Source organism: Lygodium microphyllum, chromosome 21 (genome assembly GCF_053477565.2).
Source record: "Lygodium microphyllum isolate KBCC chromosome 21, Lygodium_microphyllum_v1.1.10, whole genome shotgun sequence".
NCBI lineage: Eukaryota > Viridiplantae > Streptophyta > Polypodiopsida > Schizaeales > Lygodiaceae > Lygodium > Lygodium microphyllum.
In genome coordinates this window covers 89,793,420-89,865,508 of record NC_141155.1, presented here as the reverse complement: position 1 = coordinate 89,865,508, position 72,089 = coordinate 89,793,420, and the positions used below count along the sequence as shown (strand labels likewise).

The window sequence follows — 72,089 nt, the reverse complement described above, 5'->3', positions numbered from 1 at the left end:
TGAGATTTATATGGAGCAGCCTAAGGGCTTTGCAGAACCTGGCAGGGAGCACCTAGTGTGCAAATTGAAGAAAAGTCTTTATGGCTTGAAGCAAGCACCTAGGGAGTGGTATCATAAGTTTGATGCCTTTATGCAATCACAAGGCTATAGCAGGAGTGCTATGGATCCGTGTCTTTACACGAGAAAAGCCCGTGATGGTTCTTTATTGATTTTGGTACTCTATGTGGATGATATGCTGATAGCAGGGAAAGCTCATGATGAGCTAGATGCCCTTAAGTCTCAGCTTAAGAAGAGCTTTGAGATAAAAGATCTAGGACAGGCCTCTCACATACTTGGTATGCACATTAGACACGACAGGCGTCAGGGACTCCTCTACTTGTCACAAAGGGAGTACATTCATAAAGTCCTTGAGCGCTTTTGCATGCAGGACGTAAAGTCTATTAGTTGTCCATTGCCTTCTTAAGTGAAGGTATCACAGGCTGATTGTCCGCAGACAGATGAGTAGAGGGCCGAGATGGCCAAGATTCCCTATGCATCCACAGTGGGCAATCTTATGTATGCCATGATAGCCACTCGTCCAGATATTGCCTTTGTAGTTGGTGTTGTGGCATGCTATATGGCTACACCTGGCAAGAAGCATTGGGATGTTGTGAAGGGTATCATGAGGTACCTGAAGGGCACTGCAGATATGTGCATATGCCACGGCAGCCAAGATATAGGAGTCGTGGGGTACACTGACTCTGATTATACAGGATATGCAGATAGTAGGAAGTCCACTTTCAGCTATGTCTTCACCTATGCTAGAGGTGATGTTTCTTGGATGTCCAGGTTGCAGAATTGCATGGCCCTTTCTACTACAAAGACCAAGTATGTTGCAGTCACTGAGGCTTGCAAGGAGGCCATTTGCTTGGGTCGTTTGGTTGCTGACCTTGGTATTGATGCTATCTCTACACTGCATTCAGATTCTATGAGTGCTATTCAGTTAGCCAAGAATCCAGTCTTCCATGCGAAGACGAAACACATTGAGGTGAGGTATCACTTCATACGTGGGGTCATTGAGGACAGGTCTGTTGACCTTGTCAAGATCTCGACTAACCAGAATCCTGCAGATCTGCTCACGAAAAGCCTCTCTACAGAGCGCTTTGCCTTCCTTAGGAGGTTGATGGGCGTGGGATGAGATGTGATAGCCACTCATCCAGATATTGCCTTTGCAGTTGGTGTTGTGGCACGCTATACGGCTACACCTGCCAAGAAGCATTGGGATGTCGTGAAGGGTATCATGAGGTACCTGAAGGGCACTGCAGATATGTGCATATGCTATGGCAGCCAGGAGACACAGGAGTCGTGGGGTACATTGACTCTGATTATGCAGGACATGCAGATAGTAGGAAGTCCACTTCCGGCTATGTCTTCACCTATGATGGAGGTGTTGTTTCTTGGATGTCCAGGGTACAGAAATGCACGGCCCTTTCTACTACAGAGGCCGAGTATGTTTCAACCAACTAGGGCTTGCAAGGAGGCCATTTCGTTGGGTCATTTGGTTGCTGACCTTGGTATTGATGCTATCCCTACACTATATTTGGATTCTATGAGTGCTATTCAGTTAGCCAAGTATCTGATCTTCCATGCGAAGACGAAACACATTGAGGTGAGGTATCACTTTATACGTGGGGTCGTTGAGGACAAGTCTGTTGACCTTGTCAAAATCTCGATTGACCAGAATCCTACAGATCTGCTCACGAAAAGCCTTTCTACAGAGCACTTTGCCTTCCTCAGGAGGTTGATAGGCGTGGGATGAGATGACGTCTTCCCTTATCCTGTTGTACATGTGTACATGTTGTACTGTCTTTTTTTTTCCTTTTTCTTTTTCACTCCTCACTAAGGCAGATTCGCCTTTAATTGGGAGGTTGTTGGGGGTAAAGGCACCTCCGCCTAGCCGCCCATGTATTACTACACTGACAGTCACCGCCACTGCACACTGCAGGTGGCGGGCGCCCATCATGTTCACTTTATTCTTTATTCTTTTAGTGACAGTTTGAATAAAGGAAGGCCCGATCAAACATTGTGACTGTTGGAGTTCCCATTTCTTGTCTCTCTCTTTCTTGCTCTTGCTCTCCTGCCATAGCTCTAGAGTGCAAGCTTCGATCCTTCTCACCTTTCACATTCTTCTTCTTTGAGTGACTTGCACCACGGGGTGAGTGACTGATCTATCATTTCAATATGGGTGACTGTTGAGATTCAGAGTTGTATACCTCGCCATCGACAATCTAACCAACATTTCAACAACAAAGCTACCTCCCTAATGGGCGCTACTGCATGGTCCCTGTCATTTTGGATGAGTGCAATATAGCGATCAGTGGTACCTCCTACCAAAACAACTATAATCCTTCATGCGACAGCGATGGTTTTCCTCGATCATTTGCAAATTGAGCCAAGGTTTTCTAATCCTATCCCTTTTGATTTTACGAGTCAGTCATGTTTTAAGTGTAGGGATGTACGCAAATGGGTTATGATCCCGTGTTAGGCCCTTGTCGTGTCATCAATCTAATTTATTAAGGTCCTAAGTGTGGGGACGCGCTCATTATGTATACCTTATGGAAACATACATATCAGACATTTAAGTATACCAAGTCTTAGTTCTTCCCTAAGGGGTTCCCTTCCCCACTGACCTATCCTATTTTCAACCCGTCTTTGGGTTGTTTCTTGATTGTTTGCCTTTTTCCTTAGTTTTGTCGCTTTTCATGTGAATGCACCCTATGTTCACCACAATTACAATCTTATCTTACCACCCTGTTCGTCCCTGAACTGGCTAGTTTTCCTTTTAAACCCCTTGTTTTGAGCCATGTATTATGAGTTATTAATTTTTGAATAATTTTTTGCCCATTTAACATGTTTTCATGCCAACATTCCTTTTTTGCTTTGGAACAGTGATCTGATGTCACAATCCTAATCTATACCTTCCCTTGGACATTTTTCATTTTTAGTATCCATCATTCCAATGTACGATTCGTCCTTTATTAATTTTTCTCTAATTTCAAGAAAATTTTTAATGCTTTTTTAATCATTTTTCAAAGTGAACCTACCTTAGCCACCTCAGAATTTAATTTTGATTTCATAGCCCTGTCTGGCTTGGTTCCTTGCACAACTTTTCTTTTTCCCCCACCCTGATTCAGCCTACACATTTTATTTAATTACTTTTTTCATACCTTTTTATGCTTTTTTTTTCTATTTTTCCCATATGAACGCCCCCTAACGCCATCGGAACTATGATTTGACTTGAGGACCCTATCCTACAAGCTTCCCCTGACATTTTTCCTTTTTGTTGCCCTCCGTTCCGATGCACAAATTTATTCATATTAATTTTTTACTTTGTTTTCATTGGAATTTTTGTCATTTTTTCCATGTGCACGTGCCCTACCATCCCGACACCGCGTTCGACCTTACCCATTCTGTCCAATCCCTTCCTGCAAACATTTTTTGTGTTTATCTTGTTGGGTTTCGGCTACGGGATCTTGCCATATTAATTTTTCTTTCAAATTTCGAGTGCGTTTCTACGGTTTTCTCCATGCGAACACGTCCTATTCCTGTTGGAATGGCATTCTGATGTGCTAGGCCTGTCGTCACATTGTGCTACCCACTCTTGCTTCTTTCCACACTTCATTCCTGTAGACGGATTTTTCGGCATTCATTTTCGTCTGATTTTGTGTCCCGACGTCGCGCGGCTTTGCACGTGAATGCCCTCATTTTGGTCTTCTGATGGCCATAGCCAGCTTTGTCAATTCTGTCATGCTCCTGCTCGTCCTCTCATTCTCGGAAATGCAAAACGTTTTACCCCCGCCCCGCGCATACACACGAGACGAGGGAGAGGGGGGGCACCTTTGTCCCACCCCATTCCCCCCCCCCCCCCCCCCGCCCCCCCCCCGCCCCCTCCCTCTTCCCCCTAATGGGCCCCCCGCCCAATTTCCCACCCTACGTAACTTCCCCACCCCTCCTACATGCCCTCTCACCCCCATCCCCTCCTTTCTCCCCCTCTACCAACCACCTCCTCCCCACCCCCCTCCCTCTCCCTAACTGCTCCCCGCCCTGGTGGTAGATGCCTACCGCCCCGATCCCCACTTGTCGTCTGCGCTCCAAGGCCGCCGGCCGAGTGGTGCTCCACGGTCGTTTGCGCCTCCCCACATCGCCCTCGCCTCCCCCTTCCCTCGTCACCATTGCCTCTTTCTCCCCCCTCCCTCGCTGCTGCCCAATTGCCCCCCCGCCCAATAAACCCAACTGGAAAAAACCCTAGCCTTCAATTTTCCACACCCCCAACTTCCTTTAACCACCCAACCCCAAAATGACCCACACATGAAAAAAAACAAACAAACAAACAAACAAAGCAACATAATCCTCCAAATACTAATACTAATCCCATACACCTTCCCCCTTTTCCCTAACCTTCCTCCTTTTGATTTTGGTCCCCTCGTCTCTTTACGTGTGGCCCTCCCCTCTTTCATCATCATTCGCATGTGTGTGTCTTCTAATGCCTTCTTCGCGTGTGGACTTTCCATCTCACGCCATGTGTTCGTGATTGTGGTTGTTCACACACAAGGATGCGCATGTGGTTTTTCCATGGGGTGATGCACTAGCTACTATTCACACACAGTTGACACGCAACCCGGGCACATTTTTCTGAATTTTTGAATTTTTAAAAGTTGAAAAACACTTAAAACACACATGAAACCTTATAAAAACCCTAAAATTTTATAAAAATGTCAAAAAATATGGAAAAAATATGAATCATTTTTTGAAACAATTTAAAATTTTTAAAAATATAATTTTTCTTAGTTGATAATGTTCACAAAAAATTAGAAAATCATTAAAAACCTTTAATTTCATGGCAATTTACCTAAAAATGGTTTAAAAATAAAATTTTTTGAAGAAAATGTCAAAAAATCATACTCATATTTCTTCATATTTATGGATCGTTTGCATGTGCTGAAACGATCAAAATTAATTGGAAACAATTAATTTAATTAAAAACCCTTATTTTTCAAGTAAATTCTTTGAAATTTTATTTTTCCACTCCGAAAATGGTTAGAAAAATTTTGCAAATTGTTTGGACCTCTCTGCTTAGCTTTCAACTTAAATTTGGCTGAATGAACAAAATTTAAAAATATATATTAATCACACAGTCATCTCATCATCAATTAAGAAAAAATAAACCACACCTAAACCCAACTCCGAATACATACACACAAATCTTTAAAAAAACAAAAACAAATACATTAAAAAAATTTATTTAGAAAAAACCAAAACAAAAACGATAATACAACACACAAATCTAACACATAATTACCTAAATGTCAAACCCTCTTTTGTCCCTGTTCATTTTTATATTAGGATGTGTTCTTTTTTTGTAGATGCCAGGAGGCCGACTGCTCCTTGGTCGCCTTGTTGGTTGTGTACAATGATTTTTCCTATCTTTTGGATAATTTACAAGTGGGATTTTGCATGGCAGACCTTACGGGTGTCCACACGCTGTCAGGTTTTCCTCTTTCTCTCCTTCACATGCATAATCATACACAAGTAATTGTAATAAAAAATTTAACCGACCATTGCACCCACAAAAGTAACACAATACACTTTCCTAAATTTGTAACTAAAACAAACCGGTTGTTAAGTTTTAAAAGGAACCCCTGCTGTTGCACACACACTTTGGCACAATAACCCACCTAATTTTCTAAAATTCATCCACCTTGCATACATACACAAGCTACAAACACAATTAATCTTGGTAATTAAAGTCACACATGCATGCGCTTTGCGCCAAAGAAGTGTAATTTCTAACAATGAACTGCATTTTTAGAGACCCCTAGTCCAGTCAATCAAATCAGTCTGAGTGGGGTTGGGATGCAAATTCGATTCACCATGCATTAAGGGCTTAATTACTAATGAATTGCAACTTAATTTCTCATTGGTTAAAAGGAGTTCAATAGCGATCACCCGCTCACTTCACCGCACCTTAAGTATATATGCCCAACGTTTTTGGGGATTGGGATTTCTTAATCAGAGATGTTGGTCATGAAACTTTTGGTCGCATGAGTGTGTAGGTCATGTCAAATTTTTTACATAGGATGTGAATTGCTTGGGGAAGTCTGGTCCAGTCCTATTTTTTCTTCTATCTCTTTTTCGTGATATTTCTCTTAGTGGTGGCTTGTTTGGGTTTTGCATGAATTTCCCTATTTTTCTTTGTGTGTGTGTGTATGTGGATATCATGTGTAGTCTGAATGGCATCTTCCTCTACTCCCATGATTGTGATCCAACATGTGCCATTGCTGGTGCATGACTATTCCCTTCTCTTGGAGGCAGATTGTATTCGTCGTGCTAGTCTCCATTCATTTGTAGCGCTTAATTTTTGGCCAGTGGACAACAAGCTTTGCTACTCTTTCATAGCATCATACAAAAAACAGTCTGGTTTTGGTCTATGACTGACGCATCTACCTATCCACTGCCAATATCAATGAAGCATTATGTCTGCCTCTTTCAGCTTCCTTTGTACCCAATGGAAAATTAGTTATTGACTGCCGAGGAGATCCTTTCACTTCTTCAGAAGGAGACATCTACCCCTTTGGTGTCCAACAAAGTTATTACTAGCTCTGGGGTTTTTGTTACTCATATCTCCTCCCCGATATGGAAGCAGCTATGCCAGTTTCTCCAAGATAGATTCATGTCCAAAAGTCCTACTTCCAAATGTCTATCCAAGGAGCTTTTCACTATGTCTATTTGGATCCTTGAGGGAGCCAAGTTTAATTGAGCCGCATTCATGCTAGTCAAGATGGATCAACATTTTTAGAGAGTCAAAAAAAGGGTCAAGGCAGTGATGTTTCTTATGGTGTCTTTCTTCAAAAAATTATTACTCTTGCTCCTCCTCCTAGTGGTGTGCTCCTCTTCTGAAGCAGTCTCCACCTTCTGTTCCATCTTTTCCTCCATTAACAGCTGAATTCAGATACGGAGGATAAGCCCCCTCCCAGGTTTTTTTTAACTAAATGCAGACGTACCATGGGGTCGCCTAGTCCCTCTTCAGTCTTAATTGTGCAGATCCTCCTATACACAAAACACTACGCCTCCTGTTTCTAGCAGTTCCCTCCCTTCATTCATGTCGTGTCCTAACTTATTTATTGCTCAAAGGGATGGACAGCTAGATCAGTAAATTCCCTCTTCTTTACAGATGATGCTCGCTGGACCTCTACTTTCCCAATTGATTTTTGGTGTCCAGTCTACATTGGGGACTTCCCTTACTTCCTGTCTTCTATCTATTTACAACGGGGGTTTATAATTCATTTGCAAGACAATGTTGATTCCCTGACTAATCAGTTGAGCAAAGCTTTGGAGGACTCGGCATCCAAAAAGGCTACCCTCAATGACATTCATAAATAGATGACTAAAGCTACTGCTTTAATGGATTCATAGAAATGCCAAATCAAAGAGTTAGAAACTAAAGTAGCTACCTTGGAAGCTAACAATGTGTATTTAACTAAAGAAAAGAATGTAGCTCTTGAGGACATGATAGAGTGAGCTCGTAAGTTGGGTACTTGTGAGGGTCAATTGCAACATTTCCAAGACACTATTGAATCACAGAAGACACTTATTGAAGAGCTTAACCAGAAAATTGCTACTCCCTCTATTCCTCCTCTAGCTCCTGTAGTTTCTTCTGTCTTGTCTTTTAAGGAGGAGCTTGACCAATTGCAGCAAAAGACTAAGCTATGTGATGGGTTTTTTTGTTAAGGTAGAACACCTTCAGCAACACAGGAACTATGTGCAGGATGACTTTACTCGCTATGGTGAATTGGTGTCACATCCCCCCCTCCTTCTAGATTAAGTATAATCAACAGAGGTTTGCCTTGTACATTTCCTTGAGCAAATGTGGATTTGGAACCTCCACAAGATGGATGGTCAAATCTATGGTCTGTTTGCTGAGAGTTGTCTTTGATAGATTCGCGAATTAGCTAGTTTCACATGAAACCCAGTTATTGTCTTTTATGTACCTCACAGTACATCTACAAATTCTTGATGAGGAGGATCTAAATGTTTATGTGGGGGATGTGATTTTACAAGTAGTCATGTATGTTCATTCAATGGAGCTCTTTTAGTAGAAAGCTTGAAGATTTATCATTAGCAAATGTCATCGTGTAGAGACATGCTTGGCATCCGCCTTTGGAGGATGATGCTTTAGAACCTCGTCGTTTATGGAGTGTCTTTCATAAGTTTGATATCTAGCCATTGCAAACTCAATTGTTGAGCTATATTGTTGATCATACATTGTTTACTGATTCCTTTTTCCATGCCCTTAATTTTTGTTATTCTATTTACCAGTTGGATCCTACTGATCTTCTTTCCTATTCTCTTATGTCCTATCGCTTTCCGTTGTATGTTTCCCTTCTTTTTTCTAGCTCTGACACTATTCCTTTTTTATCTTTACTCCTTTTTTGGATCCCCTCATATTCCTATTTTTACTATTTGTCCTTTTATTACTGATCCTACAATGTCTCCTACCCCTTCTAAACCTTCTCCTATAATTCATTTTATTCCTTCAGTTTTCTCTGTGAAATCCCTTCAAACATTTTTTTATGAATTCTCTATCTTTTCCATCTTCCTTATCCCTTCACTTACCTTCATTTTATGATTTGTCTTATCAACCTTGTCAATGTTCCCCTCTTATTCAATTACCATCTCCATCTGATTATATTAACCTTCCTCCCCAATCAATGTTGGATACACCTGGATATGACAGTGACATTCTCTGTCAAGGCAATGGATGTTGCATGATTCTTTGACGGGATCGGTGTTTAAATGGCCTCTTATTCTAGGGTCTTGGGAGATGTCTGCTACATGTTCGGCTTCTTATGTTCATTTTGCTCGAGTGCATGTTCATTCTGTGGATACCTCTGTATGCCTTGCTGCTCACTTTTGTTGGTATCTTGCTTTCATGCATTAGCAGTCTCATCTGAATACTCGAAAGAGTATCCCACAGTTGATCATAAATCCAAATGTGGACGTGACTATTGCTCAAATGGATATTTTGTATTACTTTGCAGAGGCTTTCCCTACTATGTTTATTATCTTTCTGGAAAGGATGTGTTGTTTACAGTTCCTATAGAATGTACCTTAGTATTTTGTAGATGAGAGTAAAGCTCTGGAGCGTCTCAAGCTTAGCATGCAGTTTAAAAGAAATATCTTTGTCCTGTTTCGAAGTGAAGCCTTTTCTTAGTTGTATCATCTTTTCTTAATGGAAAAACTTTTTCTTTGCTCTGCATTTTTTGGGGGCATGTGCCATTTAGACTACTTAGTATTGTGTCTATATGAGTTTTGTGTATGTTCTATGATGTATGTGTGGTGTATTATCCTTCTTCCGTGGAGTTGTAGATGAGATGGACTTGATTGAGAAGCTGATGGATGGTGGTTCGTGATTTATTTGATTGATGGATGGAGACAACCTCTTATATCCTTTACGAATTTGTCATGATTCTCTATTATTCATAAGATGTGTTAATGGATAAAGGGTTTTCCTTTGGTTGTATCCTTTATTAGATGTAGGTTATAAGATCGGGTCATGGTTGGAAGGTGTTCTTGAAGATGCTAAAGAAGATCAAGTCGAGCTATTTGATGAACTTGTATTCTCTTTTTCTTAGGTCGTCGAGGATGCTCCCTTATTAAGTGTGGGGATATGTTGAATGCTAAAATTACTTGTGTTTTTTGGTTTATTTTTGTAATTTTTGAGGACTGAATGGTTGATTTTACATAATGATTGAATGGTTTGGAAGTGGTTTGAGAGTGTTTTGGATAAGATGAAATGGTTTTGATAAGCTTATGATGTTTTTCAGTAGAGATATGAGGCTCTGTGATGTTCTATTGAGGTTCTGTTTGGTTCTAATAGATTTTCTTTATTCAAAAGAGCTCAAGGAAGTGAAAGAAACAGTTGCTATGGAAGACTCAAGAGAAGACCGGAGTAAAGTGACAGTAGTGAGCTCTGAAGAGTCACTGTAGTGGCTTTGGTGACCTTTCATATCAAACACACCTCTTGGGAGGGGTATCCATGACCAATGAAGGGTTATTGTGAGTGATTATTAAGTATTGTAGTGAGGAGATGATGTACTATTGAGAGAGGGAAAGAGAGAGAGTCTCAGATATAGCTAGTTCTATGCAAAACAATGTATCTATCTATGGGAGATTGTGAGAGAAAGCTATGGAATCTTTGAAGATGAATAATATTATGTGATATCTTTCCATTCAAAGTGGTGTATTATCTTGTGTTTTTTTGGTCTATCAAAGAATTCTATGAAGAGTGTGATTAGATTTTGTTAAAGTTAAAGTCGTGGGAGAATTGTTTCTATGAAGCTGCATGAAGATTTCTTATTCCTAGTGTTCTTTTCTTTGCTGAGATCATATAAAATATGAAAAATATGGTTGTTGATAGTACAAGATAGATTTTCCTACAGTAGAAACCTCATTTTCTTGGTGTCTCTCTTAGGGTTCCAGACTATTATCTACCAACCAATGATCGCAATTGGTGTAAATCCATCCTCAATAAAGGAAGATTTGCATCCAAGGCTAATACAATAAGTCTCCAAATCATAGCCTTCTCAAGCCCATTTTTTGCAAACCTTTGTACAAGTATTTGGAGTTGATGATGAGCTTATGGATATGATTATTTGCATAAAAGAATAGGTCCCACTTGGCAAAGGAGGATATTGTGTACCTAGGAAGAGGGTTGATTTATTGCTTCTATGGATGTATCTAATGCATTTAAAAGGGAGCTCATCCTTTTGGATACAAAGCATATTAAGAGAGCATGTGCTTGTAATGTTTAGGAAGTGGAGAGAAGAGAAATAAAGTGTCCACTATTCAACTAGTAGTGAGTTATTAGAAAACTCAAACTATAGACAAACATCTAGATAGATGGTGAATATAAAAGGCTTGGGCATGCCTAAAGAAAATTATGGAGGTGGGCACATTGGTTAGGAGGAGATTGTCATAGAGTTTGGAATTATAAGAGAAAGGTTTAAGGATACCAAAGTGATTAAAAAGAGCTAATGTATTGCAAAACTTATACTCAAAAGAGAATAGAAATAGATTGCACCACAAGGGTGAGCAACGAATCCCATAGGATAATTATGAGGTGTCTTTTCTGAATAGTTGCAAGTATATTGTAAATGTTTTCAATAATCCAAGAGTTAAATGGAAGCACTCATTTAGAGTGAAGAAATCTCACTTCTTACTACATTTCTTTGTCCAATAAGCAAATTTATAGTCTCTACTAGATAATAGGATTTTTATGGAGAAAAACCCTTCGCTTTTCTAATTATCAAGTAGATTTGTACTATTTTTTATAGTCATCAAGATTTTTAACAACGAATAGTACCAAACCTTTGTAACATGAAAATACAAGAGAAGCTTTGATTGCCTCATAGGCCTTGTTGGTCACCCACTTGAATAATAAAGGAATTAAGCCTCACAATGTTTTAGTTATAAAAATATAGGCCACATTATTTATCATGTTCCAAAGTGCATGATCAAACCATAGTACGATATTATTTTTGCACTAATTACAGTGAGAGTGAGAAGTAGCCTCCAATGCTTGGATAGAATTTTCATTTTTATGTGCATGGATATTCTCTTTCCCAAATAACAATTACCACATTTTTGTGGAAACGGGGATAGCTAATATAAAAATAGCATATGCCCATGGCTGATGATTGTTAGCTTGCAAGCATATTTCAAGTAATCTATGTGGAATGAATTCATCCACATATGATACATGGCCATGCTCCTTCACCCACTTGGAGGTTTCCCAAGTGGCATTGAGGAGCTTAGCTTCCTCCTCAATAAATTAAGTGTGCACTAAGGCCTTTCTTTCAATCCTTTCTACAAGGGAAAGAGTCTCGAGGGCTAGTGTCTTCCTTGACCTTAGATTACCTCTAAGAAGGGGATATACGTATGTTGAAATAAGTTCCTCATAATGGCCTTAGATGAATTCAGCCAACTGGTAGGACTCACTTTATCTTCTTTAATAAGGCTCTTCATGCTATCCATGTGGAGTTTAGCTCGGCTATAGCAATTTTCACATTATTGGGAGTTATGTGATAGATTTTTAACCAAGAAGTTATATCCAATTAGAGTAAAAGTAGGTGCTTTGAATCTGGATTACTAGCACTGCATGCATGGTTCAATTCACTAAGGATCCAATGGAGCTCTTTAGAGGCAATACATAAAAGTAACCATGGTAGATTGAAGGTGGAAGAAGTAGTTTTGAATATCCTAAAGCTAGTAGTCCTAGGTGCCAAAAGATTTTCTATTATCATAGTAATCTAAAGTTAACACATACCAAAGAAACAAGAGAACTTATAAAAGATAGTTGTCATTGGTACTATTCTCTAGTGTGTGTTTCAACGGAAAATTAAACTAAGTAACAAGCATTAAAATTTACTCCACTAATAATTGAAAAGTTATAACCTCCCATTACATTGTTTGAGTTTCAATATGAGCATCAAGGCAATAATTAACACATGGTTGGAACAAAGCGAATTGCATTTGAATGTGAGGGAAGTGAACCACTTGTTACTTACAAAATCAAAGAAGAATATCAATAGTAAAGACTAAAATATCTAATATACATTATAAGTGTCATTAGCTATGCTTGGCTACTATGCCAGTCGAGCTCATAAGCTAATGTTACCTTACTTGCATCCATAGCTAAATGAGAGGAGTATTAGTGAAAGTAGTTTATGCTAGAGAAAAGGGGAACATTACACATCTATAAAGGGAATTATGGTAAACCTATTTATATAGGCTTTGAGACTCAAGAAGGTCCTTAACAAGTGAGTCGTTAAGAGATCAATGCCAATATACCATAACTATGGCCTTTAGAGAAGTTTAGGGTTGTCATTTATCAAGTAGAATATGAATACTATAGAGAGGCAAGAAGGTTACAAGATTTTCGTGAAGTTAAAGAACACCACAAAAAAGACTAAGTTATAAGCATTAAGAAATTAAACCTGATAAATATTCCATCAAAATAGCTCCAAATTCAACTCTGTGTGTGTGTGTGTGTGTGTGTGTGTGTGTGTGTGTGTGTGTGTGTGTGTGTGTGTGTGTGTGTGTGTGTGTGTGTGTGTGTGTGTGTGTGTGTGTGTGTGTGTGTGTGTGTGTGTGTGTGTGTGTGTGTGTGTGTGTGTGTGTGTGTGTGTGTGTGATATCCCTTCAAAGATCCTAACCATATTTGAAATTTAAAATAAATAATGCATTACTTAAAATTTAAATACATGTGAAAATCTATAAATTGGTATCTATGTTTGATTTTGTACAAAAGAAACTCCATTATCATGAATAAAGTCTTTCAATATATAAAAGATCAAGGATTTTTTGTTCGTAGAATACAATGGGAGGCACCTTTATTGGGTCTTAACAAGCAATGGATCGTGTTCCTAACTCCATCCATACAAAAAAATAAGGTTAGAATATTACAAAGTCTAATGTGTGTTGCAAATGCCAATGTAGAAACCGAATTCTTATCCATATCCACCTACCAAGAACCTAGTGATTCCTATCAAAAAAAGACCATTCTAATATTTTCTCTAGAGTCCTATATCGTCTCTTTACTTTTAAAATTTTCTTTTGAGACCAAAATCTTAATGTTTAGAATTTTCAACACTTTTACTTTCTCTACCAACCATTAAAATATAGGATAACGTTGGTTTGGAAAAGAGAAGTAGTTATAAATCATATCAAGATTGCCATAAATGCATCTACATTATCAACTCTTTAAAATATTGAGAAGAGGGATAAGATTATTCCCATAATGCTTTTCAAATTATTGAATTTTCTCTAGAATAACACCAAGAAATAAGGAAAACTCGTTTGAAACTAAGGCAAATGAATAGTTTCTACCAAACCAAACTGAATTTACTAATTAATAATATTAGATGCTAGGATACCTAAGTACTAAACAAAAAATTGTCCACCTATTATTCTCAAAAGAGAAAATCAAGTATAGTTTGTCATAGGGAACTACTTTAGTCTAACATTCTTATGTTCTCTACTCAAGCTAGGATACCTAAGTACTAAACAAAAAATTGTCCACCTCTTATTCTCAAAAGAGGAAATCAAGTAAGTATAGTTGGTCATATGGAACTACTTTAGTCTAACATTCTTATGTTCTCTAGTCAAGCTAAGATACCTAAGTACTAAACAAAAAATTGTCCACCTCTTATTCTCAAAAGAGGAAATCAAGTAAGTATAGTTTGTCATAGGGAACTACTTTAGTCTAACATTCTTATGTTCTCTACTCAAGCTAGGATACCTAAGTACTAAACAAAAAATTGTCCACCTCTTATTCTCAAAAGAGGAAATCAAGTAAGTATAGTTGGTCATATGGAACTACTTTAGTCTAACATTCTTATGTTCTCTAGTCAAGCTAAGATACCTAAGTACTAAACAAAAAATTGTCCACCTCTTATTCTCAAAAGAGGAAATCAAGTAAGTATAGTCTGACATAGGGAACTACTTTAGTCTAACATTCTTATGTTCTCTACTCAAGCTAGGAATGTATCCTACTAAGCAACTATATCAATTATTCATATGCTTGATTTCATGACTAGTTATAGGTAGATACTCATGGTAATATGCATTTGCAAGTAGGTTTTGAATAAGATTTCCATTACTTCTTTTAGAACTTTTTCCCCTTCAAGGGAGTTCATTTAAAAATATTGGTTGAAAAAAGAGAACTATCTTGCTTTAAAAGTTTAAGAATAAGTAGGTAAATAGAATTGATTATCTACCATGCAAATGTTTCTCTTTTTAGGAAAGTCTTGGGTTTTTATATCAAAGGTCCTATCGTCTATTTTCAAGCAGTGTTACTAATAAGGGACGGATATGACAAAAACATTTTAGATGACCATATGAATGATTGTTACTAGTCATTATGGATATAAAATTAATGTTTCCACATAAAACCTTTTGTTTTGAAATTGAGCCTAGAAGGGAGAGGAGCTAGACTCCTCTTGGGGGCTCAACTTTGAAATCGAGCGACCTAAGGAGAGAGAATTTAGAGGTCTTTGAGACACTCAATCTTAAAATTGAGTTTGAGTAAGGGGTTAGAGACTTAATCAAAAAATTGAGACTTGAGTGAGATATTAGAGATTTAACCAAAAAAACAAGCCTAAAATTGAGCCTGGATAGCAAAAAATTAGGTGCTCAATTTCAAAATTGAGCTTGAAGAGGGACAAACGAGATGATAACCAACGAATAAGAAAATATAACATATGAAATTCAAGTAAGAATTAAATTTAATAGGGAAATGATACATGTAGTGTTCACTATTCTAGAAATTAAACTATGTACTTGAATTTATCATTTACACATGAGATGCATTCAAGTCATATTCAAACACTTTCAAGTTATCTAAATATAGAAAACCATGAAAAGTCTTAGGTTATCTAAACACAAAAAATTGCTTAAAAATATGTAAAAAAGAAACTAAACCCTAGCAAGTAAATAATGAGTGAAAACAAAAGTGCAATAAGACAAAGACTTGTATTAATGACAATGAGATTCAAAGTATGCCTTCAAGCTATAGCTTTGATGTGCAAGAAAGATACATTTAATAGTGTTTGCAAGAAAGAGTCTCAACCACCCTAAAATAGCATGATGTTTACCATAGTCAATCAACATAGCTCATAAGGTTAACTTCCAACATCCTAGCACCATGCACTAATGAAGAAGCCATAAAGGGTGAGATATGGTAGCCTCAAAGAAGAACAAGCAAAGAAAGCAATGATAAACCAAAATCAACATTTAATACAACTCTCACATGATCAGCTACTTGCATCTATCAAATCAAGTGGTCTTAGGCCTTGATCTTTGTGTTGTACATCATAAACATTTTGGTGAATCTCCAACAATGGGGATTGGGGTTCTTCTTTTATATAGGACCTTTTTGCCTTAGTTTCTCAATACAATGATTTCTTCATGCTGCTACTAATAGAGACATACATTACCACTTGACATTAGTGGTTAAATGTTAAATGTTACCTTTTGAGCTTGGAAATTTTTTGTATGTAAAGTACTTAAATGGTGACAGTAAAGTACTTAGCAATTTAAGTACTTACCATTTAAGTAATTAAACTATGTACTTTAATGTCACCATTTAAACCCCATAGTTTAATGTCACCATCCAAGATTAAGATTCTACCATATCCACTACTCCCATTAGTACTAAGCATATCTAGTATACTTTTGGTTACACAATCCAAGCATCTAATATGCTCAAACAAGAAGCGCCTATGGTATTAGAATCTACTTGCTACACACCATTCACTTGCAGGAATAAGACTAGAATTTTGTTATTTTCATGTTAGAGCAATCAAAAGCACCAATAGTATTCTAAGAAAATGAAAACCTATAGTTTTTACAGTTACCCCTCTCTTCTTAGGTTCAATTTCAAATCTCTCTCTCTCTCTCTCTCTCTCTCTCTCTCTCTCTCTCTCTCTCTCTCTCTCTCTCTCTCTCTCTCTCTCTCTCTCTCTCTCTCTCTCTCTCTCTCTCTCTCTCTCTCTCTCTCTCTCTCTCTCTCTCTCTCTCTCTCTCTCTCTCTCTCTCTCTCTCTCTCTCTCTCTCTCTCTCTCTCTCAAAATTGAGCCTCAGAGAAGCCTTAGGCTCATTTTCAAACTTTGGCCTTCTACTCCTCCTTTCTCTCAAAATTAAGCCACTAAAAATCCCTACACATAATTCAAAATTAGTCCCTCCACTTCTCCCTCATTAATCACAATTTTCAAACTAACCCTATGACTTTCCTCTCACAATTTTCAAACTAACCCTATGACTTTCCTCTTCATAGGACCGATTTAACAATTTGAGCATGCAACTTCTCTTTTTTGAGGATCAATCTTAAGATTGAGCCTCTGGTTGCTCTTCTTACTCTCAATTTTGTGATTGAGCCTACAATTCCTCTCCTTAGCTACATTTAGCTTTTAAGAGGCCTCTAATTCATCTTTGCTTAGGCTTAATTTCAAAATTAAGCTTATAAAATTATCATAGCCCCTCTCACAATAGGCTCAATCTCATAATCTATCTAGCCAACTTATGTCTCTTTCTCCTTGGGCCTTAGTTTCAAAATTAAGCCTCTATGAGGCCTTACATTTAACTATTGACTCTCAATGATTGGCCTAAGCAAAGATGAATTAGAGGCCTCTTAAAACCTCTATGATTGGCCTACAAATTTTCTTTTAATTTTAAAATTGACTCTCCAATTTCAAATTTGAAAATTTTGAAGTTAAAATTAACAAAACAATACCAAAACCTTGTATTTAATATGAACGAGCAAAAAGATTAGGTGCTATTTGGTCTATAGTTCTACCATCAAGAAGAGTTTTAAGTAGATGGTGACTTTGAGTGACTACCAACATCACTAAATCAATATTCTCATTGCAAGTGCCATATGAAGTTTGAAGCCCTTTTCTAGAATTCAAGGGGATTCCTCTAGAAGCATTGGATTTGCATTTTGTTGACTTTTAGAGGTGTGATACAAGCCAATACCGTAAGGAAATTGATTGTTATGGGCACAATGAGATTTCATCACACAAATTTTTTTGTACCATCAGTAGCTCAATTTCTCTTGGAGGCACAAGGCACTGAAGTTGTAGACTTAAATGGTTGCACTTCAAGCGCAACCATTCCTTTTTGGCTTGTAAGACAATCATTGTTCAATGGTTTGAAAATTCTCATTTTGTACTTTACTAGTTGTTCTCAATAGTCAGTTAAAATGTCACAAGGTGTTATTCACCATCCACCTCATCAAAAACAAACTTGGTTCTAACTAATTGTTTTGTCAAGCTAGTTTGGTAGGTGAGCTTTGTGGGTTAAGATGCTTCTTTCTACTTTAGAAACAAGATCAACTACATACTTTTATGCTCAAAATTTATCTCCATGTCTTGGGATTTATTCATTGTATCTTTATTAGGATGTCAATAGATAAATCTATCTAACTAGGAACATAAAGAAGAAAATATGCATCTCATAAAAGCTTAAATAGAAACACTAGTGTAGCCAAAAGAGAGTAGAGCAAATCCCCGAAGAATATAGTTGAACATATGTCCAAAAAGTAGATGTAATGATCATGTAGTAGCAATCATTGCAAATCGCACCTTAATATTGATTGGGAACTCTTTTTTGGAATAGGAGTAGGGACTAGAGACAAAAAAGTAAGTACGAGGTTAGCTATATCAAAGCAATCATGATTACTGAATACATTATCAAATCTAAAGCAAGTTATGGTAATAATGAAAGTAAAGAGTTGTAAGTTGCATAAGGTTATATTTTATGTTGTAAGCTAGTAAGCAAAAGCAGATGATTGCTATATAGACTCTATTTATTTATAGCAAGGAGAAGCCTTCAAGCTTTGGTGATAATCATATACAGTGAATGAAAAAGCTTTTCCTTTAGTCACAAGAAGTTTTTGACATTTTCCCATGTGGGAAAAGGAGCTCTTTTACCTTGTTTTTATTATTACATTCAACATCATGAGCTTCTACTCAAGTGGCACCTCATCCCTAGGTAGGTACAGTAAGCCCCCACCCAGGTTTAACAACCCCTATCCCCAATAACACCTAGATAGGTATGTGGTCCCCCCTCGCTAAAGCTCATGATGTTGTCATGATTCACAATGCAATCAATAACATCATGGGCTACGAGGGAGGGACAATAGACCTAGCTAGATGTCAATGGAGAAAGGGGATTGCATATGCTAGATGCAAAAGGGGACAAGGGGCTATGGACTTGCACCTTGTCCCCATCCACACCTAGCAAGGTGTATTGGTTAGTGCCTCGCTAAAGATCATTATGTTTTCATAATTCACAATGTGGAAATTGGTCTAAAATGTGTACGAGTCAAGCCAATCCTCACCCTTGTTGATTCATAGTAAAGATTGAAGATCAAGAGCTACCAACAAAATGTTAGCCATGATGACTAATAAGGCTATATATACTATCACACTTCTTTAAGTTGAAAACATTGGCTCAAATCAATATATATAACCCTTTTAAAAGGTTTCTACAGGGCTTCATCTAAACTAAGGGTTCTCGTCTATGTTTTTGCTAAGATAAATGAGCCATATACTTTAATAGGTGCATGCTTATTTAAGTGTCAACCTTAAAGGATAATCTAAATTAAAGAATAACCTTAAGTAGTTATCAACCTTCGAGGCTATACCCTATGCTTCATGAGGCCGAAATGGAAAGATAGGGTGTTGCTCGTTTGGTAAACACCATGTAAGATGTCTTTTTTTTTTTTTTTGGTTGGGGCGAATAGGGGGGGGGTGATAGGTTTGCACACATTTGCATGTGTGTGTGTGTGTGTGTGTGTGTGTGTGTGTGTGTGTGTGTGTGTGTGTGTGAAGCATGGGATTTAATATAAAAGCAAACTAAAACTCAATTCAATTACGAAAGCACCAAACTATAACACTACAAAGACCATTTTCTCAAATTACATATCATGGTGCTACCTAGTAATGAGAGTACATGGATGTGCGAATGTCCCATGTTATCAGTGTAGTTGTTGACTAGAATCAAGCTATCATCCACAAATGAGATTGAGATGAGCTCCCTGCTCACCCATGGCTTGGAGGAAACAATATGCATTTTGTCACGGAGAGATCAAGTCAAAGAGCAGTACATATGTAGACAATACTTTGCGTGATTAGAGGATATGCCACTAATTGTCTAGAGAGGGCTCCAACCAACATAGCTGAATCAAAGATTACATGGATCATAAATAGCTCTTTTCTTTTCTCTTGTGGAGCCAAAAAAGCATCAAGAGAGCCTTCTATGGCCCTCTTCCCTTATCATCCACCTCATAGCAAGGACAACAAGAGATTGAGAGTACCTAGTCACAAAACCACAACTTTTACATTAATATGAGATTGCTCGAATCAAGGCCAACACCAGATTGAGAGTACCTGAACACAAAACCACAACTTTTAGATTCATCACAATTTGATCAAGCCGTGGCATGACATGATAAAGAGAGTACAAAGCCCATGGTAGACTTTATTAAGGCTCTTCTCACTACCTCCCCATGTATATATGTTATGCATCCCACTTACCACTAAATGGAGAGTTGTGTATTATATGCCTTGATCCTATTTTTATAGCATGTTCACTAGGGACCCAGCATGGGATAATTAACTCTATCAAATTCTTTTAGCTTTTCTATAGCCATTTATCTCATAGGTAGGACAATCCAAAGAGCTGAGGAGATTAAAATAGCACACTAACCACAAATGCAAGGATACTAAATGCATGTGTTACACCAAAGAGAGATGAGGAAGATCCACCTATGACATAACGTAAGCAACACATGGCAAAGCCGAGGGATCAATCCAAATGCTACTCCCATTCTATTTCACCAAGGATATAAGACACTACACCAACCAACCCCTAACTAGGTGAAAGTAGATATCTGTATATTATTCAACCATGCAACTAAATATGCATTGCTTGATCCTCCTATTATATTTCTACATGAGCATTATTTTGTCTTGTATATCACCTTTACCTTCCTTTCACAATATAGCACTAACCATCATTTAGGCACGTCACACCGGGATGTTTAATGACAATCAACGTTGGACATGGAGAGAGAGAGAGAGAGAGAGAGAGAGAGAGAGAGAGAGAGTGTGTGTGTGTGTGTGTGTGTGTGTGTGTGTGTGTGTGAGGAAAACTGGATTATCCCTTACAGAGTGAAAGTGTGGTAAGAGTTATTTCTTTCTTTTCTTTTACAAAACTTGATTCCTCCTTTTCTTTTACAAAATCGTGCGAGCAACAAGCCCTCAACTCACAGTACTTGCCTTCTAGCACGAGCGATTTGCTAAGACGTTTTCTTGGCATCGTAATTGATTGTATTAAACGCAGCAGGCCAGTGTCTGATACTCCCGTAATACAGCAAACATAGGACAGCATGTACTCAGCTTGCAGATATAAGTAATCATAGGCCAAGATGCACATACTACAGATACTTCGATTTTCCCATTCCTTAACAGCTTCTTTTAATGGCCTCTGCCTAATAGCATTTCCATTATGAATGGAACACATGAACATTCTCCAAGCTGTCAAAGCACGAGGATCAAAACACCCGAAGATGCATATTTTAGCATGCAGAAAGTCTCCTCCACTCCATAAGACTTAGGTACACTCCTGCTCAAGCTTGTATAGGCATCACTCAGCTGCCCAATCATTTTTGAAGGTTTCATTTCATTCTTTTACCGCGTCTTTGAAAGCACGAGTGAACAAGAATCTCCTACAGCCTGCCGTGTTAAGTCTAATTGCTCATGAAACATCTTATGGTGGGTACATTGAACTGTAAATGCACGTCCATCACGAACAACAAATCAGGCCAGGCATATTTTCATTTGATCTGTCTTGGGAATTTTTTAAATTACAGCTTCGTATACATTAAAAATTGCCATGACCAAAAACTCTTCCTGCTGCAGTCCATCTTGCCAGTTTAAATTGGCAATCAATGGAACACACACCATCCTGTTTTTTCTGCTGTGCAACAACATCCATATAACATAACAATGTTCCTTCTATAAGTGCCTTAAAATGGCAGCGGCGAGTGGATATGTTATTGGAATGGAATACATGAACAATTAATACTTGTCTTGTGTAATGCTACCTCAGTCCCAGTGATACTGATACTGTAAAACAGTGCTGCTTAAAGACCAATGCTCATCTATGTGTGCTGGATCATTTGATCAAACGAATATTTAACCCTACACACTAAAGGATACAAATTACACGGCTTTACATGATGTAGCCAATGCTAATTTTATGTTTCGAATCAAGATTGTTCCACAGGAGTGACAGGACTGGGATTTGTTGGCTTTGGAGTGAGCAAAGGTTGCAGTGCCTTTACCACAATACTCATGTTTGGACGAAATTCTGCTTCATACTGAACACAGAGAGCTGCCACAGCTGCCATCTGCAGCAGCAATGGTCAGAATTAAAACCAACAGTAAAAACTTAACAATCTCCATACCCATTCTCAGATCTATGCATTCAGAATAAATACCAGACACTCAGCTACACTTTAATAGCCCAGCTTCTGAATCGCAGCTTTCACAACAATTAGGAAGCTGCTGTCCCTTTTACCTTCCAATCCTTTAACCCCTCTTGGAGAATCTTATGACATGCTACCTTCAATGTGGTCACCCATTCTTAACATTTTCCTCCAATCTGTAACCCCTCTTTAAAAATCTTATGCCCTCCTCTTTACATACACCGTTGTTCAGGAATATCACAACTATTGCAGCACTGACTTATTGAGAAAGCAGCTCGTGAAGGTATGAAACAGACTCCATCTTGTACCAAATAATGCATGAGCACAAAAAGAGCTTGATTACAGTCATTTAATTAGTATCTGAACGAGTACATTTTAATGGCAAAATATGAGCCGACACAAGGCAAATGTCGCATATTATGAGGTAAGCTTTGACATGTATCCCTACGAGAGATGATCATAGTCACCCATCCTCTCAACTTGGAAGAGCTAAGTGCCTGCAAATGATTGGCATGGACATTCATGTATCCCTACGAGAGATGATCATAGTCACCCATCCTGTCAGTATCCTGCAGAGTGTGCCCTCAGATGATTTTAAGTTAGGGAGACTGAGCATCATGCAACACATCACCAGTCTTTTCTTGAGCCCAACTCATCAAGGTTGCTTCCAGATTTTGCAGTATTTAAGTTTCAGAAGCTCAAGGTTGTCACAATGCACAAAACAGTTCACAGTGGTGGGATCTGAAGTCAGTTGCCATCAATATAGAATCTAATTACACATTGCATCTTCATTGATTTAACAGATGTAGAACACAATCAAGACTCTTAGCCATCAGCCCTACAATGAAACACCAAAGTTGATAATAGAGGATCATCTTATTTACTGATCGATGATCAATCGGTTTCATTTCCATACTTTCAAAAGCAGCTGATGTCTCTCACCTAATGCTGATGGCAAGTGAGTAACCTACTGGTTAAGTGGGACTTCCAAATTTCTCTCACCAAAAAGACACACGCAAGAAGATGGCCAAGAAACTTGCTATCCCAAAGTTCAATGGCAAGTAAGCTGGCAAGGATTTTCTACAACTCAGTGGAAGAGGTGAATAGAGCCCTTGCTTCAATAAGGTAGTCCAAGGGATTCATGTAAAAAGAGTCTTACCATGGTCATACCTACAAGCACATAGAGTAAACACTTTGGCTCTAATGAGATCAAAGCACTTAACCATACATACCACGGGATGCCGATGCATTACCGTACATACCATTCTGTGCCCCAAGCATCATGCCAATACTACCATACATGGGGTTTTGCACTCCACTTGCCATACCTGAATACATTGCACCTTGCGTTCCATACATTGGTTGCTACATATCATTAGGGTTGTACCATGCATCATATGTAGTCCTTGACCAACCATAGCATGAAATATGATACTATCACCAAATTACCTTGCCTGCCCCATACTTGCTCGCATGCATTACTGTCCAAAATCCATTGCATTGGCACTATCAAGATGGGCTTGCATTTGCACTACTCAAGGGAGCTGATGGTATCCCAACAATGGAACCATGCAACCAGCCTTTCTTCTCAGAGAGAGTGGTGATGACCTAATTAATCAACAATTATAGCAAGCATAAAATTCACATAAACTAAAAATGCAAACATTACCACTTAGTTGACAATGGACATCCTATTGGCCCCAAAACTGCCACCCCTTGTTGTATTTCTTTATCTTGAACCACAATCTGGATAGAATACAATGAATCTCCTTTGCTCTCCAATTGCCTCTTGCTATCATGAATGACCAACAAACTTTCAAACCAATTTTGCCACTTGGTTTACCCAAGGATTGGCTGTCAATTGTGCTCCTAAAATAACACATTCAGCCCCAAATGTCTATTGGTTGAATGTGTTAGCAAATTAGTCAGTTCATGGTTGAGTCTGGACTTGTGGTTCAGCAGGCTGGGGACATAGATTATTTAGGCATTTTATTTGTCATTATTTATTGAGGTTTGGGCATTATTTGCAGCCAGTCGGCCAGCATTTAATGCTGGCGGACCAGTCATATTTTAGGCATTTATTTGGCCTATATATTGTCTGGCTCCCTCCTCCATTTATTCATTCATCACTAGACAGTCCTTGGAGAGAGGGAGCAGGTGCCAGTGCCTCCACAGCTGGTGACTCACATTGTATCTGTACTGTCTCATGTCTTGGTATATGGATTCCATTTCCAGAGTATACATCTGAGTTCTCATCTGTATTGTGTTATCTCTTTCTTTTCTTTTGTCTTGTGTTCAGCAGTTTATTTCAGCACATGTTTAAGCTTCCATTGCTGCACCACTTCTGACATGGTATCAAATTTCAAGATTTGTGCTCCTGCTGTGTTTTCTTGCTGATTTCAGGACTGTTGACACCCTTGCTGATCAGGCGGCTGCTGCTCCATACAGGCAACCTGTTTGACCTGCGTTTTCTGCAGATTTGCCATCGCCTGTTGTCCAACACCTCCTGCTGCTTGTGTTTTCGTCATCAGGCTGCTGGCAACAGTACCCTACACCTGTTTATGCAGTGTGCAGCCTGTGTTTTGCTGTTTTCAGCACTATTTTGGGCTGGGCGACTAGCAGAACAGGCCGTTTTTGCTCTTTCTGGCAGTTTTGAACTGATTTTTTTAATTTGTGCAACAGATTTTGGCTTCTTTTGATCAAATTTTGGGTTATATTGTATGTGAACTCTTGTTTTTTGCAGTCTATGCTCGTGGTTTGGCTGTGTTCCCTCTCCAAATCCTTTCTTTTCTCTACTTCTTTTCTAAATCCCCTATGGATGGATCCTTTGTGCACCTTCACTGAAGATACGCTATATGGAGATTCCAGTGATGCTTTTGCAGCTTCAGAGAGGGGTTTGAAGACAAAGAAGTTGAAGGCCCAGAGTTACCACTATGGCAAGAACGGTCATTTACAGGAGGACTGCACAGAGTTAGCGGCTTCCAAGAAGAAACAGGAGCATAAGACGATGCGGGATGCGGACTCCTCCGAGGAGTCCTCATCTGCCTCAAATTTCGATTCGGATCCTCTAGCCAAGGCGAAGTCCAAGGTGCGGCAGGGATCCTCTTCTGCGGATCGTGGAAAGGGCTTAGTAGCCCCTTCCTCAGCTGGTTTCTAGTGGTGGTGATGTGAACATCCCTCACGACTCTCCAGTGCCAAAGAGGGAGTGTGAGAGGGTGGTGAGATGGGGCAATCGTGCCTCATCTATATGTCTATACAGATGCACAGCATCCAAAGAGGGACATCCCTGACGCATCGACCAAAGTCTGGCAAGTACAAATCCTGGAGCTAGGATTGACATCCAGGTTCATGATGGGCTGGTTACTTGACAGAGAGCGGGTGGGCTTTCGTCTGGAGCTCACATGAGGGGACACTTTGGCGATCTGGCCAAAGACGGGGAATCCATGGTCATTTTTGCACTGCGGCATTGGTGACAGGATGGTCACGTATACTACATCAGGGGCATTGTTGACAGACATTGAGAGCTGCTATGATCTTCTCTATCTTCAAGAGCTGGTACGATCGACATCGACATCCGGTTCTCTCCGAGGCACCTTGGTGGTGGCTTGCGCACCCACTTCTTAGGTATCCATGGTTCTACTTTGGTGGACATTGTTGTACGTACTATGATGCAACATTATCATTGCATATTATATTGTATCAGATCACCCATGATCTGAGAGAGGGTGTTAGCAAATTAGTCAGTTCATGGTTGAGTCTGGACTTGTGGTTCAGCAGGCTGGGCACATAGATTATTTAGGCATTTTATTTGTCATTATTTATTGAGGTTTGGGCATTTAATGCTAGCCAACCAGTCATATTTTAGGCATTTATTTGGCCTATAAATTGTTTGGCTCCCTCCTCCATTTATTCATTCATCACTAGACAATCCTTGGAGAGAGGGGGCAGGTGCCAATGCCTCCACAATCCGTGACTCACATTGTATCTGTACTGTCTCATGTCTTGGTATATGGATTCCATTTCCCGAGTATACATCTAAGTTCTCATCTGTATTATGTTATCTCTTTCTTTTCTTTTGTCTTGTGTTCAGCTGTTTATTTCAGCACATGTTTATGCTTCCATTGCTGCACCACTTCTGACAGAATGGCTGCTTGAATTTCCTAAAATTACCCCAACTTCAAAGACTAAAATTCAAGTCTCTAAGCCTTTCATTTTTTTAGCACGCTTTTCATGGTCGCTATCAAACCTTGGTTTCTGCTATAAATTAGGGTTACAATATTACTCAAGTGATCTTGAGTACTCATTAGCCCAAATTTGGTATTAATTAACTAATGTCAATTCCCTAATCAAAGGCATCTTTCCTTTGTGAACTTATTTCTAATTATGAGGCTTTCCAATCAAGGGCCTAGGTTTCTTTAGTGAGCACCTTCTCTAATACCCTGTAAAAAAATACTGATCTATAAATAACAAATACAATCATACGGCAAAGTACAAACTAATAAAAAACACGATTAGGGTTAGGATTAGGGTTAGACTAACTCAAAGACAATGAACATTGAAAAGGATAATGAATAAATGTTACATATATACAATGCTCAATGCAGCAAATACATTATGCAAAGTGAATATTGACCCCCAAACTTCCGTGTCTCTAAGACACAGGTAGAGAGAATGAGTTGTAGAGTGTTGTACTTTGAGGGATACCAAAACACAACAAACAGCCTTTAAATGAATACAATAGCAACAAACACAAATTTGGAGAGGTTGGAGACAGTAGCTCGAATTGAGATATCCTCCAGAAGATAGGGTGTGGACAACAAAGATGGGGGCCAACAATCTACAAAACAAGATATGCTGAGTGGTGGACAGCCTATCTATTTATAGAAGTGTGGATCCTCCCAAATTAGGGTTTGGCTTATGGGAAACAAACACTCTCTAGGGACACGCACCATTTAATGAAATTTTGGTAATAATTGTGTTTTGGAGATTTACCAAAGAGCTAATCAGCTTATGATGCATTTTTTAGCTCTATTCATACACACCTATCCTCTAAAATCCTAGTCCAGCTTCACATGTTTTTCTTTCCAAGCTGATTTTTGTGTTTTTTTATTTGCTTTCCTAACAAGAAAGCACCACATGTGCCAAGTTCGGAGTGGGAAACAACATAAAGAGACCAAGGTGCTGCTGATTCCCAGCAGTGGAAGGCATCTACTGATCATCATGACTAGCTCTAGCAATAGCACCGCTGCTCTAAGTACCCTGCTGTGCTGATAACAGCAGAAGTGTTGCTGAACCTCCTTGGCAAAGCAGCCCGTTGCCTCGCAATGCTATTTTTCTGCTAGACCGAGCTATCGAAACCCAAATGGAGCTGTTCAGAGGTGTTTCTGGCTGATCTTCCTGTTGTGGAGGCTGAGTAGCTGTCATGCTGCAGTTCGACCTACATGGATATCGATGACTGACTGTGGTTGCATTGTGCTCAGCCCCACACATGGCAGGAGATCCAAGTGGTGTTAGATCAGCTGAACCAGTCCAGTGTGCTAGTTCATCACTGAGATCATGTTCCAGAGCTCATACCCAAATGATCTACGATTGCTTGTGAGTGGTGGACAAAATTCAATTCCTTTTTCGTGTATATCAAATAAAGAATTAAAGGTATACCACAAGGATCACAAAGGTTTTTGGGCCAATGTCGTATCGGTGTACTTGAGTATATATGCAAGAACACTCTAAGCTCCCCCATCCTTTAAGTTGTTTGAGTTATTGAATCTGTTTTTATTGTTTTATTGAAGGCTGGTTTCAACTCACACTTGCCCCAAAATCAGAAGCTGAACCCTGGGCCCAAAGTAGCATATGATGATCTAAACAACAGCCAATCAAAAACCCTAACAACAGCGAACGCTCGGCCTCCAAGAAGTAGGTGACATCCCTGCAAAAGCAGCCACACCTCCCCCTCCTCTCTCTCTCTGTCTCTGTTCGTAATAGTTTGATCAACCAACAGGTTGTAGCCCCTTGTGCATGAACTAGCCAATACTAAGTGGAATTTTCCCAATTATGTAGTCCCACATTACAAAGAATCCAGGGTAAGCAGGCCAACAAAAAGGCCACCACCCAAACACACGTCAGCATCCCTCCTTCCCCCCAACAAAAAGCCCACTCAAATGCCATAATAAGGCCATTCTAACACCAATAAACAGGTATGAAAAGTGTGAAATTTGCTTAAGTGGCAGCCTTTCATGAAAAGTAAACCAGTTTTGACACCCATATAAGTATAGTATTATAAAAGAAATTATACAGCAGCCTCTCATGAAAAATGCACTTTACTAGACTGGTCTATAAGGGCATGACATTTGCCTTTTAGTGCCTTCTCTATTGGCCTATTGGGATCTCGATCAAGCCTTCCCTCATTCCTCTTCATCTATGCGACGCCCCCATTTTTCAAAGGAACTCTCATTTACAATACGCGATGAAGCCCATAACCCAAAAAGTTAGGATGCCATAACATTGGCCTGCTTACCCCAATACACACTTTTCAACTGGTAATATTCCACTTTTCAGTACAATAAGACACGGATTCAGTACAATAAGACATGGAGTTCAAACTTCAAAACTACCAACATACAAATCTTATCTCGCAAACCTTGACAAACAAGTCAAGTTACCTTGGCAACAGCTTTTGGTGGATAAGAGGACTTCAGCTTGGGATCAACGCACTGCTTCACTTTGTCTTCACTCAGTCGAGGAGTTGCCTGCAAGAGACAGTGAAACATGAAGAATCCTTTTTAATCTCGTATAGCAGTAAGAACATCAACACCAGTCTTACCCAGGTAACTAAGCTTTGCTGCCCACGAGGCATGGTGTGGTCCACAGGCTTTCTTCCAGTGAGGAGTTCCAACAACACCACCCCAAAACTATAGACATCACTCTTCTGGGTAAGCTGTCCAGTCATTGCATATCTGAAATTGCAAGGTAGATATTAACAATTCTTTTCAAATTGCTTCAAAAATCAGGCATATAAGGACCAAACATTTTAGCCTATACAGAAGTGGTAGCTAAATGTCACCATAACAAGACCATCAACATCAAAGCTTTACTTGGAAATTCACAGTTACAATTCATTAGTAGGCATCATTATAACTTTCAAACCAAACAGCCCAAGTCCTAACATGAAGCTTTTACCTTCAAGTCAGCACCTATTGTCACAAATTAAGTTTAAGAAAACTACTCATAACCAGGTAAACACCAGAAAGCAGATAGTCTCTTTCTTTTAGCACAATTTGATCAGCGCTTAAGTATCTTAATAGCCTCCACATCAGTGCCATGCTACCATATTCAGTATGTACGTACATAAATATAAACAATTATGTGTAAAAGAAGTCCCAAGAATGGACAAGCAAAGAAGCGTCAAGTCTTACACGAATGTCTTCTTCAGTCACTTGGCTGCTCTAAAGACACAGAAAGACACAGCCACAGCTAAAATCTAGAAATGTTTGATATACAATGAGACTCCTGCCATAATGCCTCTAAATGGTCCTAACACCAAGCTTTCTAGTGCATCAGCGCCAATAGGCAATGAGGCATATTGTGGCTGCCAATAGCATGGTATCCCTCTTCTGAAGGGTGGAAGGCAGCCTGTACTGGTCAACAGACTGGCCCGAATGCCCACAAATGCTCATGAGTACAGCGACACACACTGCAAAGGCTATAGATGTGAGAGGTCAAAACTAGTCCAAACTGATCATATCTTACACTGCTCTCAGTGAGATGACTGGAATGACATAGACAGCTGGCAATGCATGCTAAGTTCCCCTTTCCCACAATTATGGTGTTTCATCTTCCATAGTGCTTCTGATAGCTCTAACACATTGGCAAGCTCTACAAATGCTTGTAGACTTTTTGATTGTGCTCATTCAAGATGGAACACACAGTTCAATTCTCAAATTTCCATGTTTATTATTTTCATATGATCAAGAACTGAGCGTATGTTCTTAGCCCTTTTCTTGCATGAACCATTTACATGCACCATAGCTTGATACAAATTGCTTAAAAATGTTCAGTACAATTTGTATAGACACAAACTTGGGCACTACTTGCTGTGAACATTTGTTGCTGCCAAGGCCTTTTTCAATAAGTCACAATTTGCCAAGATAAAACTTAGACAAAAAGCATTAAACATAATAACGTACCAAAATAAAGCATGTCTATATGAGCAGATAAGGAGATGTATCTCAAAAAGAGTTCCAAATAATCATTAATAACTCTAAACATCATCTTTGAAGGATTCAAATCCAACAAGCTGTAAGACATGCTTCAATGACTTTTTTTTTGGGACAAGAACAGCTTACTCAGGGGCATGGTAACCAAAGGTACCCAGGACACGGGTAGAGTGAAGACGAGCTGCCATATCTGGAGCCTGGTTTGAAAGATTGAAATCTGCAATTTTTGCTGTGAAGTCATCAAAAAGAAGAACATTACTGGACCTAATATCACGGTGAATAATGGGTGGTTGCAGCTTCTCATGAAGGTATTCAAGGCCCCTTGCTGCTCCTACAGCGATCTTTACTCTTTGCATCCAGTCAAGAACCGGACCTGGTTGAGCACCCTGGACACCTTTTCGACCTGTAGAGTTTGAAAAACCACCAATGACAAAAACAACACTTTAGTCATTATCAAACATAAAGGAGACAAAGCTCCATCTTGAATCTTGCAGTTTAGAATCTCTAATTACCATGTAGGATGTCATGCAGAGAACCCATTGTTGCAAACTCATAGGCAAGAACTCTAAGATTTCCCTCTACACAGTATCCAACAAGCTCAACAACATTATCATGCTTCAGCCTTGAAACCATGGAAACCTGCATAATTTGGAGGCCAGATAATTAAAGTCAGGCTCAACATAGAGCAATACACAACATAATTTGGAGATCAGATAATTAAAGTCAGACTCAACATATAGCAATACACAACAGTACAAGGTACTAAGTAGCCTGCCTGTGCCAAAAATTCATGATCAGATTCTTGTTGGTTATTGGTATCGAGCTTCTTCACTGCTGCAGCTCGTCCATTGCTGAGAACAGCATAATACACTCGGCCATATGATCCCTCACCCACCAATGCTTTTGGACCAAAATTTTCAGTTGCTTCCTTGAGTTCATCCAATGGTATTGCAGGCGCCTCTATAGGTTGCAAGCTTTGGGTGGATGCAATTTTGGCTGCTGCATCACCCTTGTGTGGACCTGCAGTTCCTGTAATAGCAGAGATGGTTCAGTCATTAGTTCTGAGATGGGTGACTTTGACATGTAAAACAAATCTGTTATGCAAAAACATTGTGAAGCTTAGCAAATCAGAAAACGTCAAATTACCAGCAAAATTCCCATTTGCCACAGGATTGTTGTGATAAACAGAAGGTTTCTCCCCATCACGGTCACCACTGCAACAGTTCCCCATGCCTTACACACTTCAATTAGAGACAGCTTCTTGCAAATGAAGGCAACATTTTGATGATTTTGGAGCTATGTCATTAATAGTGGCCCTTGATGGCCCAGAACCTGGACACACGATAATGGCTTAGTAGAGTCTGGGGTGATGATCAATACAGTAAAGGCACTTCACTGCAGTATTACTTTGTGCAAGACAGAACAAATAATCTCCATCAATACAGTGTACCTAAATGATAGTGTGTTATTCCACTATCCGCACAACAAGACGGATAACATCAAAATGAAAGGTGAAACACACAAATGATAGTAAACTAAACGGAGCATTTTGTGCCTCAGTTACTAGGGGATATAACTGTTTGGTATCCCACTCTGTAATTATTGACCTGCCTAGCAGAGCCAAAAGCATTTCTTAAGCACAGCTCTCAGAAGAGGATACTTTCCCCTCTTCAAAGCAGCCATTGTTTCTAAACGGCTGCAGTGTCGACTATTCCCAATGGCATCGAGGATTAGGACTTTATTCTCATATCAGATGATATATATGTCATCACGGTCTACGTTATCGCTCACAACACGACGAACAGAGGAACTGTCGGATAGTATATCCATGGGGTACAAGAAATTACACATCATCATTATAATGTACGAAGACTGTGTCAGTATTCTCTGCCGTTTATCTTGAATATTAGCAGAAGGATACCTGCAGAGAATGGCGATGGCGATGGCGATGGCGATGCAGACCCTGAACTTGTGCAGGGAATCAAAGGCTGAAACGATCGGAATGGCAAAAGGAAAGAGCTATGGAGGAAAGAGGAGCTCCCTTTCTATAGACTTGGACCAGTAAAGGTACCGACTAGCGTGCCAGTGGGCCGGCACAACTGCATCAAAAACAAGGCTTGTTGAATTTTGTCATCGGTCATTTAGCCTACAATTAATATTTTCTTACAATAATGCGTGATATTGATTAATATGTGCAAAATAAACAGATCAGCCAATATATGGCGACATGGATGATATGGTATCACTTGGATGAAGTTGTGCTAGGTTTCACCAAGGGGGTGGGAGGGGAGTTGTGACTCCCTCCTACCCCTTAGTCGCGTTGTGGGTAGTTGCAGGGTGACGGGTGAATATCACTCCACACTTACCCTACTCGCACCTTCAAGGAAGAGGGTTCCTAACACGATGCTAAGCAGGGTGAAGGCTATTGTTGTGCTATGACTGGATAAGGTCCAATTTGGTGACACACCTTTCTCGCAACCAAATTAGTGGAACCAGCCAAAAATTACGAAAAAAAAGTTTATAGGCCCTGTCATCCAACAAAATGGCCCCTCCAACCTGTAGTGTGACCTTGGGGATAGTTGCATAAGATGGTTAGATCAGTCACCCCACTCACCTTACGGCAACACAGCTCTAATCTAGTGAGCCAAGTTCTACCCTTTTGTCCTAGACATTGCCTAAAACATTATGCCTTCTTTTGAGACCACAAGCCTCACAAACTTGTTCAAATTGCTTCATCAAACTAAACGAATCATTGCTTGCCCTATGCTTCTCCAAATGCTTGGCCACTAACATAATTTTGGTCTACTTTTTTGGCCCTATACCTGGGCCTAGCCTAGTTGACAGACTTGTTGCTATAAGTGCATTGCTTTGTGTCACTTTGATCTTGTCTAGGAGTTTCCTGAATAAGAGATGACTAGTCGTCCTTATACATGTACCACTTACTCAAGCCATGGCAATCATGTTCTTACCTTTTCTACCTACTTTTCTAGCTTCTTCTTCTTCTTAGTCTTTTCCTATTAGATATTCCATTTTATGATGCTTTAAAGGATTTCTTTGCTCACTATGTTAGCATACTTAGTCTCAAGTATACATTAGGTGTTGTTCCCCCTATGAGCACAATAAACCACTCATCAAATTTCCTTTTAAGATCCTTTGCTTGTCTATCTCTAAGGCCTATCATCCTACTAGATTGTTCTTGGTCTATGATATTATCAATTAACTTTGTGAAGAAAGGGACAAGGGTTAGTTCAAGGAAATAGTCCTATCTTATGTCTTTAGGTGATCAAACATTAAGCTTGCTTGGACCTTCTTAGCCATTGTTGACTCAATAGGCCTTTGTGCTTTGCTTGCAAGATTTGGTCTTTCAAGTCGCTCTTGTCCTAAGTTACTTGTTGTAGGTGTCTCTTTGCTCTTGAGAGAAATTGATGGATGTGCTTCTTACTTCTCTCTGATAAGCTTCTAATCTTGCTTTGCTTCGAACCTCTAAGGTTCAATTCTTGGCTTGTATTCCTCCTTATTAAGATGGTTTATCAATTGTCCTTTTGGGTTCCACTAACTAAATGAAGGCTCTTTTGACTAGTTAGATTTGATGTACTTTGATGGTCTTATGCCTTATAAAATCCAAAATATGTTCTTTGATGGTAGGCTTTGCTTCAGAGATTACTCATGCTTTGGTGGCGACTATCAATAACTAGGTTGGTCAACACCATTTGTAAACAAGTTAACTACAATAAAGATTGCTAATTGTACCTAAGATTCCATATAAAACTCTTGATAGTTGAGGAATTTAAAAAATTCTATATTGGCTTGCTTACTGCCATTGTTTCAATTGTTTTGAGCACAAGAATAGTCCTATTTGTTATCTAGACATGAAATTTTTGGCTAGACAAAGCTATAAAACTTTTCATATCTGATTGTGGAGATGTTGGCATATAAAATAGTGTGTAAACACTCAACTTGTAGAGAAAACCTTACATTGATATAAATGCACTTTTATACATGTCTTAAAGCTTGTGTTTTAATGCTTGTTTAAATGCAAATGTCACTAGAATTATAAACAACTATTTGAGAATTCTAAAGTTTACTTTTCTTATACTTATTTAATTTTTACAACTTAAAATCAAAACTCATAGATAGAGACAAAGTTCAAGCAAATAAAGTAAACTAATACATATTAGCCAACTCAAACACAAACTGAAATAATGTCAAGCATAACATTGAATTGAAACTAAAGTAAAGTAATTGTGACCTTTCAAAAATTCATTAAACTCTAGTAAACTTTACGAGCTAACCATTTACATTTGAGTTTCCTTCTATACAAGATCCCAATCAATGAAGCTTGCTCTTGGATTGTTTTCCCCTTAATAGAAATTTTTGCATGATATTTCCTTGATGTAGAGCACAATGTCAGTTTCCTAACAAATGTGCCATCACTATGCATGGCATCAATTGATGTGTATATGATAAGGGTTGAGGGAATATGACCTAAGAACTCATGTGGCATGTCTATATTTGTGTGTTTGAGATTTGGGTCCTCAATGAGCTTATGGATAATCAACCCTTCTATCAATAGCATTGAATAGTGAAAGATTTGTCTTTTCTTCCGGTCATGGAGAAATAAGCATTAGTTGATAATAGTGGTTTCTAATTTTGTACAACCAAAATAGAAAATTTTCCATACTCCTAGTCCCTTTATACAAAGAACTAACTATCCTACCCTAAGGATCGATTTTTTTTTAAATGTCCTTATAAGACTCGATGCTGCATCACGGTCTATCACTTCTCTACAACTAATTTTCTTACAACCAAAATAGAAATTTTTGTACATATTCCTAGTCCCTTTATAGAAGAACTAACTATCCTATCCTAAGGATCGGTTTTTTTTCAATGTCCTTATAGGACTTGATGTTGCATCATGGTCTATCACTTCTCTACAACTAATTTTCTTACAAAAATCAATTATATAACCCCTTGACTTGGATAGACCACCCATATTGTATCAACCTAGATTTTCAATTAAAGAATCTTTACATTGCTACTTTTCTCAATTCACTCAATTATCCATAGTATTTTGAGGCTTTTGTCATGCACCCCAAATCCAAGTCACCTGGAAGGACACTAAATCTTACATCTTAAGACATTTCTTACTTAGAAATATGCTTGTGGAAGGACATTTTCACCAAAATAGTTACGATTTGACAGATCTTGTAGTCGAGATAATTGCACGTAATGACATATCACAACCATATTATTAAGAGCTTATGGCAAAAATGGATTTCATTCCAATGCTTGGAAGTAATATTCCAAGGCTTTTGTGTGTTTGCCATTACTTGTATGAATAAGACCCACATTATAAAGTATGTAACTTCGATCATAAGGATTAGTCTCTAAATGCATTGCTCTGTAATAGCTTTATAATACTTCAACATATTCTACTTCACATTAGACTAACATCCATTATGGTCCCTTATGTAATGTAATGAGCTCCATTTACAAAACCATACTTGGGATTTTCATCTCATATGGCTCCTACTGCTTTTGATATACAACCAGGGAATAGTGTTTGGGACCAATTCTACCTTCGGTCTATTTCAAAAGTAAGGGCTAGTGTCTCCAAGAATACTGATCTCTAGCCTTCCTTCTTGTAAAGAATTTTCATTTCAATAGAACCCTACCTGTGGAATAGTAAGGTATGGTACCCAATGCCTTTAGGAAATCTTATGACAATTTCTTCATTTTTGACACTTCATCTTGCAAGATTTAGCTACCCTAACAATCTTTGATGATTTCAAGGGTATCCGAGATACAAATAGGATGGGTTTTTGTTGCCCCAATCATGATGGATCCATTTCACAAAAGTTTGATATGTATTTCAAATAGTAACAAAGGCTTTGTGTTGTCAGTTCCTACACGTGACACTTATCCCTATGCTTACCCACAAATTTGTGCATTGTAGATACTTTCATGTGTCGAACCCCTACTTAATACTACGATTCGCCATAGATTGGAGTGGGAGTAGTGGGGGTTGCACCAATTGTGGATACACAACGGAAGGACTTGTTTATCAACTAATGCACCTTCACTAGAAGCGGATCTATTAAGATTGTAACCTTATCAATCTGGTAAAAAAGGAAGATAATTAAGTTCTATTTTGAATTGCACCATCCCTATAATAAATAGAATCTTCTCTTTCTCTTTTACTTATTGGTAAAATTTGCAAATAAGATGTTTGCTAGAATTGTGAAAGTTTTATCAATATAATTATTGTTTCTTTGAGATCTAGGCATAATTAATTTAATTCTTTCATAGATATTGTTCTTTGTTATGCTTATTAATGGATCATTAAACCAATGGGCATTTTGCAAGAACAAATATTGTTGTTTATAATACATGGATAAAAAAATCTAAATAATACATATGTATAGTTCTAGATTCTTCTCTTTCTATCACATCATTTGCTATGCTTTCAAGATCAAGAGACCCTGTTGGATTATTTTGGGTACAGCAGAAAAACAGTGTTCTCGACGATGCATAAAATGGAAATTTATCATCAAAGGTATGAGGCCATGAATTTCATACTAGATTCCTAGGTCTTTACTGATGGGAAGAAAATATCCAAAGTTTTTTTTAGAATCATTGATGGAAAAAGTTTAATAAACTTCAAAACTTTTATTTTTTGAGCCACTATATTTCTTGTGTTTCAGTGGCTTATTTTGGTTCCACTTCTTAATAGTAATTACAACCTGTGATGAAATTTTGTGCCCCTATTTTGCCTCCTCAAACGAAAAGTATTGGATTCAATTTTCATACTGCTATTTGAGTCGCTACACTTTGTGCATGTTTCTGCATGACAGGAAAGGTGACCAAGTGGTTTAAGGTGTAGCATTGGAAATGCTATGTAGGCTCTCGTCTACTATTAAGGGTTCAAATCCTTCCCTTTCCTTTAGTTTTAGTCTTTGGATTCCCCCTCTTTTATAATATTAAACAAATTATGAATTTTCGAGGATCTAGCTTGGGATTTGATAGAGTCCAAGCTGAAACTACGAGAGGAGCTACGTCAACCAATTTCTAAAAAGGAGTCATTTACTATCAAAACAACATAAATTATTTTTCTAAAGAAGTGTAAAGCTCTTGTTGAAATCCATTCGTTTTGTTGAGTTGACACTCTTTCCAATTCAATTTAACATTTCAATTTGCATTTATGACACTTTCACATCATGAAAATCAAAATAGTAGATCTATAAAAAAAGACACTTTTTTTTTAAATTTAAAGACTTTTTTTAAAAGCTTTGCAACGATAGCTTGGTATATCCACTATACAATTATATACTATAATGTGTATATGATTAATCAATTGTCTAGTTGTGGGGATAGTGCAGGCCATACCCAATCGAAAACAATATTATCCAAGCACATTTCAAGTAAATGTAATGAGACCTGACCCCTTGAACCCTCTGCTTTCCTAGCAATTCATATATATCTAAGTAGTTAGCATTCTATTGATCCATAGTTGAAATGTAATATTTGCTTAGCTTCCAATTGTACGCAAAATTGAGATGTTTTTCTCGAAACAGACGGGTCACCATCAATTATTGTTTTATTCCGATTTAATGTCTTGCTCATGAGCCCAAGTAAATCCTTTAGACGATGTATTATTTTCAAGCAAGGTCCTTGATATCAAGATGTAGGGGCTCCTTTTCTATAAACATATTGGAATTGAAAATCAAATATTTGAAGATCGGACTAAAGATGATGATGCACGTACCACTCATTCAACTCTCTTTCTCTCATCTTTATAAACACGCTCTATAAATGCAAATAGTGCAAGAATTTACTACCTTATATTGAAGCTTGTTCTTAGTCCTCTAATGAGATTATATGCTCCTTAAATGCAAATAACGTATATATGTAATCAATTGCTTATTAAAGTGCTAAAAGATCTCCTTTCACAAACTTGTAAAAATGTTGTGTAACACATGCATAAAGTTGTATATTCACACGCTTGTAAATGCACTACTGACACACACAAATAATTGAGCCCACCATCACTTCATTTCAATTTTCAACATTCTTTTGAACTATTCATGGTGCAAAAAGGGATGAGAGCTTTGGCTGAGTGAGAGCTTTGGCTGAGTGATGAGACATGAGACAATAGCAAGAGCTCCCATCTAGGAGATGTCATAGAGGATAGTCATCATGGAAAGAGCACATTTTTTTCCTCACCCACTCTTCTTCTCCACACATAAAGGTGAGTTTGTTTTGCTCTTCTTCCTCTCCTCCTCTTCAACTCCTTTCACCTTATTATTATTATTATTCTCCTCCTCCTCCTCCTCCTCCTCCTTTGTTCCTTTCAAAGGCTGAAGAAGAGAGAGCAACTCCATACTCTCAAAGCAAGTGAGGCTATTGTAAGAGGTATTACATTTCTCCCTCTTCTTTGCTTTTGTAATGTTGCTATGCATTCCTCCTCTTTGCATCAATGTTACTTTTCTCTAATTCAATTTTAGATTTAGGGTTTCTAGAAACCTCTCTTGTGAATTTGCAACAGATTTTGTAATATAGGAAGTGTTTATGAGGGTCTATCAACAAGGGGATAAGTTGTAGTTATGCACACCCTTTTGCACGCTAGTAAACACACAAGCTTTTTTTTGTGCGACTAGGGTCCCTTCAATATTTTGTCAGCACATATAAGCAAGTAGGTAAGTTGTAATTGTACATGTCCTTTCCTATGTCAGTAAATGGACAAGGTGTTTTGTCTTCTATTTTGTATGTAGGGTTCTTTGAAAGATATTTGTGTAGCTTTGCATAGGATTTTTTATAGATACAACATGTTAGTGGATAATAATTTTTTTTTCTATCATTTGTTGTTGTAATTGCAAATGCTTTTGTCATTTTTTTATTTTTTAAGTTTAGTTGTATTTCTTTTCATTGTTTTAACAACTGAAGGGGATTACTTGCTTACATTATGGCTGATGTCATATTACTTGCCGCTATAATGGCTTGCATTTTTAGTAGTATCTTGCAAGCAAAGTTGGATGCATACATTATCACGAGAAGATATGGATCCTCCTCCACAACTTACACTTCTCAAGATGCCAACTCCACATGCACCATCAAGGCATGCACAATAAGAATGCCTCTTATCAAGATTTAGTTAGAACTTGTACTTTGTTAATCGAATCCAAGATTTGGTAGCTTAGAAGTCTTTCATTTTGCATGCAAATTGAATTTGGCTTCTAAAGGCTTATGTGAACTCATTTCAAGGTGTAATGCAAACAATAATTCTATTTCACTATTCTCATTGTTTTAAAGTATTTTTCTTCAATATCTCATCATGTCAAGTTATGTTATTGAGTATAATTTTTCACACGATGTTGATTCTATTCATATAAATAATACCCAATGAGCATGCAAGGAAGGGCCTTTTTAAAAAAAGAAGGAAAACCAATGAGTTGCTAGTTGCAAAACTATGGCTCCACACAATTCCATAATCAAGGAACTCCCTTTTGTTTTTCCGTAAGGGAGTGCGTTTTAATTGCGTGATAATGCATGTGAAAATTGCAATCAAAGCTTGTAATTTTTGTTTAAAAGATTGTGAAATTTGTAGAAGGTTTTTCATTTAAAGATGCATGATGTTAACATGTCCTTGCTTTTTTTTCTTAGTTCAAAAAAATATGTTTATGAGGCCATCTACTCTACATGCCTAATCCCTTATAGTGATGGAGAGGAGAATCATGGAGATGGAGAGGAGATAATGAGTAATGGTTGTGGAGGCTAGCAAAGAGAAGGTGGGAAGTCGTGGGGACACAAAGGTGGCAGCAAGGAGAAGGTGGAGAAATTATGGAGATGGAGAGGTGATAGCATGCAAAAGCGACAATAGGAAAAAGATGGGAAGATCATGGAGATGGAGAGGAGATGGGTCATGAAGAAGTATGGATGATGGTTATGGAGGATAATTGGGAGAAGGTGGTGGAGAGATTATGGAGATGGAAAGGGGATGGATCATGGAGATGGAGAGGAGATGGGTCATGGGGAAGTATAAATGATGGTTGTAGAGGATAGTGAGGAGAGTAGAGCGGTTGTGGAGGGTAGTATGAAGAGTAGGAGTGGTTGTGGAGACAACAAGAAGGATGTGGGAGGGTTGTGGAAAAGAATGGAGTAGAAGGGAGTGGGAGGGAGATTTAGAGATAGAGAAGTTGTGGAATTTCAAGCCCTCATGGAGAAGAGGTTTTTCTTGCAAAGCAATAGACCTCCAATATTGACATACTCTATTTGCTTCAATCATTGAAGAATCCATTGCAACCATCAAGTTGATCCATGTCATTTCTATTATCATGATCATTACAAAGCAATTTCATGATATAATGGGATGCAAGAAATTGATCCTTACATTGATACTCTTAAGCAAATATGCAATGTGCTCAACCAATCCATGCAAGTAACTAATGGTGCACAACCATGCACATACAAGCTTGTACATGAATCATTTTATGGCCTTTTCCAAATATTTTGTGTAGATTCTATTTTAGTCATATGTGATTATCAACAAGGAGGTCCTTTGTTTGGTTGCTCCATGGTTATTTTATGAGACCCTCTATTTGGTATACTAGTGTGAATTTGAGGGCTCAAGCACATGGATTTCATCTATATCCCAACAACGTAACTAAAATGGTTGGTTCTATGAGGAGCTCAACAATGGGACCTAGACAAACACATATTCCTTCATGTGTTTCCTCTTTCCCTTACTCAAGCTCACCTAATTGCTCATATTCTTGCTTCGAAACAACTACTTCTCTAATCTCAATCCCATGAAAAGAAAGAAGCTAAATAATTGAAGAATGGATATAATGAGCATTTTTGTAATAATCTGTATTTGTTGTGATCCAATTCACCATACATTTTTCTACAAGCTCCATGATCTGTGTGCACCTCCTCTCAATTTGCTATTGCTCCTCCCTTGACTCATTTACTACCACCATTCCATTGCTAAGAGGAGAATAGAGAATCGAAGAAGAAGAAGAAGAAGAAGAAGAAGAAGAAGAAGAATGATGATGATGATGATGATGATGATGATGATGATGATGATCTCAGAGGATGGATAATGGAGCTTTTCCCAACCAATCCATGAGAGAGAGAGAGAGAGAGACACACACACACACACACACACACACACACACACACACACTCTCTCTCTCTCTCTCTCTCTCTCTCTCTCTCTCTCTCTCTCTCTCTCTCTCCAAATACAAATATGACTTGATTGAAGTGACTGAATAGTAGGCACATTACACTACCCATCTTACATGTTGTGGAAAAGAGGATAGAGACTAGAGGACATTGGGTAAACCTGAATGCATGAAGTCTAGGGCTCATAGTAAAGAAGGGAAAAAAGTAGAAGTGATCTATCAATTGTGTGAGAAAGAATAAGAGAAGAGATGAAGAGGAGAAGGAGGAGCACAAGCACTTATGGGAAGAGTAGGGCAGTTGAAGGGTGTGTAGGTTTAGAGAGGGCAGTTGTTGTGTGGTGATGAAGGTAGACATTAAAATACAAATATGACTTGATTGAAGTGATTGGACATAAGGTACATTACAATGATAATCTTACATGCTATGGAAAAGAGGATAGAGACTAGAGGACATTGTGTGAGCTTGAATGCATGAAGTCTAGGGCTAAGAGTGAAGAATGTAAAAAGGTAAAAGTGTTTTGTTAGTTGCAAGAGGAAGAATAGGAGAAGAGTTGAAGAGGAGGAGTAGCATAAGGAGTCATGGAAAGAGCATGGCAGCCAACTCAATTTGCACTACATTTTTTGGGTTGACCTTTGCCTCTTCTCTCTCAATTACATGGCTAGGCAAAAGGATCTGTGTCCTAAGTATTGAAGAGTATTGTGTCCTACTTTTGGGCATGAATGGCTTCAAGGTTGATGTTTGTGGTTGAAAATAGGATTTTACAAGGTTGAATTACACCATAGCATTACTATCCTGAATCCTATTGATGTTATGCTTGCTTTATTGTCTTGAATTAAGGGAGATTATGGGCTAAATATGAAGATATACTTCAAGACTAAAAAGGGTTCTTTTGTGGATTGTTATATGTTGAAAATTACTATTATAAACAGAGGAAAACATGAACTAGAAGCAGGCCTATTGCTATCCCGAATCTACTTCCATGTAATTACTATCAAGAGCCATGTATGGAGTACATACGTCATACTTATGGGCTGCTCTTTATGGATTGTTGTGTGCTAAAAATTATTGTTATTAATGTTGAGATATCGAGCTCCACTCGTGATATGCCAGGGTGACCGTTGTGCATTTATGTCACCGACTTGTTAGTTGCAGATGCGGTTGGTACACCGCCCATGAATAATAGCTAGATGATAGCTATCCTTATCTACTCTAGTTCGTGGTTCAGTTAGTATGCCACCTTAGTTAGTTGAGTTTTTTTAAAGACCCATATATAGGGTTCTTCTATTTCTTTGTATGAGAGTTCTTTTTGGCTTACACAACTAAGAAGAGGAAAACTGTTTTCAGCTTCCATCTGTGTGTGTATTCCCCCATTGTGCAAGCAAGAAAGCTACAAGTGAGACTCCTTCCTTCTCTCCCACAATCTTGACATGGTATCAGAGCCTTGTTCGTGGTAAGGAGCTCAAGAAAGCAAACCAAGTTCGCGGTGTTCTGGTAAGAAGACCAGTGTTGCTTTCATTTTTCTGTTTTGGGAGCAAGTCTCTGCAGGTAGCACAGCCGAAAAGTGCAAGAGTGCATTGTCTCAGATTGAGACGCCCTGTTAGATATGATCAATGCCCCACCCTCATTAGGTACTACCAATGATCCATGGTGCTCAAAGTTGTAAGGCCCCCATTATGAGGAGAAGCCAAGTGTGAGCCCGGACATTGGTGGAGTCCTGACTTGTATATCAGATGAGGTCTATGTGACCGGATGGCAAAAAGGTGACCATCATGGGTCTAATCTTTGGGTTAGACAGAGTGGTTAAGCTGGTAGCAACTCGAGGCACATTGCATTGAGTTGCGTGGTAAGGGAGTTAAAAGGGGCCCCTATTGTGGGGTCCGGGGGCCGCGGAAGCGGCCCCTGGCTGGGGGGTCCCAGGGGGGCCAGCGGCCCCCCTGGCGGGGGTCCGGGGGCAACGCCCCCGGCCCGATGGTAAAGGGAATATTCCCTGGAATATTCCCTGGCCGACTAGTGGAGGCTCATATGGTAGGTCGGTCAGCAGGCCGACCTAACGACCTTCGCGGGCTATAAAAGCTAAACCCCTTCGCAGCCATCTTACACTCATCTTTCACCCAGTCAGAGTTGTTGTTCCAGCTAGCCTTAAGCTCTTCACCTATCTTCTGTCTAGATCGCCATCTAAGCTTCATTTAGTGGAAGCGCACGGGTGGACAGAGCCATCTTTGTATCAGTTGTTTGGAGTTAAAGAATTTTACTGATTCTCCTCTTATCTGTTGTGTACTCTCTATCTCTTTCTCAGATTCTGTTCGCTGCGCCGTGTAATATTTTACATGGTATCAGAGCCCAGGGGGCTCTAGAGATCGGAGAGCGTGCAAGAGGCAAAGGCTTCAACAGCAAAGAGAAACGATGTCGACTCCGGGAAGCAGTTCTGGCGCATCCGGAAGCGGTGCAGGAGGTGGTGCTGCTGTACCGGCTATTCAAACACTGAGGATTCGTCCACCAACCTTCAGTGAAGGCAAGTTAGATGGTACAAACTACACCTTGTGGAAGTTCAAAATTACAACTATCCTTGATTCTTATGAGCTTCTGGAGACTGTGCTGGGGACTGACGCAGAACCACAGCCTATCCCCGACCCATCAAATCCTAGTGTGATGATTCCTCCGAATGCAGATCTTCTACGAGCTTGGAAACGAAGGAATGCAGATGCATTGTGTGCCTTAGTTACAAGCTGTTCTGACAGTGTTTTGACTCTGATTCAGCATACAACCAAAGCGTCAGAGGCTTGGAATGTACTAAGGAGTCAATATGAAACACGAAACCAAACAAGGATTCAAAACTTGGAGAATCAACTAGCAGCGGAGAAGTTTGCTGAAGGAGAGACGGTTGAAGCATTCATCACTCGGATTAAGAATCTGCGCGACCAGATGGCTGGCGCTGGGATACAAAAGACTAGCGAAGAGCTAGCTCGGAGGTGTCTTCGGATTTGTCCACAAAAGTTTGATGGACTAGTAACTGCCCTTAATACTCAGGTGAGACCTCAAGCTTTGACTTTTGAGGAGTTTTGTGCATTATTAATGGAGGAGGAGTTGAGGCTGAAAGCCCGAGAAGGAAGCAACAATGAAGATGCTGCATTCTCTGCCAATGCAAAAGGCAAAGGTGTTTCCTCCACCAAAAATGATGGTGACAAAAAGAAAAAGGGCGGCAAGAAGAAGTTTCAAGGAGAGTGCTTCTACTGTAAGAAGAAAGGACATGCGATTGCAGATTGTCGTGTCAAGAAGGCAGATGAAAAGAATGGTACCCTTAAAACTAAAGGGAAAGAGACAGCCAATACGGCTGAAGCAGAGTTGGAATTATTCATGGCGACCATTGAGGAAGTGTGCTCCTCGGCGCAAGAAGAATCTACCACTGACTCTTGGGTGTTGGATAGTGGGGCCTCCCGTCACATGACCAACAAGAAAGGTCTATACAGTTCTATGCAGCCTCTACAAGAATCCATCACTGTGACGGTTGGAAACGATGCTAAATGCCCTGCTGCGGGCACAGGTACTATTTCTTTTGTTGCTGCAAATGGTGAAGTCAAAAAGCTTTCAAATGTGTTGTATGTTCCCGAAATCAGGAGAAATCTCTTATCAGTTGCTGCCATAACTGATCTTGGTCATGAAGTGAGGTTCAAGAAGACAGGTGCAGAAATTATTGATAGTGCTGGCACAATTGTTGGCAAAGGAGAAAGAAGGAACAACCTGTATGAGCTAAGTGCTCTTACAGCCACCGCTGGAGTGGGCACAAGTAAGCTTTGGCATGAAAGGTTTGGACACATCGGATTTGCAGTATTGAAGGAGATGCAAAAGCAAGGTATGGTTGCTCACCTACCTACAATAACTGAATTGAAGGAACCATGTGAAGCTTGTATGATGGGCAAGCAACAGAGAAAGGCATTTCCACAAGAAAGCAAGAATAGAGCACATGCTCCTCTAGAGTTGGTGCATGCTGACTTGTGTGGTAAGATGCCTACACAGGCCTTGGGGGGATCTTCTTATTTTATGTTGATTGTCGACGACTACAGTAGGAAGATGTGGGTGTACTTCCTTCGTGATAAGGCTCAAGCTTTTGGTAAGTTTAAAGAATGGCTAATACTTGTTGAGAATGAAACAGGGAAAAGTGTGAAGAAATTTAGAACAGATGGTGGTGGTGAGTTCAACTCAAAGGAGTTTGAAGGCTTTTGCAAGAGCAAAGGGATCAAGCGTCAATTGACGACGCCTCACACACCTCAGCAGAATGGTGTTGTGGAACGCAGGAATCGTACCATTGTGGAGATGGCAAGATGCATGCTAAAGGGCAAGGGATTGCCTAACCATTTTTGGGCTGAAGCTGTTAATACTGCAGTCTACATTCTAAATCGGAGCTACACAAAGGCTCTCAAGGGAAAAACACCTCATGAGGCTTACACTGGTAAGAAACCATCTGTTTCACATTTCAGAATTTTTGGATGTGAATGTTATGCACATGTTCCAGATGAGAAGAGAAACAAGTTACAACCAAAAAGCAGAAAATGTATCTTCTTGGGTTATAGTGATGAGCAGAAGGCTTACAAGTTATATGACCAAGAGGCAAAGAAGATCATCGCGAGCCGTGATGTGGTGTTCAAGGAGGAGCCGCATACAGTGGAGGAGGAGAAGGCAAGGTCTTCCACTTTATCATCAAGCGAAGAAGTAGTCCACTATGAACCTGTCCCGAGAGCTATCCCTATCCTTAAGGAGGAGGAAGCATCATCTTCAGATGATGAGGAAAAAGTTCACCAACCTGACATCACCCCACCGGAAAAGCCATTGCCGCGCTGGGTGAAGCAGCTCTATGACCACAATAATCCTATGCCTGCATCTGTTGAGGAGAAGGCAGACGGACCAAGGAGGTCTCAGAGAATAGAGGAGCAAAGGAGGGCTTCTGCTCACATAGTCAACATGGCCTTGATGGTTGAGATTATGAGAGAAGTAAAGGAGCCAACTGACTTAGAAGAAGCACTTGCAGATCCATCATGGAAGGCTGCTATGCAGGCGGAGTATGACAGCATAATGAAGAATGACACTTGGGAGCTAGTGGATCGGCCAGCAAAGCGGAAGATTATTGGCACCAAGTGGATCTGGAAGGTAAAGTACAAGGCTGATGGTACCTTAGAAAAGTACAAAGCTAGACTGGTTGCCCAAGGATTTTCACAAGTTGAAGGGTTTGATTTTCAAGAGTCATTTGCCCCAACTGCCAGAATGACCACTATTCGCACGGTACTTGCAGTGGCTGCCCACAAGAAGTGGCCAGTGTACCAAATGGATGTTAAGTCAGCGTTCTTAAATGGTGACCTCAAGGAGGAGGTGTACGTGGCTCAGCCACCAGGGTTTGAGGCCCCCCATTCTGAGAACAAAGTGTGTAAACTGAAGAAGGCATTGTATGGGCTGAAACAAGCCCCCAGAGCATGGTACCAGCGGATAGATAGGTTCTTTTTAAACCTAAACTTCAAAAGATGTGCCTCAGATGCTAACTTGTATGTTTACAGGGATGGTAAAAAGTCTGTAGTGATTGTCCTATATGTGGACGACCTTCTTATTACAGGTGACTATGAAGATATGATCAACCAAACTCGAAAGGCTTTGAGTTTTGAGTTTGAAATGACAGACTTGGGCTTGCTGCACTATTGTTTGGGGATTGAAGTCTGGCAAGAGCCAGGAAAGATCTTCATCTCTCAGAAGAAGTATGCATGGGAGATCTTGAAGGCATTTGGCATGACCGAGTGCAAGGAGATAGCTACACCTATGGAGGTGAATGTAAAGTTATCCGTTGAGGATACATCAGCACTAGCAGACATTGGGAGGTATAGGAGGTTGGTCGGCAGTCTAATCTACTTGTGTAACACCAGACCAGATATCAGTTTTGCTGTTGGTGTTTTGAGCAGGTTCTCAAACAAACCTCATGAGAGTCATTGGAAGGCTGGGATGCGGGTGCTCAGATACTTGAAGAAAACTCTTGACTATGGTATCACATACAGTTTCGGAACTTCTCTTGTGGGGAACTGTGACTCAGATTGGGCAGGAGACATTGATTCCAGGAAGTCAGTTTCTGGTTATTGTTTCTCTTTGGGTTCAGGAATTTTCTCTTGGATTAGTAAGAAGCAACCAACAGTGGCATTGTCTTCTACCGAAGCAGAGTACAAGGCAGCTTGTTTTGCTGCATGTGAGGCCGTATGGTTGAGAAGGATTCTATGGCATATGGGAGTGCAGGATGAAGAACCAACTGTGCTGAGATGTGACAATCAGAGTTGCATCGCCATTGCCAAAAATCCAGTGTTTCATGCACGCACCAAACATATAGAGATCCAGTATCACTATGTGCGTGATTTGATGGAGGATGGGATAGTGGAATTGGTCTACTGTCCAACAGAGGAGAATGGAGCAGATATCTTCACCAAAGCACTTACGAAGGATCTGCTTCAAGTTCATCTTCAGAGACTCGGCATTGGGCCGAGGAGATAGTTCACCTATGGGTGGACATTGAGGGGGGGTGTTAGATATGATCAATGCCCCACCCTCATTAGGTACTACCAATGATCCATGGTGCTCAAAGTTGTAAGGCCCCCATTATGAGGAGAAGCCAAGTGTGAGCCCGGACATTGGTGGAGTCCTGACTTGTATATCAGATGAGGTCTATGTGACCGGATGGCAAAAAGGTGACCATCATGGGTCTAATCTTTGGGTTAGACAGAGTGGTTAAGCTGGTAGCAACTCGAGGCACATTGCATTGAGTTGCGTGGTAAGGGAGTTAAAAGGGGCCCCTATTGTGGGGTCCGGGGGCCGCGGAAGCGGCCCCTGGCTGGGGGGTCCCAGGGGGGCCAGCGGCCCCCCTGGCGGGGGTCCGGGGGCAACGCCCCCGGCCCGATGGTAAAGGGAATATTCCCTGGAATATTCCCTGGCCGACTAGTGGAGGCTCATATGGTAGGTCGGTCAGCAGGCCGACCTAACGACCTTCGCGGGCTATAAAAGCTAAACCCCTTCGCAGCCATCTTACACTCATCTTTCACCCAGTCAGAGTTGTTGTTCCAGCTAGCCTTAAGCTCTTCACCTATCTTCTGTCTAGATCGCCATCTAAGCTTCATTTAGTGGAAGCGCACGGGTGGACAGAGCCATCTTTGTATCAGTTGTTTGGAGTTAAAGAATTTTACTGATTCTCCTCTTATCTGTTGTGTACTCTCTATCTCTTTCTCAGATTCTGTTCGCTGCGCCGTGTAATATTTTACACGCCCTTCGTGGTGTAGCAAGAGGGTAGTATATGCTGCGGGTAAGGGCTTTAGCCCTTTGTTGCTCTGTTTTTTTGATTTGAGGCCATTTTGGGGCCTGTTTTGAAGGTGGAAGTTTTCTGCACGCACTTAGGAAAAGGCCCTGTTTTATGCTGTGCGACCACTGTTCTACAGGTCAGTGAAAAGTTACTGTAGAAATTGCATCGTATGCCTATGCGCAGAGACATTGGGAGTTACAGAATCATCCTTGTTGCCTGGTGATGCAAAATCGTCACTAGGAAGTGACTGTGTGGTCACTTACCACTTTTGTCAGTTTTGCAGATTTGCCCTTGTGAGATTGAAGCCGTGTTTTTTACAATGACAGAATTTTTTGCAGTGTTCTGTAATGGCGTCGATTTTCTTTCACAGATTGTCACTGAAAAGCTTGACAAGAACAACTTCCAAGCATGGAAGTTTAGAATGACGAATTTCCTTATGGGAAAAGGATATTGGGAATTTGTTGCAGGAAATGAAGAAGTACCAGTTCTTCTTGATGTTCCCAATCAACAGCAAATGCAGGCATTTACAGGATAGCATGAGAGAGCCAGAAAAGTTATGTACTGGCTGTTTATCAGTATTTCAGACTCTATGATTGTGCATATTCAGGATGCAAGTACGCTAAAGAAGGCATGGGATACTTTGTCAAAAATGTATAGCACAAACACGCAAGCCAAGAAAATGCAGCTCAAGCAAGAGTTGCACAATGTGCAAAGAGAAAGTATGAGCATCAATGACTATCACATGAAGGTGAAGAAGATTGCAGACGCACTTGCTTCCATTGGGTCGCCAGTGGAAGATGATGATTTAGTTTCCGTGACCTTGAATGGTCTAGGAAAGGATTATGCACAGTTCCGAACATCCATTTCCGTCCACGAAAGATTTCCTGATTTTGAGGAGTTGATTGCTCTTCTAATTTCTGAGGAGCAAAGAAATGGTGGTGCATATTCTTCAGGAGGAACTTCAAAAGAAACTGTCTTCTACTCAAATGCTGGAAGAGGTAGAGGCAGAGGTAGAGGAGGCCGATTTGGAGGCTGTGGTAGAAATCAGAATATGTAGCAAACTCAAGAAAACCAGTCCTATGGAGGAGGACGTGGTAACTCTAGAGGCAGGGGGAGCCAAAGAGGTCGTGGTGGATGGCAAAGAGGCCAAAATGCAAACAACAATGTTGAATGCTACTACTATGGTAAAATGGGTCATATGGCTAAAGACTGCTATAAAAAGCAGAATGACATCATGAATGGAAAATTGCAACAAGGGAATTATGCATCTTCTAGTAGACAGGGTGATGACAGAAATGAGCATTTGTTTATGGTGTAGCACATGAACAATTCTGTGACAAGTGCAGAAGAAAGCAACGAAGTGTGGTATGTTGACTCAGGTGCGTCAAACCACATGACAGGTCATGCAGAATGGATGCAGGATGCAAGGAAAATGGAAAAACCAAGATTTGTGGAGACTGGTGATGATACTGCACATCCTATTGTGCAAATTGGAAAAATTCATTTGTCTATGCAGGATGGGAAAAAGAAATACCTGCCAGATGTATTTCATGTCCCGAATATCACCAAGAATCTGATTTCTGTTGGTCAAATGGTTGAGCAAGGCTTGCAGGTCAGATTTCATCCTCATAGATGCTTTGTTGAGGATATGAAAAATAAAGGTCGCAGAAAAAGGAAAGAAGAAGGGCAGAATGTTTACATTGGATGCAGACATGTCTGAATTGAGTGCAACAATGTTTGCACATGGGACCGGTGTAGTTGCAGATATTGATATCTGGCATAAACACATTGGTCATGTTAATGCACAACGACTTAAATCAATGCATGCCCAAAATATTGTTGCAGGATTGCCTAAATTCAAGGCTGCAGAAATGCATAAGGTATGTGAAGCCTATCAATTTGGAAAACAGGCAAGGAAACCATTTCCTAGACATGTTCAAGAGAGTAAGAAGCCATTGGAATTAATCCACTCTGATGTATGGACTACTAAAGCTGTATCTATTGGAGGCTGTCATTATTTTGTCACTTTTATTGATGACTATAACAGAAAAGTTTGGGTGTATTTTATGAAAAAGAAAAGTGAAGTATTTGGGCATTTCAAAACTCTTAAAGCTATGGTTGAAAAAGAAACTGGTCTGCAATTAAAATGCCTAAGGTCAGATGGAGAGGGAGAGTACCTCTCAAATGAGTTTGCAAGGTTCCTGCAGGAGCATGGCATAAAGCAGCAATATTCATGCAGTCATACCCCACAACAAAATTGAATTGCAGAAAGGAAAAATAGGCATATTGGAGAGGTATCTCGTGCCATGCTCAACAAAAAAGACTTGCCAGATTTTTACTGGGCTGAAGCAGTTGCTACAGCAGTCTACATAATGAACAGGACTCCCACTGCAGCAATACATGGGATGACTCCAGAGAAGAGGTATACTGGTAGGAAACCAGATATTTCTCATTTGAAAATTTTTGGTTGCATTGCCTATGTTCATGTGCCAGATGAGTTGAGAGAGATCCAAGTTGGATCCAAAAGCTGAGAAGTGCATCTTTATTGGCTACTCTCTGCAGAGCAGAAAGGATATAGATGCTATAACCCTTCTACTCGTAAGTTTACAGTGAGCAGAGATATTTTTGATGAGATAAGTAGCTGGTATAAACCAGTAAATGTGATTGATGATGTAGATGCACAAAATGGGAATGCTGCATAGATTTCACAGTAGCAGTCACAAAATATTAGTGGACCTGGAGTGTCCTCTAGCAGTGGTTCACATTCTTCGCCATGGACAGGCAGATTGAGATCAAGAGAATCTCCTCAAAACAATGCAAATAGTGGTATGCAGGTTTCGCGAAAAGGAAAAGAGAAGGTAGATCAGCCCATGTTTGATGTGAATGCAGGTCACTCTTATGTGGATGGTGAATCCAGTGGCTTAGAACAGAGCATTGATAATGAGTTAGGTATTCCTTCTATTGTTACACCTGGAGTAAGGAAGACCAGGGATGTTTTGAGAGCACCTGGAAGTGAGCCTACTTTGCGCAGGTCTACTAGAGCTAGGTATCTTGTGGATAGACTGAAATATGATGAATTTACAGCCATTCATTATGCCTATAATAGTTAAAGTGATACAAGAACCAGAACCCACTTCTTTTGAGCAAGCCATGGGGAAAGAAAAATGGGAGAAAGCCATGGATGAAGAAATGGATGCCTTGGAAGCAAATGCTACATGGGAATTGGTACCTTTGCCTAAAGATAAGAATGCAATTGGTTGTAAGTGGGTTTATAAGGTGAAACACAATGCAGATGGTTCTATGAATAGATACAAGGCAAGATTAGTAGTCAAGGGGTATGCACAAACATATGGCATTGATTATGAAGAAACATTCAGTCCGGTTGCAAGGATGGCAACCGTAAGAGCAATCATGGCTATGGCTGCATCAAAGGGATGGTCTTTACAGCATATGGATGTAAAGAATGCCTATATGGAGTAGCCACTAGGTTATGTGCATGCTGTTCATCCTGAGTTTGTTTGCAGGTTGAAGAAAGCCTTGTATGGCTTGAAGCAAGCACCTAGAGCATGGTCTAACAAGATAGGACAGTATCTTGTCACTATTGTCTTTCAGATTTCCAAGGCAGATTTCTCACTTTATGTGAGAAAAACAAAGAAAGGTATCATGCTACTTGTCATTTATGTTGATGATTTGATTATGACATGTGACAGTGATGAAGATATCCTTCATGTGAAAATGCTATTGAAGCAGAAGTTTGAGATGAAGGATTTGGGAGAGCTGCGTTATTTCTTGGGCATTGAGGTGATTAGATCACCAAGTGGGATATGGCTCTTGTAGAGGCAGTATGGATTGGACATGCTGTCCAAATATGGGATGACAGGCTGTAAGCCTATTTCAGTTCCTTTGGAGCAGAATGTGAAGTTGAGCGCAGATGCAGGTGAGCTTCTCGAAGATCCTACTATGTACAGACGCATAGTAGGAAGTTTGATTTATATGACTATTACCAGGCCAGATTTGAGCTATGCTGTTGGATTGGTAAGTCAGTTTATGCAGGCTCCAAGGAAACCGCATTTAGATGCAGCTAGACGCATACTCAGGTATGTGAAGTCCACATTGCAGTATGGACTATTTTATGAGACTGGGGTTCAGATACAGTTGCATGGATACACTGATGCTGATTGGGCTGGTAGTATTTTTGATAGACGATCTACCAGTGGATATGTGTTCTCTTTTGGGAGTGCTGCAGTCACTTGGAGCAGCAAGAAACAACCTACAGTTGCCTTGTTGAGCACAGAGGCTGAGTACAGGGGTGCAGCAATGGCTGCATGTGAGGTAGCTTGGTTGCATAAGCTACTTTATGATATGCATCAGTCTACAGATGGGCCAGTTGTCATTTATTGTGACAACATGAGTAGTATACACTTGGCAAATAACCCAGTCTATCATGCTAGAGCAAAGCACATTGAGGTGCATTATCACTATGTGCAAGAGAGAGTTTTACTAGGTCTTATTGATCTAGTTTATGTCAGCACAGAGGATCAGGTAGCTGACATATTTACGAAGGCATTGGGCGCAGAGAAGCTGCGCAAGTTCAGAGACCTGCTTGGTGTGCAGGAATTGGGATTGAGCTCGAGGGGGAGTGAGATATCGAGCTCCACTGGTGATATGCTAGGGTGACCATTGTTCATTTATGTCACCGACTTGTTAGTTGCAGATGCAGTTGGTACACCGCCCATGAATAATAGCTAGATGACAACTATCCTTATCTACTCTAGTTCGTGGTTCAGTTAGTATGCCACCTTAGTTAGTTGAGTTTGGTTTGAGACCCATATATAGGGTTCTTCTATTTCTTTGTATGAGAGTTCTTTTTGGCTTACACAACTGAGAAGAGGAAATCTGTTTTCAACCTCCATCTGTGTGTGTATTCCCCCATTGTGCAAGCAAGAAAGCTACAAGTGAGACTCCTTCCTTCTCTCCCACAATCTTGACAATTATTTTATGCAAAAAAGGAATTTGAGGCAGCCCACTACTATCATAAATCTCTTTATTACTCTATGCACTTGAATGCCCTAAAACGAAAGATATAGTGGACTTTTTTGATGTTGTTTGGATTTACTATCGTCTTGCCTCGAAAGGCTAATGTATAAGGTTAAAAGGAGGGTTCTTTCGTGATCCAGTGCAGGATTTGTTATGTATATATAGACATAAATAACTTTTAGGTTGTCTTAGTAGACAATAAGGAGGTTGGGTTATTTTGGAGAGCTGCTTGCTAGTAATAGGGTAGTTATTCAACATGGAAGTCTCCCAGTCACCACCAACAACACCATATGAACATAAAAGGCTAGTAGTGGAAACATGACCTATTTCCATGTTACTTGCATGAAATATAAAGCAATCAACTGACTCAAGGTAGTTCCCATGTTGTACTCCACCTCCACACTCATTGGCCAACACCATGGAGTACAATTGGTCATCTTAAATAGATTGTGGTAACCTTGGTATTCATATTGCATGCCAGCTTAAGGGAGTCCTAATGTTAATTAGAGAGTAGGTCACTAGGTCTAGGGAATCCAAGCGTTCTTGGGAGGCATGGTAGCCCTAATGTTGAAGGGAGATGTAGTAGAATTAGCGTTCATGGGAGAAAGTTATAAGACTACTTCAAACCCAATGCTTTAGCATTTCATGCAGCAAGGACTGGTACTTGGCAAACCATACATGAAATTGTGAAAAACTTAATGCACATATTGCATGCTAGCTCTAGGGAGTCTTAGTGATGATCATAGATTAGGTCACTAGCTCAAGAGAGTCTAGGTGTCCTTGAGAGATGTAGTAACCTTGGTGCTAAAGGCAGTCTTGACACTAACATTCATAGAGGAAGTAGCGGGCTTTAGAGAGTCATTTGCCCCATCAAACCTAGTGCTTCAACAACCCACTTATTAAGAAATAATAGTTGGTAGCCCATATGAAGGTAAATGGCTCATGATGGCATATGAGTTTATATTGCATGAATATGTTGTATGTTGTAGGTATGTATTCAATACCAGGCAAATATGAACTTTGACAGTATGAGGTGTCATACTAGGCTTGAGATTTGCAACATGGCATATATGAATCATAAAAGCATGAAAAGAAGTATAGGTATAGGCTAAGAGTGCTACGACATACAAGCTAGCAAGTGCATTGCAGGTTCAGCAATAATAGGTAGGACAAAAAAGAAGGTGTGTTGAGTTATCTGAGAACATAGAACTGTGATGGGAGTGAACATATGGATAATGTGGATAAGCTAAATTAACCCACTAGAGAATGATGCTATTTTGTAGCTTTGATTATCCTAGTTGTGTCAAGCAATAAAGTTAACACCAATTACTAGGCCAATCTGTGTAGAATTGGTCACTTTGTTAGGAGGATTGGTGAAATTGAGCAAAAGATTTAGGAGTATATTATTGTCAAGCCACAATAAATGTGGCAACCTATTTTTAATGAGGCCTATGATCCCATTTGCTAGTAGAAGGTGGTAAGGTTAGGGGTTTAAATAGAGATATAATTAGAATTATGCCAATAGATAGCACGTGAGAATGCCCTTCATTAAGCAAACATGGAAAGGATGGTAACATTAGAACAATATTTACTGATCAATAATATCTACATATGGCTTATCATGTATTCAACCTTAAGAATGGTAGAGAAAGTACAAGGACCAAAGCATTAGTGAATGTAGGAGTATTCTCTATGTGTGTGTGTGTGTGGGGGGGGGGGGGGGGGTTGGATACATTAATTTAATCACATAGACATGTATGTGTGCTTTGGGGGTGGGAAAGGAAACATAGAGCACTATGCATTTTCAAGTCATTCATTTTTGCTATGTATGTTGAGATCAAACTTTAGATTAAGGGCACTTTGGAGGTGGTTTTTATTGTTTATTCAGATGCTCCATTTCATGTCCTTCACCTTAATGTTCACCCACTTTGCATTGTGCATCAACATTGCCATTTATAATCTATAATGGCATCTACATGATGATTGAGAACTCCTTAGGCTCAACATCATTCTTGTTAAGTCCCCTTTTCAAGCATTGCAACTTCTCTTGAGAGAAGTCTACAAATTACTAGACGTCATCCCCACTTGGAAGAGAAAGCAGGCCATTGTTGGAAGGTCATACCAAATCCCTTTGTTCATTAAGAATGATGAAAAATTTTGAGAGCAACTATAGGTTGTGCTTGATCTTGATAGTTGCACGGCAATGAATATACCAACCTTGCATAGATTGATGGTGGGTTTGTAGAATCATAAGATAGGAACTTTGTGGATGTTCATGGACCTACAAAGATTCAATTTGCAAGCATTGGTGGAAACTCAGAGTATCTCTAAAAGTTTTATTATTAACATAAAGCATTGTTAACAATATGATGTATACCAAAGTAGTTGTAGATCATTCAAGATGAATATTGTTGCATTGTGGGATTCTTACAAAATCACTTGAGTTTTCTTGGTGATAGGGTGAAAAGAAAATGTTTTCATGCCCTCTTTGTGCATATGACTTGCTACACATGGCCACTATCTCGGGATATCATGACCTATACAAGATCAAACTCTTTGATTCAGGGTCAAAGCCTCTAGTAGATTTCCAATTTTGGAGCTGAGAGGGTGTTTCCCCTCTATTTACCTTACATTATAACAAGCATAATAAAGAAGCTCCAAACAATAAGCAAGATTATGTGTTCTAATCATGTTGGCCCCTACAATTTTAAAAAGAAAAGCATTGTGGTTTTGTATAAATAGATTTTAAGTAGGATGCAAATGGTTATTTATGTTACTTCAATGTACTTTTGTGTGTATTAAGGTATCCTTAAGGCAAAAATTTTCACAATTACTTTGGCTTAAGGAAAAAAATTCAAGTTCACCTTTTTGTGACACAAGGGGTGGAAATAATAGAGAAGGCATGCTATAAGAAGCAGGATTAGTCTTTATGCAAAAGGATTTGAGTGCAATAAAAAATGTTTTGATCAAATGTATACATGATCAATGGAATATCGTAGGAATGCCATAGGTTATTTCCAGGCCATATGCACTACTGCAGTAGGGTTTCATTTATGAAAATTTGCAAACTTTGATTCATGAGAAGGACGCCTTGAAAGATAGGTTGGATGGCCTATGGAAAGAGTATGATAAATTGCTTGTGATGATTTCTGGTTTGCAAGGTGTAAAGCCAGTTGAGCATGTTGAATGCAACTGGTTGATGTAGTGAAGCCATATATTAATGAAGTTCTTTTGGATATCAATATAAGCAAGTGAAAATTAGAAAGCTTACATATGACAAAATACATGAAATTGATGTACTTTTGTTCTTTTCACCTAACCCTCATAGCCAAGAGTAGTCTCATTGACCATGAGCCTCATAGTTCATGAATTACTTTGGTAGCACTATCAAATTTTTTGTATTTCCCATCATGTCATGGTATGATATACCTATATGCCTTAATTTTGTTACTATTATCTCTTGAGTGGCTAATGCAACTACATTAGGGGGCTATAAGTATCCTATTGGGGAGGCTCTACTCGTGGTTTCTCTATGTGGCTTACTTCAACATGGAAGGCTTTGAGTAAGGCACAACCTATCTCATTGGATATTTCTAGTTTTTGGATAAGGAATTTGGTAGGTCATGCAAGAGTTTGAATCATGGCTATTCCAACCATCCATGGGGCTATGCCACATGTTAGCCATGGCCTACTACATTATATCTACCCTTAGTATGATTTATACCTTAGTCTTTGATATTTCTTGATTATGTAAGTAGACTTAGAATGTCATATGAAGTGTAGTTATGTGTGTTGTTATAAGAGTGACTTAAAAGGGTACATTAAATGTATCATCTTGGAGATCACTCTCTAATGTATGATGGGATTTCTTGCTAATACATAGTCTTTGACAGTTGGTGCCATGAATATAATGTGTGTCTCTATCATATTGTAGTCATGTTCTCTGATTTCTATTTCCCTTTTGCTATTATGATTGATCTATGATGTATATTTATGGTTTCACAACATTACTTTTGAGTTTTCTATTCATTGCTTAATATGGTATGATCTCTTTCTTCAATGTGTGCAATAGTAGGTTATGTTTTCGTATACAACATTGTAGCCCTATTATGTATTCTACATAGATTAGGGGTTGTAACAAGCAAGGCATTGCAAACTACATTATGGTACATTTGATAGATGGCCTAAAATCAATAGAATGCCTTCTTACATTGCAAAAATGGGTGAAAATAGCATAGCATAGGAGAGTATTGAGCACAAATTTATGAGCATGTTGATCATTTCTCCTCAAAAGAGTTTATGTCATGTATAAGCTCATGATTATAGGGATTTATATGCGAAAGTCCACAATAGAGGGACATGAATAGGCATAAAGAAGGGAAGAGAAACAAAGAGAAAGAATGAAAATAGAAAAGGAACACAACTTCATTAATCATAGTTTTGAATACAAGGCTACAATAGTTAGCCCTTGAACACTTTTGGACTACATTAGTAAGGGCTGAAAGCTATAGATAATGAATTAGACAATGGAGACGAACAAATTTGGCAAATGATCACCCCTAAATGTACCAACATAATCAATAGGTTAGACCAAAAGAATGGACAATCGATACATGAAAATGGAAAAACTATGATTTGACTTGGAAATGCAATGTTAGAAATTGATTGCCCACCTTTATAGTGTGACACTACTACATTTCATGTGTGATGACTAAGAGTGGAAACAAACACAATAAAATTAGAAAGAAATGTTGAATGCATGCAAATGTTGGGCTAGACAAATGCAAAAGACTGTTAGAGCTCCCTAGTCTCCATTAGACAACATCCTAACTCACCACTCATGGGCCACTCATTTGCCCAAATCAGGGTTGTAGAGTCTGTAAACTTTGCTAGTTGATTCTAACCAACAAACACATCCCACTTGGATTTTGCATCAAGATTTCCCCTCTTTTTCTTGCAAACATACATAAAGGCATCACATCCAAAAATGAGAAAGTGGACAACAAAAGGCTTTCATCCAAAGAAAACCCATATAGAATCATATCCTGCAAGCATAATTAGAGGCTTATTGCATATATAAGCTACTATAGAAACTACTTTAGCTAGGATGTTGGCTAGATGGTTTATAAGGTTTTTTTGTCACGAAGATCATAACATATCAAGAATCGGAGCTTCCATTTGTAGCTAGGTTCATTAATTTGTGAAAATTGTGACATATTTCGTTTCATATTTGAATGCTTATCAAATTAACCAATTCATTGCAAAAAATGGTGGAGAATCAGAGGTACACATGTGGGTTGAGCTTTGATGCAACTCTAGTTGCCCATGTACACTACAACTTGGGGCTTAAGATAAGTAGTATAAACATTTAAACTCATGACTACCCTTGTGTTCAAGGGTAGGGGAAGTAAAGAAAGGTGAATCAAATGTAGTAGTTGCAAAACTGTGGACTTATGTAGAGATCCTCTTCTAATATTTTCAATTGTCTCTCACAAACACCTTCTCATTTCCAATGATATGAAACCTTCCTCCTCTTGACTTTCTAGTAGGGCCATCATTTTGTCAAGCCTTAGAGATAAATTATATGTATTTGCACTACTTCCACTCTTAGTAATGCAATCAAAGTGAAACAAGGAAGCCTCCATGCTCCCCCCTCCCCCCCACACTATTGATTAATGCAACATAATATAGAGGAATCTAGAGAGACCAAATATGAAGTGATAAGATAAAGTAAATACTCAATCAAGGAAGAAATAAGACAAAGCTCTAATAAACCAAGCTATTCCTTTGTTAGAGTGCAATGAGTGTAGAAGCATATGATCATAGTAAAAAGAGAATGAACATAGAGAGAGAGAGAGAGAGAGAGAGAGAGAGAGAGAGAGAGAGAGAGAGAGAGAGAGAGAGAGAGAGAGAGAGAGAGAGAGAGAGAGAGAGAGAGAGAGAGAGAGGGAGGGAGGGAGGGAGGGAGGGAGGGAGGGAGGGAGGGAGGGAGGGAGGGAGGGAGGGAGAGAGAGAGAGTGTGTGTGTGTGTGTAATGTAGAAATCCACAGTGAATAAATGTTGAATAAAGGGAGCATATCTATACAATGAGACGCTGAATGTATCCATCAGAGCTCTCTCAACCTCTACACACCAAAATTGAACAACGTGTGACCTCGCGTGGCTAGCCTATACATAAGGTTGAATAATAAAATAAAATAATGCAAGTCATCCAATAAAAAACTAGGTCACTATAGCAAAACTAGTTCAACTACAATAAATAATAAAATAATCAAAATATGCTACAACACAAATGCTACCCTACCTTATGGCACATTGCCCAACTTGCTTGCACTACTTGGCATGAGTAAAATACCTGCAATCAATTGTTGCAATTGCATGAATCTATTCAATTTGATCCAGAAATGCAACACTAGAATGATTATGCACATATAAGGATCACCATATCTCTAAGAATCACTTATATGAGAAAAGGATAAGTGTGGATAACATTCATAGTATATGCTACAAATTTCCCATAGAAGTAATGATATGAGAATATGGATATGGGAGATCAATGTGGAAAGGGCAACATGTTCAAACCTTTGTGAAAAGCTTTAGTCTTATCGTGAGGGGAGGGCTTTGTGAACAAATCTATGAAGTTCTCCCATATAAGTACATAAACCAAGCCAAATTTTCCTATTATGGTTGATGTTTCATGCTGCACAGAAAGATAATGTACCTCAATGTGCTTTGTGCAAGATGGAAGACTAGATTCTTTGCAATTGTCAAAGCACTCTAACTATTGGCATCAAATCATTATTAGGAAATAAATGATGAATATCAAAGCCAATTCCAATGTAATTTACCCACCTTGATACCTTAGATGTTATGTAATATTTAGATTAAAGCAATCAAGGATGTTACATGTTTTTTTCCACATCAGTAACTTTGAGAGTAATAAGGTTTGTTGATGTTAAAGACCTTGCTTTTATCAATTTCAAAAAGACATTAATAGGGATTTTTTAATAGAAAACTATGGAGATAAAATTTGGAATTGAAAAAAAAAATCAAATATAGAAAGTGAAATAATAAAATTGTAGAGCTCATTACCACAATTGCAATAGTTCAAACAAATCCAAATTCTAAGATGTTGCCAAACAAGGAAGTTGACCATGAGATCAAACCTGACATAGGACTTGTTGCAAAAAGGCCATATAAGATGTCCATCTTTGAAGCTATTGAACTAAAGGAGAACTTTAGACGATTTTTGGATCAAGGATTTATTTGACCTAGCAAGTCTCCTTGGGGTGCACGAGTTCTATTCCAAATGAAGAAGGATGGCACTCTTTGTTGAGGACATGAAAATGCATTATGCTTATATGGTTTCACATGTACAACACTAGAGCCAAAATGCTTTGATGAAGCACTCGAAAGCAAAGAGTGGAGAGAGGCAATGGATGAAGAAATGGATGCCTCTTGAACAAGAATAAGACTTAGGATTTAGTTGAGCTACCTTATGGGAAGAAAGCTATTCATTGCAAGTGGATATATAAGGTCAAATGCAAGTCAAATGGCTCACTTGAAAGATATAAAGCAAGGCTTGTTGCAAAACGATACTCTTAGATGTATGGATTGGAGTATGAGCATGGGATGATTGCATGTAAGTTGGCTGATACACCATTGGATCAAAATGTGAAGATAGTTTATGATTGAAACTATGTTGAAGACATTACTATGTTTAGGAAGTTGGTTGATAGTCTAGTCTATGTAACCATAGCAAGACCGGATTTGAGTTGTGTAGTTGGAGTGATAAGTTAATTCATGCAAAATCCATGCAAATCACAATTGGAAGTAGTTAGAAGGGTGATGAGGTATGTGAAGAAGACTATGAGTTATGGCTTGTTCTATGAGAAAGGAATTGAGTCTACTTTGCTCAGACATAAAAGTGCAAACGGGCCTAGAAGTATTGGATAGAAAATCTACTAGGGGATATGCTTTCTCATTTGGTTAAGCCATGGTAAGTTGGAGTAGCAAGAAACAATCTACAATAGCATTATTAAGCACTAAAGCAAAGTATAGAGGAGTAGCATTGGTAGCTTGTGAGCAAACATGGCCGAGACTACTTCTATGTGGTATGGGGATTGAGATATATAGTGGAGTTAATATGCATTGCAATAACATTAGTAGCATTATGCTTTCAAAGAACCCATTCTATCATGCAAGGACAAAATACATTGAAGTGCACTATAACTTTATTAGAGAGAAAGTCATGGATGAAAATATAGACTTCATACATTTCTAAACTAACAACCAAGTCACAAATATCTTTACCAAAGCATTAGATAAAGATATTTTTGAGTACTTTAAAAGTGCACTTGGAGTATTATGTTTGTAAGCTCATTTAAAGCTTGGGAGGAATGTTGAGAAATATACCATAGGTTGAGTCATATAGTATGTGCTTCAAATCAAGGGAGATTGTGTGTAACGTGACTTTAAGTCAAAAGAGTATCCATCCAATTTGAGAGATACTTATTGTAGAGAACATGGGGAATAGAAGAAGAAGATAATGAAGAATGAAGAAAAAGAAGATGGATTGAGCATCCATATCTTATGCCCGTTTGCCTTCCATTGCACGTTTATTTTGAGTCTTTTCACTTTTAGACTAAACATACACTATATAGGGTTAAATCCAATCATAGTCAAGAATAAGTACCCTATCCCCTAGATCGATAACCTCTTGAATTGAATGTAAGGAGTAAAGATTTTCTCTAGGATTAAGCTTAAATCTAATAATAGCAATCCATCATTAAGAATTTGTTACATCACACTGGGATTCCTTTCCAAGAGGAAAACCATAGAGCACTGAAAATCCTCAACTTTGACACCCCCTCCCATGTTGATGGACTAAAAGAAGATCCATAGTACCCTTGATTTCATGGAGGAAGATGCTGATTTTGTAATGCCACATGCTAAACCACTATGTGGGTGAAGAAACAAGAACAAGGTTCTTATCCTCCACCCTTAATCAAGAGCTGCCATTTTTAATGGGCACCTACAAGGCCCACAAAAATGACATTTGTTGGCCTACTAATGTAACTTTTGCATATATTTGGAAGATAATCTAGAGCTTGTCCACTATTCTCAGTACATGTAAACAAGTTGTGAAGGATCTAGTCACTAAATTGATCGACAAGGTCTATATGGTTTCTACTAGTTGGATCTAGTCACATTAGCTCAAAGAAACCACCCAAGCAGCCTTCAATGTATGGTACTATCTTTAGTACCAATTTCAAGAACATTATATAATTTTATGAGAATATTCTGCGCCACGAGGATAGTAATCTCATTTCAATTATTGGGAAAATCTAGCTTCCTTGCTATTTTCCTCCAAAATAAAAAGGCACTTTGGATAAACTAGAAGAAAGTTGAGTATAATCTACTAATCTTAGAAGAATGCTTTAAAATACAATAATTGAATAACTTAAAATGCTATAATCACGCTTGGTAGGCAAATAAAAAAGAAACCTTGTGGTATACCTTTGGGATTCACTAATGGGTGTTCATAATGGTCCTAAACCGTACTAGGTCCAACTCTCTACTACAATGTTAATGCTCATAATGCAATACTGCAATACGGTTTGAAAAAACAAGGCTCTTGGTGCTTGTTATTCTACCTTGAATATAAACCACCCCTTGTTGAAACAAGCTCATCTTTAGCTTTGATCATTGGCTAATTGTGGTCCCTTGGTAACTATTACCCATTCATAGCACACCCAAAATATGTGATTAATTGGTGAGTTCTTTTAATCAGACACCAAAGCTTGCTAATACAAGGCATAAAAAATTGGATGCCTTATGGGATCCACACGTAATTTATCTAATGTATAAATGAGAAAGAACCAAACCAAAGTAGCAAATGTTCATATTCTTCTTGAGCCTACATGGTTCACAAGAATAATGCCATCATTAAAAAGTAAGGAATCAAGGAAATAAATTTTGTGCCAAGGTGGCTCTTAAAGACTCATGCTTGCACTCAAAGTCTCTCTCTCTCTCTCTCTCTCTCTCTCTCTCTCTCTCTCTCTCTCTCTCTCTCTCTCTCTCTCTCTCTCTCTCTCTCTCTCTCTCTCTCTCTCTCTCTCTCTCTCTCTCTCTCTCTCTCTCTCTCTCTCTCAAATGCTCGCACGCTCTCACTCAAATGCCACCCAATCTGCCACTTTCCCTATAAACTTAATCTTGTTTTTCACGACTTAGTAGACATCAACGCTTCATTGTCATCCAGTCCAAGATGACAACAGTTAACTAAAACATAAAATCCCCTATGTCTTTCATTTGGCAACTCTATTCTATCTACATATAGTCCATGACTCTTTGTATCTATTTATGTGGGCATCTAGTATGCTGCTTTGAGTATGCAGACATATTCTCATCCTTGCCATTCCCCCTCTCATGATAACCTCTCTCATCTCACAGAACTTTGCATGGGATATGATGCTTTGCAAGGCCTCGTCCCTCCCTACCTCCACCCCCTCATGATCTCCTAATATCTCACAAGCCTTGTCAAGAACCACTTGGACAACTCCCTCTCCTAAACTACCTCTATTTTGCTCATGGGACAAATATCTAGCTCCTTCTCTAGCCTTGAAACTAGTATTCATTGACCACTCAAGAATTCTGATGCTTGAGTTTCCTCTCTTCTAGACCACAATTGCAAGCAATTTCATGAGAAACTACAACTTCCTAATGGTTTGATGTGGCATAGTCTAGGTGGTCCAAATATGTGTTCTTCCTCATTCATGGTCTTGAGAAGGGGTATCTAGGCAAAACAAGGCTATAATGGCCTACTTGATAGCAATTGTGATTGAGTGCAAATGGGGGGTGGTATTGTACAAAGGGGAGTGATGTGACATTTATGTGCTCTCTCTTGGCATTGGCATTGCAACTATTGGTGATATCACAATGGATATGGGGGGTGGGTAAGGAGCCACATGTCAATAAAGTATTTCCTTGTGGCATCATCATTAGCATTATTGGAGATTAATAGGGGTTTGTATGCAAGTTATTCCCTTATGTTACATCCAAGCATTTTAATCCAAGGTACTATTGAAAAATAAATGACATTTTGAGGTACTGCACAAGGGAAGAGTGCAATGGCTCTTGGATCTTAGTCCTTGATGCTTTGCATGTATACAAGTGCAATTGGACCCAAAAATACTCTTTATGCAACCTATCTGTATATGTGTATATATATATATATATATATATATATATATATATATATATATATATATATATATATATATATATATATATACACATATACATGTATATGTATATGTACATATTTATATGTACATATACATGTATATGTATATGTACATATACATGTATATACATGTATATGTACATCTACATCTACATGTATATATACATATACATGTATATGTAGATATACATATACATGTATATGTACATATACATGTATATATGTATATGTATGTATATATATATGTATATATACATGTATATGTATATATACATATATATATATGTATATACATACATATACATATATACATGTATATGTACATATACATGTATATGTATATATACATATACATGTATATGTACATATGTACATATACATGTATATGTACATATGTATATGTATATGTATATGTATATGTATATGTACATATACATGTATATGTACATATGTACATATACATGTACATATATACATGTACATATACATATATATACATGTACATATACATGTACATATATATACATATACATGTACATATACATATATATACATATACATATATATACATATACATATATATACATGTACATATACATATATATACATGTACATATATATACATATACATGTACATATACATATATATACATGTACATATACATGTACATATATACATGTACATATACATATATACATGTACATATACATATATATACATGTACATATATGTATATATATACATGTACATATGTATATACATGTACATATACATGTACATGTACATGTATATGTATATACATGTACATATGTATATGTATATGTATATGTATATGTATATGTATATGTATATGTATATGTATATGTACATATACATGTATATGTATATGTACATATACATGTATATGTACATATGTACATATACATGTACATGTATATGTATATACATATGTATATACATATGTATATATACATATACATGTATATGTATATATACATATATATGTACATATATATGTATATATACATATACATGTATATGTACATATACATGTATATATGTATATGTATGTATATACATATATATATATGTATATATACATATACATGTATATATACATATATATATACATACATATACATATATACATGTATATGTATATCTACATATGTATATACATATATGTATGTATATACATATACATGTATATGTATATATACATATACATGTATATGTATATATACATATATATATATGTATATACATACATATATGTATATACATATGTATATATACATATACATGTATATGTACACACACACACACACACACACACACACACACACACACACACACACACACACACACACACACACACACACACACACACACACACACACACACACACACACACACACACACACACACACACACACACACACACACACACACACACACACACACACACACACACACACACACACACACACACACACACACACACACACACACACACACACACATATATATATATATATATATATATAGAGAGAGAGAGAGAGAGAGAGAGAGAGAGAGAGAGAGAGAGAGAGAGAGAGAGAGAGAGAGAGAGAGAGAGAGAGAGAGAGAGAGAGAGCATATGCACATGGCAAAGTTTCCAAAAACGTGTTAGTTTAGTTAGTTTGGGTTAGATACCCAATCATACTGGCCGGGATATATAAGGTGTAAGAGGCCTAGCTTAGGGCATCCAAACATAATCAAGAAATGACTCTTTACCTTCTTCTTCAACTTCCATGGCTTTCTTCCTCCTTCTCCCCTCTTTCATGTCTTTCTCTCACTTTTTCTTCCTCTCTTTCTCTCTCTTCTACTCCTTCCTTTCTCTCCCCTCAGCCTCATTCATTACATCTATAGCCCACCTATGTGGAAGAAAAAATAGATATTGTGATAGGATGCGAGGTTGAAGGAACCACATAGTCAATTACTCATCATCACATGTAAAGATTTTGAAGGTGAGGAGGTCCATTATGTTACTAAGGTGCAAATATATGTGATATACAACTGTAATTGTGTGAAAGCTTTTATCGTAAGGGAGTCAACTATTGATGGAATTAAAAGGAACCAAACTAGCATAGAGCATTTTAGCTAACATTTGGAGCCATATTTTTGTTCATAATATTAAAAAGGGAAAATGCCCCCTTTTCCTTTTTAAAAATAATTAAAGAAACCCCAAGGATTCCTCACATAAGTTTTTGGGTCTAAAGAAAACTTGCTAAATTAATTTGTATGTGTGTTTTCTTCCATTTTTAACCAAAACTGTTATGTGGTCTTACATATACACAATATGATTGGCAGCATGAAATCCATTACAATTTGTATACACATTATACTACCATAAATAAAGCTCAAAGTACCATCCCTCACACTGTAAACTCTTATATCACTTAATTGTAGCCAAGTGTACTCTAGCTTTGATATATCTATGCATGCAATTGTTCTTGTATATCTCATTTGTTACATTCCATTCCAACCTTGAAAGTTTTGCCCTAAAAAATAGAAGACAACTGGAGGGACTTGACAGAGTGGCTAAGGAGTGGGGGTGTAGAGTACTACTTTGATATGCGTTACAATGAAAATATTGGGTCAAGACTATGGATAGATTGGGTCAAGACTATGGACAACATACTGGCCACTACAGGCCTGTTGAGGTAAGCCTGTCATAACTTTTAATGGGCTGCTCCAAATGGGGCACACCACATGTTGAAACGGAGCTTATGACAAGAACTTTTAGCCATGTAGGAAGCACATGACTATAATCAATGCAAGTACAAAATTGTTCTAAAATAGTGTGATTTTGCAGGTAGAGTGGGGTCAAAAACAGGCATATCCAACTAGTCTTTAGTCCATTGGGCCTTTTAGAGGTGAGGAAACTCTTTGACAATGATGGCTAAGTGCCAAGAGGTTCCTTGCAAGGGTAGTCCTTGCCATTTGATGAGGTATTCCTTGATGGATCGAGATTTAAGTGTTTATCTCGTTGCCCAATGATTGCCTCAGGGATATATTGAACGATGCCTTCTTTGTTTATGGGAGGTATCTCTTTCGCATAGTCTACTAAGGTGCTAATGAAACACATTGTGAATCTTGGTGGTGGGGGGGAGCTCTAATTAGTAAGACAAGTCACCAACTCTCTTGAGGACCCAATAGGAGCTACAGAAATGATGGGCCTGCTTGTTAGTGCTGCCCTCCTTTAGAGTGGAGTAATCAGACTTAGGCATTGTCAAGAGAACTAGCTCTCCCTCTTGGAATTCCAAATGCCTTCTTTTCTTATTAGCATAAAGCTTCATGTGGTCTTGTGCCTTCTGAAGATTCACTTTTCATTGTTGAAGTAGGGTTTGTATACGCTCTAACTCCTCTTTACTCTGGGAATTGATCTTATCATTGAACAAGACTATAGGGAGGGGAATCCCGTGTAATGTCTCAAAATGAGAAACCCCAATGCTAGAGTGGGTAGAGTTATTGTATGCAAATTCAACCAAGTGGAGCTACATATCCCTATTGTGTCGTACATCATGGCAAAAGTGTTGTAGGTAGGTTTCAAGCCATTTATTTACCATTTTGGTCCAACCATCAGTCATCGGTGGTATGTAGTGGATGGATCAATCTTGGTGCCCATAGATGTGAAAACCACCTACCAAAAGTTGCTCATAAACTTGGCATCTCGATCATGTACTATGATTTGGGGTAATCCATGCAACGTAAATACATGTTCCATAAATTGAGTGGCCACCTGAGAGGATGTATACTAGGTCTTAGTTGGGATAAAGTAGGTAGCTTTAGTGAGGTGGTTAACTACCACATATATATTGTTCCATCCTTTCTTGGTGATAGGGAGGATGTTAATGAAATCCATAATGATAGGTAGGGGATGCAAGAGACTAGCAAGTCTAACCATGGTATCCTTGTTTTGTTGGCATGGAATACAATTGGCTGCAAAATCCTTGACATCCCTCCATAGGCCCTTCTAGTAAAAGCTCTTGGTAATCCTATCATATGTTTTGAAAATACCCAAATGACCAATAGAGGGGCAAGAATGCATCTCTTTTATGATCTTCTATGTAAAGGGAGAAGAGTGGGGGATGGCAATCTTGCCATGGGACCAAATAAGGTTATGCTTGAGCTCATATTGGCAGTTTTCATCTATTATCCCATGCTGTAATTTCTGAAATATGTGGCTAAAGTCCTCATCCAACAAATAGGCTTCTTGAAGCTCCTCAATCCAATCACTATGCAACTCTGAAATGGAAGACAATCTACATTCCCTCATCCATGAGAATGAATCAGCCGCTATGTTATCTTTGCCCCTAGTGTGAGAAATGTCAAAATCATAATTTTGCAAAGTTGCCACCTATCTCCTCTACTTAGGAGTCAAAGTAGACTGAGTCAAGAAGTATTGGGATGGTCGCTCTTTACTCTAAATTGATTGCCATATTAGTAATGGTGCCATTTCTTAATAGCATGGAGGATGGCCAACATCTCCTAGTCATAAACATTCATTTACATATCCTTTTTATCAAGGTTACAACTTTCAAAAGCAATCATACCATGCTCTTGCAACAATATAATACCAACATCACAGCGAAGGGTAAACTCTTTTGAGAAGTCAAGGCATACAAGAATGGGGGCTGAAGTAAGTATTTCCTTCAATTGGTTAAAGTTTTGATCAACAATAGCATCCCAAAAGAACGATTCCTTCTTTAATTGATCAGTCAAAGGGGCTACAATGGTGGCATAATTCTTGATGAAGCATCTATAAATTGAAGAGAGACAAGGAAACCACATAACGAGGTAGCATTGGATGGTGTGGGCTAGTCCTCATACATTGCACCTTTTTAGGGTCATCCTATATGCTATTTTTGCTAACAATGTGTCCCAAGTACTCCATTGATGTCTATATGAAGATACACTTACTTTCCTTAGCAAATAGACTATGCTCTCTCAAGACATCAAACACCCTTCTGACATGTGCCAAGTGCTCCTCTTGTGATTTGCTGTAAATGAGAATGTCATCAAAGAAAATGAGCACAAACTTGAATATGAAGGCGTGTAAGATTTTATTTATAAGGCTTTGAAATGTGGTGGGGGCATTGGCCAATCCAAAAGGCATCAGTAGAAAATGATAAAGCCCACAATCAGTCTTGAAAGTTGTTTTCATCTCATCACCCTCCCTCATGCATATCTAATGATAGCCAAGGTGCAAATCAAACTTAGTGAAAAATCGTGCCCCTTTTAATGTTGGGGGTAAAGACACTTGTGCCTAGCCACCTGTGTATTACTACATTGATGGTACCCGCATATCTACATATTGTAGGTGATAGGCACCCATCATTGTCACTTCATTCTTTATTCTTTTAGTGATATTTGAATAAAGGGAAGGTCGGTAACACATTGTGACTGCTGGAGTTCTCACATCTTGTGTGTGTCTCTCTCTTGCTCTTACTCCTTCCATCATAGCTCTTGCTTTTGCTCATGTGTTTCCACTATGGGCTCACTCTCTTCAATTGGTATCGGAGCCATTGCATTATCATTGAGGAGCTCTTCCCTTCAATTTACTTTAGCCTGAGGCAAAGCTTCAGCTTGAAGGATCCATGACATTTCAACCCTCTTCTTCTCGAGGTATGAATCTTGCTCTCACTTCTTCATCAGTTGCTCCCTCCACTTGAGGCTTGTTCTAGAGCTTGGATAACCTTGTTTGAGCCTTAGTAAGTGCTCAAAATCAATCCTTGCAAGTAGTAGGACTAGCAGTATCATCAGCATGATTTGCATAAGTTTTCCATCTTTCCCTAGCACTACTACAGACATTGGTAGCTCTTGTAGCATTTGACAAAGCTTTGGCACCTCTCCCAAATTTGTTTGGGACCTATTGGAGCATCCTTTGCAAGTGCATTTCTTAGCCATTGTTTGTACATTTAGGACAATTTGCTGTAATACAAAAAAGGATAGCTAGTACTTCATTGTTTGAGCTTCATTGATGCTAAGATGCTTGATACATGTATTGACATGCTTCTTGGATAGGTTTGAGCTTTCTTTACTTAGTTTGAAGTAGGGTTCTTTGTTGTATATATAGTGGACATAAAGTCTTTCACTTGAAAGCTTTACACATTGAAGGGTTATATGCTTCTCGAATGTACATTCTTGGCACTAATGTATGGGCTTGGACATGTCTATAGTAATACTTGAGGTTCCATTCTAAGCCACATTGGATGCTTTGGCACTTTGTTTTTATGCTTTAGTTGCTTCCATCATTGCCATTATAGGCTTGAATATGTATGCTCTATGGATGTTGGATGTCTGGATGTCATCATCATGATGTTTTAAGATTTGCTTGCTCATTTGGCATTCTAATTTTGCTTTGGTGGGAGCTATTCGGCTTTATGTATTTAGCCACATTGGCACTTGGATATACTATAGAGCATTCGGTTTATGTAGTTGAGCTTGAGCTTATTATAGTGAGACAGTGGGACTCATTTTGACATGTATATGCTCTCTTGATATTTATTGGATGCAGTTACTCTATCGTTGGGGCCTAATTCAATCTCTTGGCTTAAACCTAGTACTTATGTCTATCAGGGTGCTTCTAATGGTATTTATATGCTTCTAGGTTATGTATTGAGCTTTGCTCAGTGGATTATGCATCTTGGCAGTTCTCTTCATTTACCCTTGAGACCTACCTTATACATGACATCTATGCCTATTGCATGTATGGTTATTGACACACTGTAGTTGTGACAGTCTTTAGTGCCGATTGTTCATGGCTTATTCCTTCTTGGTTGCTCCTGGTTGATTGTTGGCATATTGCTATAGTTTATTACAGTAGCTTATCATTTTAGTTTATGAATTCTATTTGAGGGAAGTCAATTGGACTTGATGGTCTTTTGCCTATAGTTTGTGGATAGCTCATTACTTTGGTAGTATCTCTTGTCTCCTGCTTGATTTAGCAGTGGTTTTGGGGC

At 38.8% G+C, this 72,089-nt stretch overlaps 1 protein-coding gene across 1 annotated transcript; it reads right to left on the bottom strand.

Moving 5' to 3' along the window:
- Positions 1-21,433: 21,433 nt before the first annotated feature.
- Positions 21,434-32,408, bottom strand: LOC148018262 (protein CYTOSOLIC ABA RECEPTOR KINASE 7-like). Its single transcript, XM_087662280.1, has 8 exons — positions 32,225-32,408; positions 31,450-31,635; positions 31,079-31,332; positions 30,816-30,942; positions 30,433-30,706; positions 28,911-29,043; positions 28,750-28,836; positions 21,434-22,012 (listed from the first exon to the last, which is right to left on the bottom strand). Exons 2-8 carry the CDS (start codon positions 31,532-31,534, stop codon positions 21,872-21,874), a joined length of 1,101 nt encoding a protein of 366 aa, XP_087518406.1. The 5' UTR covers positions 31,535-31,635; positions 32,225-32,408; the 3' UTR covers positions 21,434-21,871.
- Between the last annotated feature and the right edge of the window lie 39,681 nt (positions 32,409-72,089).

What these genes read in the sequence shown, in the direction of transcription:
- LOC148018262 (XM_087662280.1), bottom strand. Translation starts at nt 31,534, where the DNA reads ATGGGGAACTGTTGCAGTGGTGACCGTGATGGGGAGAAACCTTCTGTT. An exon ending in ATCATGAATTTTTGGCACAG is followed by an intron (nt 30,943 to 31,078) that starts GCAGGCTACTTA and finishes CAAATTATGCAG; the next exon opens with GTTTCCATGGTTTCAAGGCT. An exon ending in TTTGGTTACCATGCCCCTGA is followed by an intron (nt 29,044 to 30,432) that starts GTAAGCTGTTCT and finishes TTGCAATTTCAG; the next exon opens with ATATGCAATGACTGGACAGC.